Here is a 72,089-nt window from a genome sequence, read left to right as displayed (position 1 = left end):
ACACCAAATGGTCCTCCAAATCCACAAATCAAACTTCCAAATCCCTAGCCTCCAACTTCCACCTTAAATACACGCTAACTAGGTGGGAAAATACATGGCAAGGTAAGATTATTGATCAAAAATAAGCACAAGGGACTTACCTCAAGAAATGCCTCGAAAATGCTCTCAAAAATTGCCCTAAACCGAGTTTGCCAAGTCAAAAATGACAAAAATCACGAAGCCCTTCGGTTTAACCACTGCCCAGGTATTTCCGCACCTGCGGAACCTGGGCTCGCACCTACAGGTGTGCTTGTGCTAAAAAAGTGCGCATCTCCGCAATTCAGTTGCCCCCCTCTACCTTCGCACCTGCGACGAAAGGGCCGCATCTGCGCGTGCGCGCCTGCGGAAATCCCCTCCTCTTCTGTGTAACTTGCGCATTTGCGGGCATCGCAGATGCGGCCTTTTCCCACGCACTTGTGACCCCTGACCAATCCACCCAACTCTGCTTCTGCGTGAATTTTCTCGCACAGGCGGGCTCGCACCTGCGGGCAGCCTTGCACAGGTGCGATTACAGCAGAACCACCAAATGTTTCCTAAGTCCAAATTCATTCCATTAAGCATCCGAAACACACCTGAGGCCCCCGGGACCTCAACCAAACATACCAACCAATCCTAAAACACCATACGAACTTAGTCGAGCCTTCAAACCACGTCGAACAACACCAAAATCATGAATTAAGCACGAATTCAAGCCTAAGAATTTAAAAATTTTCAAACTCTACAAACGATGCCGAACCACATCAAATCTAGTCTGAATGACCTCAAATTTTACACACAGGTCACAAATGACATTACAAACCTATAACCACTTTCGGAGTTCCATTCCGAGCTCGATATCAAAATTTCCACTATCGGCCGAAATCGCCGAAAAACTAACTTTCGCCAATTCAAGCTTAAATCTACTGCAGACCTCCAAAACACATTGCGGATGCGCTCTTAACTCCAAAATCACTCAACGGAGCTAACGGAGTCAACAAAATTTCATTCTAGATCTGTCTTCACACAGTTCCGACTACGGTCCAAACTCTAAGGCTTAAACTCACAACTAGGGACTAAGTGTCCCAAAACTCCCCTGATTCCATAACCAAACACTATGGCAAATCCCAAAAGCCAAAACAAATATTGGGAAAGAAGATATTAGGGGATCGAGGCTCAAATTCTCAAAACGACCGCCCGGGTCGTTACATCCAGTGGCACCAACCATCTCACAGGCTGGGGGAAGAGCACAAACTCCCACTACTCCCGCTCCGGAGCAGATGGCTCCCCAGAATCAAGCTCCAGCAGCCCCGCCAGTTGGGGTAGTTCAGCCAGTTGTTGTGGCATAGATCAGTGATAGGCTCGCTATGTCTTTTGAGGCCTTATTGAGACTGGATAAGTTTACTAAGCTCTTTCCAGTTCACTATAGTGGTACACCTTTTGTGAACCCACTTGATTATCTTGAATTCTGCCATGAGGTGCTACGGAACATGGGTATAGTTGAGACCAATGGGGTTAATTTTGCTGTATTTCAGATGACAGTTTCCGCTAAGAGGTGGTGGAGAGATTATACATTGACCCAACCAATCGGATCGCCTGCATTTACATGGGAGCAGTTCTCTCAGCTATTTTTGGAAAAGTTCTTTCCTATCACACAGAGAGAGGAATTCCGCAAGTAATTTGAGCATCTACAACATGGCAGTATGACTGTTACTCAGTATGGGTCCCATTTTGTGGATTTATCCCGTCATGCTCTTCTTTTACTACTTACAGAGGGAGAGAGATTGAGGAGGTTTATTGAGGGACTCACTCACCCTATCATACTTCATATGGCCAAGGATATCGGAAGTGAGATTTCTTTTCAGGCGGCTGCTAATGTCTCAAGGAGGATCGAGATAGTTCTTGCACAAGAGAGAGGGAAGAGGTCTGATAAGAGGCCTTGTTAGTTCGGTGGTTTCAGTGGTGCCTCGTCTAGAGGTAGAGGTAATTTTGGTAGGGGTCATCCTCCCAGATCATTTCATTCAGCACTTCATGTATCTCCCGATGCTTCAGGGAGTCACGGTCCTATTATGCCTTACTCTAGGCAGCCAGTATTCAGTGCACATTCAGCTCCTATCAGTGCATCACCACTCCAGAGTTACTATAGCGGTTATCCGGCCCATTTGGGGCAGCTTCAGCTTCAGCAGCCACGGCATCAGGATGGGTGTTATGAGTGTGGAAACATTGATCACATCATGAGGTATTGCCCTAGATTTTCGAGTAACAGATCTCGACAAGATTCTCGTGCCATCTTACCAGCACCGGTTGCTTCACCGCCTGCTCAGCCAGCTAGAGGTAGGGGTCAGACAGCTAGAGGTGGAGGTCATGCCATTAAAGGTGGAGGTCAGACCGTTAGAAATAGAGGCCCGTTAGTTAGAGGCCGTCCCAGGGACACAGTTCAGAGTGGTGGGGCCCAACCCCTATTTTATGCTTTTCCAGCTAGGCCCGAGGCCGAGTCATCTGATGCTGTTATCACAGGTATTATTCCAGTTTGCCATAGAGATGGTTCAGTTCTATTTGATCCAGGATCTACTTATTCCTATGTGTCCTCCTATTTTGCTACATATTTGGTTGTGCCTTTGATTCTCTGAGTGCTTCTGTGTGTGTTTCTACACTAGTGGGAGATTCTGTTGTAGTAGATCATGTCTATCATTCGTGTGTGGTTACTATTGGTAATCATGAGACTAGTGTGGATCTTCTACTTTTTGATATGGTATATTTTGATGTCATCTTGGGTATGGATTGGCTGTCCCCTTACCGTGCTATATTGGATTGTCATGCCAAGACAGTGACCCTAGCTATGCCCGGGTTACCTCGGTTAGAGTGGAAAGGAACTCCTGGTCATTCTACCAGCATGGTTATTTCTTATATGAAAGCTCACCGTATGGTAGAGAAAGGGGGTCTAGCCTATTTGGCTTATATTCGCGATCCCAGTGCGGTTGTTCCTTCTATGGACTCAGTACCAGTTGTTTGTGAATTTCCAGAAATATTTCCTGTAGATTTGTCGGGGATGCCACCCGACAGAGATATTGACTTCTGTATTGATTTGGCTCCGGGCACTTAGCCCATTTCTATTCCACCATACCGTATGGCCCCGCCGGAGTTGAAAGAATTGAAAGGGTAGGTACAAGACTTGCTTGATCAAGGATTCATTAGACCCAGTGTCTCGCCCTAGGGTGCACCAATATTATTTGTAAAGAAGAAAGATGGCTCTTTGCGGATGTTTATAGATTATCGGTAGTTGAACAAGGCCACTATCAAAAACAAATATCCGCTGCCAAGAATTGATGACTTATTCGATCAGCTTCAGGGTGCCAAGGTATTTTTGAAGATCGATTTGAGGTTTAGATACCATCAGTTGAAGATTAGGGCATCTGATGTCCCTAAAACAACTTTTCGAACTTGGTATGGGCATTACGAATTCCTAGTAATGTCATTTGTGTTGACAAATGCCCCAACAACATTTATGGATTTGAGGAATCGGGTGTTTAGGCCTTATTTGGATTCTTTTATGGTTGTATTCATTGATGATATCTTGATTTACTCCAGTTGTCGAGAGGAACATGAGCAGCATCTTCGAAGTGTGCTTCACACCTTGAAGAATAATCAGTTATATACCAAATTTTCAAAATGTGAGTTTTGGTTAGACTCAGTTGCCTTTTTGGGGCATGTTGTATCGGCAGAAGGCATAAAAGGTGGATCTTAAGAAGATTGAGGATGTTCAGAATTGGCCTAGACCTACTTCAGTTACAGAGATCCGAAGTTTCCTGGGTTTAGCAGGTTATTATCGTTGGTTCGTGGAAGGGTTTTCATCTATAGCAAGCCCATTGACCAGATTGACCCAGAAAGGTGTCCCATTCAGATGGTCAGACGAGTATGAGTTGAGCTTTCAGAAGCTCAAGACCGCTTTGACTACGACGCCAGTGTTGGTATTACCCACAGGTTCAGGATCGTATACGGTATATTATGATGCATCTCTCATTGGGCTTGGTGGAGTATTAATGCAAGATGGCAAGGTAATTGCATATGCGTCGCGGCAGTTGAAAGTTCAAGAGACGAATTATCCTGTTCATGACTTAGACTTGGCAGCCATTGTTCATGCGCTGAAGATTTGGAGGCTTTACCTCTACGGTGTCTCGTGTGAGGTATTTACTGATCATCGCAGCCTTCAGTATCTGTTCAAACAAAAAGATCTTAATTTGAGGTAGATAAGATGGTTGGAGTTGTTGAAAGACTATGATATCACCATTTTGTATCACCCTGGAAAGGCCAATGTGGTGGCTGATGCTTTGAGTAGAAAGGCTGTGAGTATGGGCAGTCTTGCGTATATTCCGGTTGGTGCAAGGCCATTAGCTGCAGATGTTCAGACTTTGGCTAATCAGTTCGTGAGGTTAGATGTTTCAAAACCCAGTCGAGTTCTAGCTTGCACAGTCGTTCGGTCTTCTTTATATGAGTGCATCAGAGAGAGGCAGTATGATGATCCTCACTTACTTGTCCTTAAGGACACGATGAGGCATGGTAATGCCAAACAGGTTGCTGGGGGGGAAGATGGGGTTCTGCGAATGCAGGGTCGTATTTGTGTGCCTAATGTGGATGGGCTTCGTGAAATAATTCTTGAAGAAGCACACAGTTCCAGGTATTCTATTCATCCATGTACCGCCAAAATGTATCAAGATTTGCGGCAACATTATTGGTGGAGGAGAATGAAAAAGGATATAGTTGAATATGTAGCTCGGTGTCTTAATTGTCAGCAAGTTAAAGTACGAGCATCAGAGACCTGGTGGTTTGCTTCAGAAGTTAGAAATTCCTTAGTGGAAGTGGGAGCGTATCACTATGGATTTTGTTGTTGGGCTCCCACAGACTCAGAGAAAATTTGACGCAGTTTGGGTCAATGTGGACAGGTTGAACAAGTCTACACATTTCATTCCAATGGCAGTTACCTATTCTTCAGAGAGGTTAGCTGAAATTTACATTCGTCAGATTGTCTGCCTTCACGGTGTGACCGTGTCTATTATTTCAGATCGAGGTACGTAGTTTACCTCACATTTCTGGAGGGCTATACAGCGTGAGTTAGGCACGCGGGTGGAGTTGAGTACAACATTTCATCCACCGGAGCGCACTATTCAAATATTGGAAGATATGGTACGCGCTTGTGTTATAGACTTTGGAGGTTCTTGGGATCATTTCTTTCCACTTGCAGAGTTTTCTTATAATAATAGCTACCGGTCGAGCATACAGATGGCTCCATATGAGGCATTATACGGAAGATGATGCCGATCGCCAGTTGGTTGATTTGAACCGGGAGAGGCTCGGTTGTTGGGTACCGACTTGGTACAGGATTCCTTGGATATGGTTAAGATTATTCAGGATCTACTTCGCACAGCTCAGTCTAGGAAAAAGAGTTATGCCGACCGTAAAGTTTGTGATATTGCATTCATGGTTGGAGAAAGAATATTGCTCCGGGTTTCACCTATGAAAGGTGTAATGAGGTTCGGAAAGAAGGGCAAGTTGAGCCATAGGTATATCGGACCCTTTGAAATTCTTGAAAGGGTGGCTGAAGTAGCCTACAAGCTTGCATTACCACCTAATTTATCAGCGGTTCATCCAGTGTTCCATGTGTCTATTCTCCGGAAATATCATGGTGATCCGTCCCATGTGTTAGATTTCAGCTCAGTCCAATTGGACAAAGTTTTGACTTCCGAGGAGGAGCCGATGGCTATTCTAGCCCTGCAGGTCTGATAGTTGAGGTATAAAAGTTATCCTTCAGTTCGGGTGAAATGGAGAGGTCAGCCGGTAGAGGCATCTACCTGGGAGTCTGAGTCGGACATGCGGAGTAAATATCCACACCTTTTCTCCAGCTCACGTATTTTGTTTCTAACTCCGTTTGAGGACGAACGTTTGTTTTAGAGGTGGAGAATGTGATGACCCAAAATGTCATCTTTAAATTTAATAAGTAATTTTGTGACCTCGAAAAGCACCATTTATCATTCCTCGACTTGCGTTCTTAGTCCGTATCATTTTTCAAAAAGTGTTTATGTGAAAAATGGATTAAAATGGGAAATAGAGCTTCAAAACTCAACTAAGTTGGCTTTGTTCAACATTTTGAGCAAATGGACCCAGATTAGTGTTTTGACAATTTTGGTAGGTCCGTATCGTGATTTGGGACCTGGGCGTATGCCCGGAATCAAATTCCGAGCTCCCTAGCCCGTGATATGGAATTTTGATAAAAAATTAAAAGCTTGAAAGCTTAATGATTTCTAAGAAATTATTGATATTGGATTTATTGACCGTGGGTCCGTATTTTGGTTTCGGAGCTCGGTATAGGTCCACTATAATATTTATGACTTGTCTGCCGAATTTGGTGAGAAACAGAGTTTATTTGACGTGATTCGGACGTCCGGTTGTAAAAATATAAGTTTTAAAGTTTTCTTTAAAAACTTCCTTTGATTTAGTGTCCGATTCGTAGTTCTAGGTGTTATTTTGGTGATTTGATTACGCGAGCAAGTTCTTATGAGGTTTTTGGACTTGTGTCCATGTTTGGTTTGGATCCCCGAGGGCTCGGGTTAGTTTCGGGTGGTTAACGGATCATTTTCGGACATAGGAAATCTGGTTTTCTGCAGACTTCAAGCTTTTGGTGTGTTCTTCTTCGCGTTCGCGAAGGTACTCTCGCAAACGCAAAGAGCAAATTGAGGCTGGCACGTTTTGTGCTTCGCGTTCGCAACAGAGTGACCACGTTCACGAAGGCTTGAGGTTCAAAGCTTCGCGTTCGCGACCGAAGCCTCACGTTCGCGATGGGAAAGAGGATGGCCAGGATTATTGCCTTCGCGCTCGCGAAGGGCATCTCGCATTGTCGAAGGCCAAGCTAGGCAAGCTTCGCGTTCGCGAAGTTGCCCTCGCATTCGCGAAGTGTAAAATAGGACAACACAAATTTGTGCTTCACGAACGCGAGGTACTGACCGCGTTCGCAAAGGGTAAAAGTCCCAGAAACAGAACGTAAGTTCTGGAAAATGGGATTCGTCCCATTTTCAACCCTTTTCCATTTTTGAGCTCGGGTAAGGCGAATTTTGGGCGATTTTCACGGGAAAACATTCGGGTAAGTGTTCCTTATCCTATATTGATTATGTTTCATGATTTCATACTCATTCATATCATGAATCCGTGAATTTATGGAAGAAAAATCAGATTTTTATAAAATCTTCCAAAAACAAAAATTTAAGATTTGAAGGTCCATTTGACATCGGAATTGGATAATTTTTGTATGGTTGGACTCGTCTCGGAATTGGTGTTCGGATTTCGTAAGTTTTTTCGGGATTTGAGACGTGGGTCTCACTGCCGAATATTTTAATGAATTTCGGGTTTTTATCCGGAAAATTTGAAAATTCATATGGAATTAATTCCTATGATTCGTATTGAGTATATCAAATTGTTTGTGAATAGATTTGAAGCTTTTGGAGACAAATTTAAAAGAAAAAGGTGTGGTCGAGTAATTGATTGGAATTTGCAAAACGAGTTAAGTGTCGTGGTTAACCTTGACTTAAGGGAATATAACCCTTAAATTATTTGTTATGTGAATTGCATGTGAACGGCGTATAGGCGAGGTGACGAGTGTCTATACGTCGTCAAATTAATTATTTGTCGGCTTACTTGAAAAATCATAATTTGTTTTAAATCATGAATTAATTATTATATTAACTGTTTCTCTCCTATTCTTTGTCAAATATTAATTCTTGAATTTCTGAATTAATTGTTATGTGCTATTTGAATTATGTGTTTTAATTGTTATTTGACATTTAGCATATTAAATATTAAACTACCTCTTTTCTCCCTGATTTCCATAATAATTTGCTATTTGTCATTGTTTGTTTCGTAATTAAATCATAATTATTGTATGCTTGTTGTCTTATAATTTTATATTAATTGTTGCATTTATTAGGGAAATTTCTTTTATAAGAATTGGTAAATGGATATATTGGAGGATCAGATTGCACGCCGCAACAGACTTATTAAAAGACAATATTGGGGGATCGGATTGCATGCCGCAATAGATTTATCTAAATGTTAATATTGGGGGATCGGATTGCACGCCGCAACAGACTTATTAAAAAGTTCATAGTGGAGGATCGGGTTACACGCCGCAACAGACTTATTAAAGGTCAATATTGGGGGATACGATTGCACGCCGCAATAGACTTATTTAAAAGACAATATATATACTTTATTAAAAATAATTATATGAGAGGATTGAAAATGAATATATTGTGAGAGCGGGTTGCACGCTGCAACAGAATTGAATGTGAATATATTATGAGAGCGGGTTGCACGTTGCAACAGATTTGATGGAAATGATAATTGGTTACGACTATTGAATTGGCTTCAATTATTATAAATGAGTTACTTAATTTATTTCTATTAATTGTTGCTGTTACTAATATTGCGTACAGGTTAATGTAAGTAACCCGCCTTAGCCTCATCACTACTTCGTCGAGGTTAGGCTTAACACTTACTAGTACATGGGGTCGGTTATAGTGATACTACACTATGCACTTCTTGTGCAGATTTTGGAGTGGGCCCCAGCGGCGTACCATAGACTTGCTCGGATTTCAGCTACTCGGAGGAGACTTGAGATATAACTGCATAGCGTCCGCAGTTCTGAAGTCCCCGTCTATTTTACTTTAGCTGTGTGTTTATTTACAGACAGCTTTATTTTATTCAGACCTTTATTTGTATTATTCTAGAAGCTCGTGCACTTGTGACACTAATTCTGGGATGGAATTTAGACACCGTTGTTTTATGGATTAATCACTATATTTCAGAACTTACTTCCGCATTTGTTTCTTTGTTATTAATATATTTAAAAATTATTTTAAAAAGGATAATATTAGATTTTTGTATATCTAAGCTTGCATCGGTCCTAACCTCATGTTCTACCACTTAGGTGCTATATGGATACAATGAAAAAAAGATCTGACAAAAGACCAAAAGATGTCAAACCCCACAAGCCGGTTGTTGAGACAATGGTGGAACAATATGGGCATTTGTGAGCAGGAAAAGATAAAGGACCATCTGGGTCACTTTGTGAACATTATGGAGATGAACCCAGGGAGGGACTTAATTCAGGCGTTAGTGCATTTCTGGGACCCTAATAACAATATATTCCATTTTAATGGTTTCGAAATGACTCCCACTTTAGAGGAGTTAGCTGGATACACAAGGTTAGACAATGAGCTTCGAAAGAAGAGACCATTGGCCCCAAGGGACATCACTGGGAGTAAGTTCCTTTGGGTTTCTTGTGAAACGAGGGCACGTTCAATTGGGTTTCTTGTACGACGGGTATAGGTGTCCAGGTGGATTTTCAAAGCACGGGAAAAAGCTTGATAATAAAATTGGATACAAAGCTTGGCAAAGCCATGGGCGAAGAGCATTCCTAGTGGCATTTCTAGAGACGATGGTTTTCCCGAGGCATGACAAAAATATTGATATTCGATTATCTAGCATAGTCACTGCTTTATTGCGTGGAAAGGATGTCACTATCATTCCTATGGTATTGTCAGATATTTACCGTGCCCTGACCAAATGTCAGAAAGGAAAAGATTTCTTCGAGGGCTGTAACATCATACTCCAAATATGGTTTTTAGAGCACCTTCTCTATCATCCCGTATGCATAAATTTTGGTGTCCATTTCCATAACAATGAGTTTACAGATAGGTTTAAAGATGTGATCGTAGATAGTAGCTTCCTCGAGGGTGTCAAATCATGGAGAAGGCATCTTCATAAGTTCACCAGTTCTGAAATCACATGGAAATGCCATTGGTTCTCACCAAAAGAGATCATATATAGGTCTTACCACCATTCATTTTTGATTTTGATGGGTCTTCGGGGTTTTCAGTTGTACGTGCCTATGAGAGTCCTACACCAATTAGGTAAAAATAGGTAGTGCCTACAATGGAGCACATGCAATGCTTCATGTGGGAGGTAACATCGGAGGATCCTGTTCGTAAGGCTTATGCTCAACAGGTTTGGGATGAAAATAAGGTGCTCGAATTTCACACTATGGTAGACGATCGGGAACAAGGAGAGTTAGACCATGTATATTTTGAGTGGTTCTATGACCAATATGCTTTTGGATCCAAGAAAGAGATAGTTCTGAAGAGCACCACAAAATGGGAGACTGAAATCAGAACAAGAGTGGGGCAGGCCAAGGAGGAAATAGCAAGATACTATGAATCCATCATCCGGGAACTACGTAGGGATATATGCATCGTCAACGTGAATACGGATTTGCAGCACACTAAGTTTAAAGAGGAGAAAACTAGATTAACACATGAGGTTCAAGCGCTTCAAGAACAGCTTTGACAAGTGAGAATAGGGGCCACTACTCAGCAACATGCAGCCATTCCAAAGCACAAAGAAATGCACCACAAACTTCTCATCCATGATCTAAGGGCTCGGTCCAGGGCTGCAAAATCAAGTAAGAACAAGCTAGAGAATGAGCTAGCAAAGGCCTAGAACCAGCTGAATCTGGCATTACAATGCGAGGCGGATATATCATACATAGTCAATAACCATGAGCGACAGATCCAGTTGTTAAGTCAGAGCCAGGAACATGTTAAAAGGAGGGTATATGAAGTGGCTACTTATACTGCCCGAGGGTGTGTGACTTGTCAGGGTTTGACTCAAGAATAATTTGCTACGGTAGCGCCCAACTTCGCACGCCACATTGACACATACTTGAAGCGCATATACCATGACATGGAAGATCAGCCGCATGAATAAGCACCTAGACTACAATGATGACGGTGGATTCTTCTGTATGTATGGATGTCTTCTTTTAGTTGGTAGTCCACTTTGATTATTCATTTGTCCAGTCATCGAGACTGTTTGAGTCAAGTCCGTTCTAGTTTAAATGTTTGTCATTTGAGGTTGTACCTTTATGTAATTTCCCTTTTTGAAGTCTTGTATAAAAAAATCTGAAAAATCAATGAAAAAGATTTTATTTTAGAAAAAATCGAAAATGAACGAAAAATATATTGTTTTTTTTGTTCATTTAAAAAAAATCTTTGTATTTGTAAATAAAAAAACAAAACAAAATAAAACAAATGGTCATGTTCCTCAACTACGTAATGATATGATTCATGCAGCGACATGATACGTAGGCAACCCCCAAAAGGTTCGATCGAAATATTTCTCAATAATTCCAAAATAAGGGATGAAGATAAAAAGGTGTAAAGAAGAAGAAGAAGAAGAAGAAGAAGAAGAAGAAGAAGAAGAAAGAGAGAAAACAAGAGCGTCAATAAGCAACAACTTTATAAGACGGAATGAAACATGAAGCATTTTAGAAGTGGTGATATTGTTAGGAGCATGGAATATTACGTGTAATTCAGGTGTGTAAAATGCTTAACCCTAACACATTTGTTGTCTCTTATTTAGTAATCTTAAGGTGGTTGGTTTGTGGTGAAACTAGCAGCACATCATTACTTTACCTGATCTAAGAGGAAGGTAGCAATGGCTAATAATGATAAAATCGAGGTGGTCAGTGACGACCCTCAGGGTCAATCAGTTGAGCAAGAGCCAGAGAAAGTAAGAAGATTGAAACAACAGTTGTCTGATGTATATCAAGCTTGGGTCTCCGGTCAGCCTCTGCCTCAGGGTCCCTCAGAGGGAACTTCCACCGTACCCCTGGATACTCAATCACCTCTCCCCATAACGAGTGATCACATTCTACCTCTGGGGTATGTGCCAAACTACAGTTTCCCTACCGTCCCTGGTACCTCCAATGTGCGACCTCCTGTCGCACCGGTTAGGGACACCCCTCTCGTTATGTCTGGTACGCCAGTGTATGCAATCCCGCCACCAAATCCTGTGACGAGGCCATACATCGAGTCATTATATCATGCTTATGGTGGCCAATACTACTCTCCAGATATGGCTTTTAAGGTTTCGACTCCACAAAATTAGACCCCACAGTATGAGTCACCTACAGAAAATGAAAAGGCTATCAAGACAGGAGAGCCAGATGAGATGGTTAGGAAAATGAAAAATCTTGAGCAGAACATAAAGAACATACAAGGACTAGGTGGTCAAAAAAGTGTCTCATTTAATAATTTGTGCTTATTTCCTCACATCCATTTGCCACCAGGGTTCAAGACCCCAAAATTGGAGAAATATGATGGACACGGTGACCCTATCACCCATTGAAAAAGTATTTGTCACGACCCAAACTAACCCTGTTGTGATGGCGCCTATCGTAGAACTAGGCAAGCCGACTAATTTCCAAACAAACCGATATTTTCATTTCAAAGAAAAATTTCAAGGCTATTTAACATAAAAACCTCTGTAAAAGAGTTCAAATCAAAATAAAAGTGCGAAAAAGAAAAGCCTGACATCGGGGTGTCACTAGTCATGATCATCTACAACAACTTGTCTGACAATATTGAGACTAACATAGTTTGGAAAATAGCTAAATACAACGAAAGGAAGATAAGAGGGAGAAGAGCAGGGCTGCGATCGCCAGGCAGCTACCTTGCTATCCCGAGAAAATCTACAATCGGAATAGTCAACAGCCGCTACCGTGTCTAGCTATACCTGGATCTGCAAACAAGGTGCAGGGACTAATGTGAGTACGCCAACTCAGTAAGCAACAACAGTAAATAAAGATTGAGAAGTAGTGACGAGCAGTAATGCAAGTAAAGTTCATATCATAAAAATTCAGTAAATTACAGCATGCTTTTGAAACCAGGGTTTGGATCAAATCAGCTCTTTTAAATCTAGTTCCAGTAAAATGATTTAAAGATATTTTCCAGCAGTTTCAAACAGAGGCTTAATACAAAGGTGAACAAAAATCATGAAATCATAAACAGCCCCTCGGGCAGACCTCACTATCACTCGTATACAGCCCATCGAGCATACATCACAATCACTCGTAAACAGCCCTCGTGCATACCTTACCATCACTCATGCCTCCCAGTCACTCAGTACTTGGCATGCAACAGTAGGTACCTGCGCTCACTGAGGGTGTGTACAGACTCCGGAGGGGCTCCTTCAGCCCAAGCGCTATATCAGGACAAATCATGGCATAAATCAATCAGGCCCTCGTCCTATATCAAACATGTTGCGGTGTGCAGCCTAATCCCGTAAATATCCTCACAAATCAGGCCCTTGGCCTCACTCTATCATAAACCTCTCAAGCCACCCGGGCTCTTAGTAAAAACAGGGTACTCAGCCCAAAACAACATTTATATGCATCAAAACAGAGTAATAAAACTGAGTTATGTAGTAAACAGGTATAACCATGACTGAGTATAGATTTTCATTCGAAAACAGTGAGAGGACAGTAAGAAAAAGGCCCCTAAGGGTCCAAACAGTACTGGCACAAGGACCAAACATGGCATTCCGCAAAATTTACAGAAACTCATTTCTAAAACTCATAAGTATCATATAGTTTCAACAAAATATGCAACTTTATAGTTGCTACGGGACGGACCAAGTCATAATCCCCAACGGTGCACGCCCACACGCATGTCACCTCAAAATAGTAAAATGATAAGAAATCTGGGGTTTCATACCCTCAGGACTAGATTTACAATCGTTACTTACCTCAAACCAATCAAATCCCTACTCCGCGATGCTCTTGCCCCTCGATTCGGCCTCCAAACGCTCCAAATCTATTCACAATTAGTACAACACCATCAATTCATGCTAAAGGAATGAATTCCACAAGAAAACTACCAATTTAGACCAAAAACCCGAAATTGACTCAAACTCGGCCCCGGGGCCAACATTTCGAAAATTGACAAAAGTTACAAAACATGAAAGCTCATTCACTCACGATTCCATACATACAAAATTTATCAAAATCCGACATCATTTGGTCCCTCAAATCCTTAAATTAAATTCTCTAAAATCCCAAGCCCTAACCCCTCATTTTCACCCCTAATTTCCACTAATTACATGATTAAACAATGGAAAATCACCATATATAGGAGTATTAGGACTCAAGCAACTTACCTCACTGATATCCCCTCGAATCCCTCTTCCAAATCACTCCCAAAAGCTTTGAAACCGACTGAAATGGTGAAGAATAGACCAAAATTCGCGAAGTGTGCAATTTATACTTTCTGCCCAGGCTTTTCGCACTTGCGGCCTATTTTCCGTGCCAGCGGGGCCGCACCTACGGTCAAATCGCCGCACCTGCGAAACTCACTTAATTCCTCAAACGTAGTCGAACCTTCGAATTACTCAAAACAGCATCAAAACACTAAATTACCCTCGGATTCAAGCCTAAGAACTTCTAATCTTCCAAATTTCAAAAACAACGCCGAAACCTACCAAACCATGTCCGAATGACCTCAAATTTTACACACACGTCACAAATGACACCACGAACCTAATACAACTTCCGGAAATCCATTCCAACCCCGATATCAAATTTTTCATTGCCGACCGAAATCGCCAAATTTCCAACTTTCGGCAATTCAAGCTTAATTCCACTACAGACCTCCAAATCACATTGCAGATGCACTCCTAAGTCCAAAATCACCTAACGAAGCTAACAAAACCATAATAATTCAAATCCGAGATAGTTTATACATAGGTCAACATCCGGTTGACTTTTCTAACTTAAACGTCTAAATAGGAGACTAAGTGTCTCATTCCACTCCGAAACCACTCTGGACCCGAACCAACTAACCCGGTATATTATAATACAGTTTAATAACACATAAAGAAGTAAAAATAGGAGAAACGAGGCTATAACTCCCGAAACGACCGGCCGGGTCATTACAGTATTGCAACCAGCTGAGGGGCGCAGGAGGACAAGAAGAGTTGTTGATGACTTATTTCGGGTAGAGTCTTATGGTGGTAGATTATGAATGGTTCATAGACCAACATGTATCTCACTAGAAAATTTGGGATGACATGGCCCAAGCCTTAGTCAAACAATTCCAGTACAATATTGATATTGCACCAGACTGCAATTCCCTCTCGAATATGAAGAAGAAACTGACTTAAAGCTTTTGAGAATATGCCATTAAGTGGAGAGAGAAAGCATCTAGAGTTAATCCATCCATGGATGACCAAGGGTTGATCACTGTCTTCCTTCAGGCTCAGGAGCCTGATTATTTTCAAAATATGATGTCCGCAATGGGCAGACCTTTTGCTGAAGCAATCAAGATTGGAGAAATGGTTGAGAATGGCCTCAAGAATGGCCTAATTATAAGTCAAGCGACTCTCAAAGAAGCCACCCAAGCAATCCAGAATAGGTCAGACAACCTTTCTAACCAAAAGAAGAAAGATGAAGAGACCATGTTGGCATTAGGGTCGAAAAAAGGTCAAAAGGGAGCATATCAACAATATAGGCACTCTCATCATGTTTCCTTTGGTTCCCCACAGTACTACTATCCACCACAGATCCTCAATGCTTAGTTGCAGCAAGCAGTATTCAATGCTCAGTCTTATGCCAAATCATCCAATCGCCAACAAATGCGGACCCAGCTCCAAGAAACCTTCATCCGCGGCAACAGAACTCTCAATCACCCTACAACCCTCGTCCAAGAAAGGAGTATGAAAGGGAACATAACCAGAGGGACAATTTCACGTTAATCATAGAATCCTACACAAGTTTATTTGAAAAGTTGAAACGTTATAGCATGATTAAGCCGCTTCGAGGGTATGTTTCTGATCCATATGCAAAAAATTTTGACCATGCTGTATGATGCGTGTATCAATCTAATATCGAGGGGTATAGAATTGAGGATTGTCGGTATTTGAAAAAAGAAATAGAAATAATGATTCAATAAGGAACGATCATGGTCCAAGATCATGGCACCCAAAACATCATGACAAAGCACGCAATGTTTGGATGATTCACAATAATATGGGGACAGTTTGCTGAAAAAGTCAAGAACATGTCCATTGAATGCAAGGTGATCAAAATTATTGAAGGTCCTGCTTGACACTGATGTGCAAATTCATAGCTAAGATGTCAAGCTTGGTAATTGGAAAGTCACTCCCCTCCTTGCCGGGAAGGAGTCTTGGTAACTTATTTTGTCATAATTTCTATCGTCTGGATTACTTCGAGGTTGTGATCCAGATATTATTTTTTTGTCCTGTCATCAAACTTCTCTATCCTTTAATCAATAAAATGCAACTTTTCGTTTTGTGTTATTTTAATCCATTATGTTTAGTTTTTCTTGCATATATAGTTCTTTTCACGCCAATTTCAGTGACATGACATGCATGCGGAGTTTTCGGCTAGATTTTAGAAAGCTTGTCCAATCTTGAATTAAATTGAGGAAAACCACTTTGAAGATAAGGAAAAGGCTGAAACACTTTGATGATAAGCCTGTGTCAAGTTCACGAGGAGCCAAAATAGTTATATACGTAGAGGTTAAAGATCTTTATCTCAATCTATCATGAAAATCTGGCTTAAAGATATTTAAATGGGTTGAAGTTTTGTTGGACTAATCAATGAAAAAGGTTTTTTTGCCATGACCTACCATAATCTAATCATATCAGGGAAGATGACCCAAATCTCCAGAGAATGTGCATTCCAGTGAATTTTAAATAGATTAGCTGGTACTGAAGTACATCATTTCACGTAAAGACAAAGACCAAGAAAAGGTAGCTCCAGATTGTCAAAGGTCATATGTTGCAAACAAGATATTGACGATGGAGCTATACAACTGACAAAACCAATAAGAAAGTCATGTCCATCAGTGCCGAACTTGAGAAGAGATAGAATGTTTGGTATTCTTAAGGCTGGGAGGCCCTTTTTCTCCTACCCAAATACTTTATATCATTCGTCACCCCTTTTTGAATCTGTTTTATTTTTTTTTGACCCCCTTCTTTTGGAATCAAGTATAGAGTAAAAAACAAAATCGAATATCCATGCCACTAGAAAATAGGAGCTAGGACAATTTGATTATATAAAAAATAAAAAGAAAAAAAGAAAAGGAAAAGAGAAAAGAAAAACAACAAAGAAATATTTCCTGTTAGTTTGAACTACATTTGACTTGATTCCTTTAAAGGATACGTAGGAAGCTCTACACTAGGGTTCAGTCTTACCAAATAAAAAATAAAAATTTCCCAGTATCTGAAACTGGGGCAGAAGGTTTTTATGTTTTTATGAAGAATCGATTCCAAGATTTGTAAGTATACAACCCTATCATCTTGAGTCCATTTTGAGCCTTATTGCGACCCTTTCTTTCTAACCCTATCCAAAAGCCTCCAAATAAAGACCTCCCAATTAGTATTTAAGAATTCCAAGGGAAACACACAATAAGCAACAATTGTCATACGACATATAACAATGTCAAGTAGCTCGCACAAAAAAAAAAGAGAAAAGAAGAAGAGTAAAACACGATAATGAATGAAAATGAGAGTCTTATTGGTAAAAACCCTCATGGGCATTGTAAGGCGATAGTAAATAGAGATAAATAAATGAGATAGGCGGTTGGTGAAAACCTTTCGGAGCACTGTTGGTCGAAGGTGAGCTGTGATTTGATGCAAATAATTGGCACAAAGAGGCCAACTTCAAAGACGAAGGGGAACAAGTAGAAAAGGGTAGATTGGCTGGATAGATTTGGCCACTCCGTTCAAAATGCATCTCATGATCACTAAAGTTTTGCTACCATATTCAAAGGAGCCCATTCTTTCTTTCTCTCCCCATAAAGTGGCATTTTCAGTTAAATACTATTCCTTCTCTCTTTTACATCGCGTCATTTTGTCCATTTGAATTATTATTTTGAGTTAGTCTTTGTTAAAACAAAAGAGAAATGATTTCAAAATCTGTTACCAACTTTCTAACTATACAAAGTGAGTTCTATCCTAGCACATCAAAGAGGACATACCCAGGAAGCAACATGCTTAATAAGTTATTAAGGCTAAACAAGATCTGAGACTTCATGCAGACGGAAGTTCCAAAGAGAAAACTTTGCTGGTCTATTTCCTTTGAAGCCAACAAACAAAGGGCCACAAAATTGGCCATTGTTTCCCGAAAGTTCAAAACAAAGGATGTGGGGCATACGCGACATTGACAAAGGCAAAAATCCAATTGTGATTTCCTCCAATAAGCCGAATAAAGTATTTCGAAGAAATCGAAAAGGTCACTAAGCAAGACTTGCTTCATGCGCAAAGCTGATAGCACCACATACACAAACTGATATCGGATGCAAGATAATCAAGTTTGATTTTTAAAGGAAAAAAAACCGCTAAAGTGAAGACTTGCTTTATAGACAAGGTTCAGCAACACCTTAGACATCCAGGTATGAAACAATCGGGGGCAACGATGGAAAGCCATGATTTCCAGAAAGCAATATAGAGTATCCGAGCAACTCAGTATCGCACTGAAAGAATCAGTTCTTCTTCAGCAAGGTTGCCACAAATTCAAACTACCCAGGGCATCAAGGGCACAAACCGACCACCACTGTTAAACTCACAAATCTTTCTTTGTTTGAAGCAGAAAACAAAGTAGCATAGAAATGAAGTTCTCAAAGTACGAATGTCACCAAAGGTAAGTTCTTCAAAGTCTCTGCTTTTTTTTTTCTAGGCATGCCCATAATTACTTCATTAGCTACTTCATTTTCCAGCATAAGGAACACCAGTCCTTAGTTGAGATATCATTTTTGATATAGGGCACACCACTCCCTAGTCGCATGTTCAGTATAGGGTACACCAATGCCTAGCTATATTTTTTAACATAAGGTACACTAAGTTTTAGCAAGGTTCCATTTTAATACAAGGTATCCTATCCATTAGTTACCTTCTCTCTAAGTAACATAGGGCGCCAACCCTTGGTTAAATTCTCTCAACGATACAGGGTGCCAACCCCTGGTCATATTTTATCTCAGTCATACAGGGTGCCAATCCCTAGTTACATTCCTTCTCACAGATACAGGGCGCCACCCCCTAATTATATTCCCTCTTAGTGATACATGGCGCCAACACCCGGTTACATTCTTTCTCTATGATACAAGGCGCCAACCCCTGATTACATTCCCTCCAAGTCCTTCAACCTCACTCGTAAGAGACACAATTCCTACTTTTAGTTATTCTAATAGGAGACACACTTCCTAATCGGAACTATCAATCCTAGGAGACGAACTTCCTAGTCTAAGTCTTTCAACCTCACTCGTAGGAGACACACTTCCTAGTTTGAGTCATTCCAAAAGGAGACGCACTTCCTAATTTGAACCACCAATCCTAGGAGATGCATTTCCTAGTCCAAGTCTTTCAAACTCAGTCGTAGGAGATGCACTTCCTAGTTTGAGTCATTATAATAGGAGATGCACTTCCTAATCTGAACCATCAATCCTAGGAGACGCACTTCCTAGTCCGAGTCTTTCAACCTCATTCGTAGGAGACACACTTCCTAGTTTGAGTCATTCCAATAGGAGACGCACTTCCTAATCCAAAACACCAATCCTAGGAGACACACTTCCTAGTCTAAGTCTTTCAACCTCATTCCTAGGAGACGCACTTCCTAGTTTGAGTCATTCCAATAGGAGACGCACTTCCTAATCTGAACCACCAATCCTAGGAAATGCACTTCCTAGTCCAAGTCTTTCAAACTCACTCGTAGGAGACACACTTCCTAGTTTGAGTCATTCAAAAAGGAGACGCACTTCCTAATCTGAACCACCAATCCTAGGAGACACACTTCCTAGTCCAAGTCTTTCAAACTCACTCATAGGAGACACACTTCCTAGTTTAAGTCATTATAATAGGAGACGCACTTCCTAATCTGAACCATCAATCCTAGGAGACGCACTTCCTAGTCCGAGTCTTTCAACCTCATTCGTAGGAGACACACTTCATAGTTTGAGTCATTCCAATATGAGACGCACTTCCTAATTCAAACCACTAATCCTAGGAGACACACTTCCTAGTCTGAATCTTTCAACCTCATTCGTAGGAGACACACTTCCTAGTTTGAGTCATTCCAATAGGAGACGCACTTCCTAATCCAAACCACCAATCCTAGGAGACACACTTCCTAGTCTGAGTCTTTAAACCTCATTCGTAGGAGATACACTTCCTAGTTTGAGTCATTCCAATAGGAGACGCACTTCCTAATCTGAACCACCAATCTTATGAGACGCACTTCCTAGTCCAAGTCTTTCAACCTCACTCATAGGAGACACATTTCCTAGTTTGAGTCATTCCAATAGGAGACGCACTTCCTAATCTAAACCACCAATCCTAGGAGACGCACTTCCTAGTCAAAATTTTTCAACCTCACTCATAGGAGACGCACCTCCTAGTTTGAGTCATTCCAATAGGAGACACACCTTCTAGTTTAAGTCATTCCAATAGGAGATGCACTTCCTAATCTGAACCACCAATCCTAGGAGATGCACTTCCTAGTCCGCGTGTTTCAACCTCATTCGTAGAAGATGCACTTCCTAGTTTGAGTCATTCCAATAGGATACGCACTTTCTAATCCAAACCAACAATCCTAGGAGACGCACTTCCTAGTCCAAGTCTTTCAACCTCACTCGTAGGAGATAAACTTCCTAGTTTGAGTAATTCTAATAAGAGACTCACTTCCTAATCTGAACTTTTATTCCTAGGATACACACTTCCTAGTCCGAGTCCTTCAACCTCACTTGTAGGAGACACACTTCCTAACTTGAGTCAACCATGTTCATTCTAATAGGAGAAGCACTTCCTAATATGAGTCATGAATCCAAGGAGATGTAATTCCTAGTTCGAGTCCTTCAATCTCACAGTCATTCCAATGTTACCCATGAGAGATGCTCCTCAAAAGTCTAAGTTTTATCAATTTTACACCTAAGATAAGAACATTCTTTTCGGAGCCTTTAGATTCATTTTTGCATCTTTCAAATAAAACAAGATGATTTGCAGCTTTGCCCAATAACTCACAAAATTTTCTCAGTGCCGAACTGGGGTAGAAAATTTTGTTCGTTTTGTTCGTCTTTGATGGGTTTTCAGGCCCCGCTGTAGAGCATAGGTGACAATTAAGCTTGCAGTTTCTCAACACAAGAAAGAAGTCTTTCGATCACAAGATAGTTGGAGTTAGCTTTGATAATGTGTCAGCCGCCCAGCTTCTCAAGTTTAAGTCATTCCAATAGGAGACACACCTCCTAGTTTAAGTCATTCCAATAGGAGACGCACTTCCTAATCTGAACCACCAATCCTAGGAGACGCACTTCCAAGTCCGTGTCTTTCAACCTCATTCGTAAAAGATGCACTTCCTAGTTTTAGTCATTCCAATAGGAGACGCACTTCCTAATCCAAACCACCAATCCTAGGAGACGCACTTCCTAGTCCAAGTCTTTCAACCTCACTCGTAGGAGATACACTTCCTAGTTTGAGTAATTCCAATAAGAGACTCACTTCCTAATCTGAACCTTTATTCCTAGGATACACGCTTCCTAGTCCGAGTCCTTCAACCTCACTTATAGGAGACACACTTCTTAACTTGAGTCAACCATGTTCATTCTAATAGGAGAAGCACTTCCTAATATGAGTCATGAATCCAAGGAGATGCAATTCCTAGTTCGAGTCCTTCAATCTCACAGTCATTCCAATGCTACCCATGAGAGATGCACCTCAAAAGTCTAAGTTTTATCAATTTTACACCTAAGATAAGAACATTCTTTTCAGAGCCTTTAGTTTAATTTTTGTATCTTTCAAATAAAACAAGATGATTTGCAGCTTTGCCCAATAACTCACAAAATTTTCTCAATGCCGAACTAGGGTAGAAAATTTTGTTCGATTTGTTTGTCTTTGATGGTTTTTCAGGCCCCGCCGTAGAGCATAGGTGACGATTAAGCTTGCAGTTTCCTAACACGAGAAAGAAGTCTTTCGATCACAAGATAGTTGGAGTTAGCTTTGATAATGTGTCAGCCGCCCAGCTTCTCAAGTTTAAGTCATTCCAATAGGAGACACACCTCCTAGTTTAAGTCATTCCAATAGGAGACGCACTTCCTAATCTGAACCACCAATCCTAGGAGACGCACTTCCAAGTCCGCGTCTTTCAACCTCATTCGTAGAAGATGCACTTCCTACTTTTAGTCATTCCAATAGGAGACACACTTCCTAATCCAAACCACCAATCCTAGGAGACGCACTTCCTAGTCCAAGTCTTTCAACCTCACTCGTAGGAGATACACTTCCTAGTTTGAGTAATTCCAATAAGAGACTCACTTCCTAATCTGAACCTTTATTCCTAGGATACACGTTTCCTAGTCCGAGTCCTTCAACCTCACTTATAGGAGACACACTTCTTAACTTGAGTCAACCATGTTCATTCTAATAGGAGAATCACTTCCTAATATGAGTCATGAATCCAAGGAGATGCAATTCCTAGTTCGAGTCCTTCAATCTCACAGTCATTCCAATGCTACCCATGAGAGATGCACCTCAAAAGTTTAAGTTTTATCAATTTTACACCTAAGATAAGAACATTCTTTTTCAGAGCCTTTAGTTTCATTTTTGCATCTTTCAAATAAAATAAGATGATTTGCATCTTTGCCCAATAACTCACAAAATTTTCTCAGTGCTGAACTGGGGTAGAAACTTTTGTTCGTTTTGTTCGTCTTTGATGGGTTTTCAGGCCCCGCCGTAGAGCATAGGTGACGATTAAGCTTACAGTTTCTCAACACGAGAAAGAAGTCTTTCGATCACAAGATAGTTGGAGTTAACTTTGATAATGTGTCAGCCGCCCAGCTTCTCAAGTTTCATTTTCTCAAATTTTGATCCCGAAAGCAAGCAACTGAGATTGAATCATAATCTTCTTTCAAAAGGCGTAAAGATCCAATCTAAGGTCAACACAAGCGAGTATATCAAGAATCAAGATTTGACTCCAGACACATAGATAGGAATTTTGTATCTCGTAGCTTTGCAGACATATGTAGTTAATCTTCTCTTTTTCTTTTGATGAAAGTGGCAAGCGACAGTAACACCAACAACAACAACATCAATCTTAACTCCAGTGTCCGGTAGTCCAAGCTACCAAATTTTTCCAGAAATACACAGACCTAATTTCTTTATAGCCAAGGATATGTAGGCAACCTCGGAGGCAAGGTTCGGTCACCTTCTTCAAATGCTCTCATTAGAGTCATTGGCAAACAAGAGTTAATCATGGCATTCACTATCTTTGCACGAAAACTTTTCATGTTCTCGAGCAAAGAGGGGCAGATGTGAATACCTAATTTTTGCACGTTTTTTATAAAAAAGAAAAAAGAAAAACAAATAATAATAATAATAAATAATAATAATAATAATAATAATAATAATAATAATAATAATAATAATACTAACTTTTGGATGATTTTAGCTATTTTTAGTTACTTTTCTTTGAATTTATTTGCGTATTTTTTATGTGAGTATAATTAAAAAGTACTAAAATACTTTTACTTTTTTATTTGTATATTTTAGTTTGCATCTCTAAAGGATTTTTTTTTACTTGTATATATATCTGTTTTAGACTAAATAAGACTATAATTTCATTAGAAAGACAAGGGATTTGGCTAGTGTATTTTAATTAATATAGAGCCAAAATTGGCCAAATTATTGAGCCCAAATCGCCCATACCCAGTCCACAATGGCTGGCCAAGACTTGGTCCAAAACGTCGTAGTTTTATGATGAAACTACGTCGTTTCATTAAGTGAATCAAGATAAAATCTCATCCATTCATATCTCTTTCATCCAATGGTCCACAATCAATCTCTCAGCTAGGTATTTAAGACTTAGAAATGCTGAAATTTTGCCCTCATTTCCCCCATAATTCTTTTCTTCTTCCTCTCTCCTCTCTCTCTTCACTCTCTCTAGCTGTCGCCCCTCCGCCACGGCCAGAAATCGCCCACCGGCGGCGGACCACCTCCAAACACCCCCCAAATTTACACCATGTAATCTCTACATCCTCCTCTTTCCATATCTCCAAGCGAAATCCTTCAAAAAACCCTCAAACTCCTTGAATCTTAGATCTAGGAAACTTTAGCCGCCATTTTTTTGGCTAAATTCTTGAAGCTCCGGTCACTACCACCCCACAATACCTACATCAATGGATAAAACTCCTCAAGACCTACTTATTGATGTCAATTCCACTCCGAAAATACGGCGACCAAAAATCCGGCCAAATTCCGGCGACCTCCCCGAATGCCCTCGTTTGGCATACCACCATTGTTTCGGCCACTTGAATTGTGAAATGGTAAAATACTATTCTTCTCTTTCATGGCTAATTTTTTATTTTATTTTTATTTTTTAAGATTTTATTTTGTCTCTTATTAATTATTTTAGAATAAGATTTTGAAGTTTGAAATGATAAATTTTCTGTTTTTGTACTAGTTGAAATAGTAGAATAGTTTTGTATTGATAAAAGTGAGGTAGTGAAGGAATACTTGACAGTATAGGGTACCTGTTTGGTTGCTTATTGACTGCTTCAAGACTTTTTGAGTACAAAACTCAAAAGTCATTTGTATGGTAAGAAAATATAGACTTTCAGATATGGTAAGAAAATATAGACTTTCAGACAGTTTTGAACAAAAGACTTTCTTTGAATAGTGAAGAGCAGATTTTGATTGAAATACTCTCTTTTGGATAAGATTGAACAAAAACGTCTTGCCTTTTGAATTTAAGTGCAAATGTTGTGGAAATATATGTCAAAAAAGACTGACTTTTAATCATGAAATAACTGGTTGTTTCTCATATATAAACATACATCTTTATAGTAGTAGGATAGATCTGGACACACAGGAAAAAAAAGGGAGAAAAAATTAGCAGCTAAAGCATCATTTAAAAACTAAAATTTGGAGTTTTTGTAAGTTAATTCTTAAGTGCAATTTTCTTTTTAAAGAAAATATAGTAGTCTTAGAAGCTTCTTCTGGAGTTCCATAATTGTTGTTTCCAACTATTTTGTTGGGTATTTCTGGTTCATTTTTCTTGGAGCACTAGTCTCATCTTTTAAATTAGTAATCGTAATAACCGCAAAGCCATTTCATTTAGCCATACACTATTAATTTTTACCAAAAAAGTAATAACGTCGTAATAATTCTTGTCAAGACTACGGATACGCTTGCGTAGTGCTGTTATGACAAAATTAATAAAATTCGTCTCGGTCGCGCATTCACTTGCGTGGTGCAGTTAGGACGATTTAATATTATTCAAATATTTTCTTCAATTTTTTTAATAAATAATAGCGGACATAGGAAAAACATGAAAATCAAATAAAGCACAAGTTATCCAAAAATTAATTCAAGCCAATTTTAGTCATTAAAAGTGACCGTGCTAGAATCACGGGACTCGGGGAATGCCTTACACCTTCTCCCCGGTCAAGAGAATTCCTTACCCGGACTTTATTTTTGCAGACCAATAATAATAGAATCAAACCTTCCTTTGACTAGTGATTCAAATAAAAGGTGACTTGGAATACCCAAAAATTAATTTCAAGTGGCGACTCTATAAATAAAATAATCCATACTCAAGTTTGTCACGTTAATTGGAAAAACGCTTTAACCCATAACGATCCATAACACATATCTATCTGGGGGGGGGAGGGTGTAAAAAAAGGGTGTGACAAGTCCGAAGAAGAAGAAGAGTCTGAGTTGGTGGCCCGTGTGAGAAGCGGCTCTGAAATGCCTCAAGCTATGGAGGTCGTAGAAGAATCAGTGGTTGAAGTCTCCGGGAGGGTCGAGACCGATTTGCCACGAGCCAGCGAGGTCGAAAAAGAAAATGTGGCCGGTACATCTCGATCAGAAGATAATGTCCCCAATGAGGAGCTTGGGGTGAATTACCTTTCTGGATCACCTTCGTTTACAAATTCTATGATAAACGAGGCTCAGGAGTTTAAAGGTAACCTCGGCGAAGCGGCCCAAGGAGTAGCCGATTCTTTCCATAATATCTTCGACGGCTTGGATTCTACTGTTTTTGAGGATGTTACCGGTTTGGGTAACTTATCGGTACCAAGGAAGATACTGTCCTCGAGAGTTGGCGGGTCTTCTTCGAGCCCAAAATTAGTGAACAAGTTTCCCGCTCCGAGTGTTGATCCTACTCAGAGATGTACAATCTTTATGTCCATTCCGGAGGATGCCCGGGTTCTCTCTACCCTAGTGGGGATTGCTAGTTACCTTCAGTGCTTGGTGACCGAAGAGGACCAAGCTAAAATGAAGGAGGTGGAAGCGCCTTGCCTATTCAACGAAGCTCAATAGGTGCTGAATCGGGTAATTTCGAATGTCCTTTTATTATATACTTAGATTCAATAATGAATAATCCTAACATCTTCCTTTGTGTTCGCAGGCCTCGGTGCTTCATCACGAGGCCTTTCTCCGATACCGGGAAGAGTTCAAGTGTCACTAGGCCGAGACTCAGGAGCTTGCTGAGAAGAAGGATACTTACAAACTTCTTCGTGAAAAGCTTCAGGCCGAGTTAGAAGCGGCTCGGACGGAGTATGCCGGTTTGGTCGAGGAGGTAATACGAATATTTAAACTTAGTGATAACGATTCAGGCACATTGGCTAACGACCCAAAACTATAGGCTCAAAAGAGACTTGACCAGATCGGGCAGCTCCAAGTAGAGGTGGACGCGATGAAGATCGAGGCCGAAGAATGAAAGAAAAATATGGACCGTCTGGCCTCGATAAAAGACATTTCCCGGGCACAGTTAGCTTTGGCTGAGGTTTAGCTTCGGGCTATAAATGAGAGATGCTCGGGGCAGGCCACAATGATCGAATCACTCTAATCTCAGCTGAACTCAGTCATTTCTGGTCAAGAGAATCTGGCCAAGGAGCTTGAGGTGACCAAGTCAGAGGTTGTCGTGGCCAAGACCGAAGCCGATGATAAAGTGGTCCAATTCAAGGTCGATGTCTTTGCTATCCAGGAGCAAACGAGAAACATTGTGAAGCATGCGAGGTGGGAATTTCGAAAGGAGGCCCTCGAGGGGGTCCAAGCTCAAAATTTTAACATATTGGCTGAAATTGAGAATGCCAAAATATGCGAAGCCAGAGCCTGGAGGTTGGCTTACCCCGAGGAGGTTTCTGAAGAGTCGGGTGAGTTCGATAGTGGCGAAGACCCCGAAGGCGATGAAGTAGCCCCTAGTGAAGATTAGTCCATTTTAGAACCTTTTTGTTTTTTGTACTGTCTTTTTGTTGAGGCCATTCGGCCTTTGAGTATAACATGTAACGGGGCTATTCATACTTTAAAAAGAAATTTTGATATATATAATTAGGTTATTTATCTATTTTCCCTTTCATAGCTTTCAAATTTTTCCTTTGTTTTATTTGCGTTCGCAAAGGTCAAGATACCTTAGCATGAAATAATTAAGTTATGTCCAAAGGTTCGAACAAACCTTGCCTTTAACGTTATTTTATGTTGAAGGCACTGTAGGGAGTCAGTGTTACTGAAAACTTGTTCCCCAAAATAGTTTAGGTTTATAGCTTTGCCGAGGGTAGCCTTTATAACCGGTTATAAGAGTTTTTTGAAGGCCTTGTTTTTGTTACGAGTCTCGGATGTCTCCGAGCCATGTTAATGCGGCCGTAGCCTTTTCAGTTCGGGCATTTCCCAGTAGGCTTGTCATCCCAAGTTATCCGGGCATGCCTAGTATAACTATTCCCAAGAAGGGGTGGTCGTGGCCTTTTGATATTCGTGCGTTGCCTAATAGGTCTTGCGCCCCCGTGATTTAATATATTGGAATATTCGAAATTGTTTAAGGTAAGTTGTCTCGTAGTCAATGTTCGAACTCAGATTAAGGTTTCCCTAAGGCTCGATGCCTAGTCCCCGAGTGAATATTCGAACTCGGATTAAGATTGCCCTTGGCTCGATAAGGAATTCGTTGAAAAATGCAAGAAATATTTTTGAGAGCGATATGTTTATATGCAAAGAAGGTTCTTATTTTTTATTCTTACTCATAATAGTTGTACATGTATACATGTTTAGTGCCAGGGATCGAGTGATTTGAGCGTGCACAGTTCATTTGACTGTTTGTCCCTTACAATAAATCATGTTGATCGAGGCCCTTCAATCACGAAGTTGAAATGCCTTGTTAAATTCGATATCCGGAGATCTTGTCCCCCAGTGTTCGAGGTTGACCGAAGAGAGACCTTGAATGCTGTAGTGATCGATTTTAAGTTAGCAGGATTTACTTGTTGCCTCGTTAAAAACCTTGCCGGAAAACCCTATTTGGGACAAAATCGGCTCAAGGAAAAAAGAGTGCAACGCGTGCTTTCGGGCCTAGGATCTCGTATCATACTTTGTAGGTTTCTTGCAAGTGTCAGTTGGAAATAAAAGAAAACTAAAAGAAAGAATTGGGATCGTACCTTAGCAATAATATCGCTTTAAGTGAGTTATATTCCAGTTATTCGGTAATTGCTCGTTGTTCATTGTTCCGAGCTTATAGGATCCCTTTATGGTGATCTTGATAATTTTGTACGGTCCTTCCCAATTTGGGCTCAATTTCCCTTCGTTCGGGGTTCAGATGCTCAGTGTGACTTTTCTTAGTACCAAGTCCCCGACATTGAAGTATCGAAGGTTGGCCCTTTGATTGTAATACCTCTCGATCCGCTTCTTCTGGGTAGTCAATCGTACAAGGGCGGCTTCACGCCTTTCATCCAATAGCTCCAGGCTCGTATTCATGGCCTCGTCACTTGATTCCTTTGTTGCATATCACAATATAATACTTGTCTCCCCGACTTAGACCGGTATTAAAGCTTCGGTGCCATAAACTAAAGAGAATGGGGTGGACCCGGTACTAGATTTCGAGGTCGTGCGGTATGCCCATAGGCCCTTAGGTAGCATTTCCTTCCATTTTCCTTTTGCGTCGGCTAACCTCTTTTTAAGGCTTTGGAGTATGGTTTTGTTGGTAGATTCAACTTGTCCATTCTTACTAGGGTGATAGGGAGTGGATAGTTTCCTTTTGATCTTATGGTCTTCGAGAAACTTACTTACTTTGCTGCCAATAAATTATTTCCCGTTATCGTACACAATCTCGGTCGGTATCCCGAATCGATATACGATGTGGTTCCAGATAAAATCAATGAATTCTTTTTCCCTGATCTTCTCATATACATGTACTTCCACCCATTTAGAGAAATAGTCAGTCATAAATAAAATAAATTGAGCCTTACCGGGTGCCCGAGGGTGGGGGCCGACGATGTTCATCCCCCATTTCATGAAAGGCCATGGTGACAAAACCGAATGCAGTGGCTCCCCAGGTCGATGGATCATCAGAGCATGCCTTTGGCATTCATCACATTTTTGAACAAACTCCTTTGCATGTTTTTCCATGTCGATCCAGTAGTAATCGGCTCTGATTATTTTTTAAACCAGTGATTCGGCGCACGAATGATTTCCACAAGTACCCTTGTGGATTTTCCTCAGAACGTACTCAGTATCCCCCTACCCTAGACATATTTCAAGTGGACCATCAAATGTTCTTCTGAACAGGGTTTCGTTTTCGGTCAGGCTAAATTGGACTGCTTTTGTACACAGGGCCGTCGATTATTTGGGTCCGAGGGCAAATTTGCGGTCCTGAGATACTCCACGTACTTGTTCCTCCAGTCCTAAGTTAGGGTCGTCGAGTTGATCTCAGTGAGGCCTTATTCCACCACCGATCTCATAAGTTGCACGACTTCTCCTGAATTGAACTCATTATCTTTGACTGATGATCCCAAGTTAGCGAGGGCATCGGTTTCGCTTTTTTGATCCCGAGATACATGTTGCAAAGTCCATTCTTTGAACTGATGTAATATCACTTGTAACTTGTCTAAGTATCTCTGCATTTGTTCTTCTCTAACCTCAAATGTTCCGTTAACTTGGTTTACCACAAGGAGGGAGTCACACTTGGCTTCGATCACCTCTGCTCCCAAGCTTTTGGCTAATTCAAGGCCTGCAACCATGGCTTCATATTCGGCCTCGCTGCTAGTCAAATTTACAGTCTTAATAGATTGTCTAATTATATTGCATGTTGGTGGCTTTAGTACGATACCAAGTCCGAACCTTTTGGCGTTCGAGGTCCCGTCTGTAAAGAGGGCCCAGATTTCCGAAGATGTCCCTGAGTTAACCAATAACTATCTTTCGACCTCAGGTATCAGGGACAGTATGAAGTCGGCCACGAAGTCTGGCAATATTTGGGACTTAATGGTGGTCCGAGGTCGGTATTCAATATCGTACCCACTTACTTCCAAGGCACATTTGGCCAATCGGCCGGAGAGTTCAGGTTTATGCATAACGTTCCTTAACAGGTAAGTAGTTACAACACATATAGGGTGACATAGGAAATATGGTTTTAGCTTCCTAGAGGCACTTAGCAAAGCGAGCGCTAGTTTTACTAGGTGAGGGTACCTGGTTTCGACCTCACCTAAGGTCCTGCTAACATAATAAATTGGAAACTGCATACCTTTCTCTTCTCGAACCAAGACCCCACTTACCACTACCTCCGAAATCGATAAGTACAAATACAGTTGTTCGTCCGCCTTTGGTGTGTGAAGAAGTGGTGGGCTCGATAAGCATATTTTGAGCTCCTCTAAAGCTCATTGGCATTCCGGAGTCCATGAGAAGTTATTCTTCTTTTTTAATAGTGAGAAGAATCAGTGGCTCTTATCGGGCAACCTCGAAATAAATCGACCCAGGGCGACTATGCGCCCTGTTAGCCTTTGCACGGCCTTTACGTTGTCCACGACCGTGATGTCTTCAATGGATTTGTTCTTGTTGGGGTTGATCTCGATCCCTTGATTGGATACCATGAATCCGAGTAATTTACCCGATCCAACTCCGAACGCATATTTTTCAGGGTTCAGCTTCATATTGTACTTCTTCAATATGCTGAAGGTTTCCTGCAAATATTTTAAATGGTCCTCTACTCGTAGGGACTTAACGAACATATCATCAATGTAAACTTCTATCATTTTTCCAATTTTCTCTTTGAACTTCCGATTTACTAGGCGTTGGTATATGGCACCAAAAAGTTTTTAATCCAAATTGCATTACGTTATAATAGTACGTGTCATTTTTAGTGATGAAGGAGGTTTTTTCCTGATCACCCGGGTCCATTCGTATTTGGTTGTACCCGGAATAGGCATCGAAAAAACTGAGGGTCTCGTGGCCGGCCGTGGCATCGATCATTCGGTCTATGCTAGGCAAGGAAAAAGAGTCTTTGGGGCATGATTTATTCAAATCTTTGTAATCTACACACATTCTTAGTTTATTCCCTTTTTTAGGGGCTACCACCACGTTTTCTAACCAATTTGGGTATTTAACCTCTCGAATGGACCCTATTTTTAGGAGTTTAGATATCTCGTCCTTGATGAAAGCATTTTTGACCTCGGACTAGGGCCTCCTTTTCTGCTTGACCGGATTAATTTTTGGGTCGATGCTTAGTTTGTGAGTGGTTATTTATGGTGCGATCCCTGTCATATCAACATGGGACCAAGAAAAATAATCTATGTTAACTATAATAAATCGAATAAATTTTCTCCTGAGCTCGGGAGCTAATCCCGTTCCTAGGTATACCTTTCGATCGGGTAGATGCTCGATCAATATGACATGTTCCAGCTCTTTGACCGTTGATTTGGTTGCGTCGGAGTCATCAGGGATTATATAAGATCGATGAACCCCATAATCATCGTCTTCACAAGTATTTTTCTTATCTGATTGGATCACGATCGATATCGGTGATTGTTATTTGGCCTCTAGGTCGGTGTCTTTTAGTGTTGTGTGCGTCGATATCGGAACCACTTCTTTGATGGCAAACATTTCTTTTGTGGCATGTTGTTCCCCGTAGATTGTCTTGATCCCCTCCGAAGTTGGGAATTTTAATACTTGGTAAAGAGTCAAGGGTATTGCCTTCATGTGATGGATCCACGGCCTTCCGAGAAGGGCATTGTACCTCATGTCTCCTTCGATTACATAAAACTTGGCCTCTCGTATGATTCTGGCGGTATTGACCGGTAATGTTATCTCTCCTTTGATGGTTTCACATGCCATGTTGAACCCGTTTAGGACTCGAACTACTGACATGATCCTGTCTTGTTGACCAAGCTGTTCTACGACCTTCAATCGAATAATATTGGCCGAGATACCTGGATCAATTAACACACATTTAATTCTAGTTTTATTTACGAGTATAGATATTACCAACGCATCATTGTGAGGTTGTATGATCCCTTTCACATCCTCGTCACTGAAGGATAAGACTTTTTCCGGTATGTAGTCTCGAGTTCGTTTCTCCCTGGTGATGGAGATTCTGGTTCGTTTCAACATTGGATTCTGTGGGATATCGACTCCACCGATGATCATATTAATTACATGTTTAGGTTTGGTATATTCTTGTTCCGTCTGTCTGTTAGAATCCATGTTCCTGAACTCTCCAAGGTGCCCATTGTTGAATAGTCAGGCTACTTCTTCTCTCGGTTGTCGGCAGTCTTCCATTCTATGACCGTGAGTTCCATGATATTTGCATACTTGGTTGTTATCCCTTTGAGATGGACTGGATTGTAGAGGTCGAGGCCATTTGGTATCCTTGATTCGCTCGATAGCTGATACGATGACAGCTGCGTCGATATTAAAGTTGTACTCCGATAGCCTCGGTGCTTCTTTGGGCCCGGTGGACCTGTCAAAACTGTTTTTGGTCATTAACCCCTGGTTGCTTCGACCTTGGTCATTCCTTATTTTGTTTCTTATGGGACGAATGGATTTGCCCCGATTTGATCATCTTCGACTCTGATTTTCGATTGATACCGGTTGTATACACCGGCCCAGGTAACGACAGGATATTCTATCAGATTTTACTTTAATTGTTGCGAAGCCACCAAGCTTCGAATATTGAGTCCCTGAGTGAAAGCCTGAACAACCCAAGCATCAGCGACAGGCGGCAGATCCATTCGTTCCATTTGAAAATGGGATACGAACTCTCTGGGCATCTCGTTATCCTTCTATTTTACTTTGAAAAGGTCTAATTTCCTGGTTTCAACCTTGATGGCACCAGCATGCGCTTTTACGAAAGAGTCTGCAAGCATAGAAAATGAATCAATAGAATTAGGAGCTAAATTGTGATACCATATCATGGCTCCCTTTGATAGGGTCTCCCCAAATTTTTGCAGTAAAACAGATTCGATCTCGTCGTCTTCCAAGTTGTTTCCTTTGATAGCATATGTATAAAAGTTTACATGCTCGTTTGGATCAGTCGTTCCGTTGTACTTAGGTATTTAAGGCATACGAAATTTCTTAGGGAACAGTTTTGGGGCCGCGTTTTGAGGAAAAAGTTTTTGCAAAGACTTTCTTGAATCCAGTCCCTTCAATATTGGGGGCGCTCCTGGGATTTAATCTACCCTAACATTATAGGTTTCGACCTTTTTATCGTTCGTTTTGATATTCTTTTTCCCTGATTCTACCCGCTATGTCAGTTCATCGAGCATTTTTATAATTTCGGGGTTAGTCCCCGACTCTTGTTCATTCAATCTTACCGTGGTCGGTTCCGTTCTGCGAGTGACTTTTTTGGGCGGATCAGGTTCAACCCTGCACGGTGCCTGGGTTTGGCTATGCAACTGAATTATCGCCACCTTTTGATCTTGCAGAATTTCGAAGATCATGCTTAAGCTGATCCCATCATCTTCAATGTTTTGTGTATTTCGAACTGTCGATCGGGCTCCAACACGGACGCTATTTTCAAGGTCGGTAAGCAAGTTCGCGGCGATGGCCACATGTGAATTTACATCAATCGGATCCGCGGTCCGAATTCCAACGACATCAGCGAGTGGCCTTGCGTTATCGGGTGCCATGTTGTTATTCTCACCTTGATGACCGGACTCGTTGTCGATATGTAGAGGTGCTAATTGAGAGTTTGTCATTTTTAGCCTGAAATGTAAAGCAGTGCGTTTCAAAGACACTTCAAAGAGCAAGTGTAAAGCAGTGCGTTTTACGGAAATTTATATCAAATTACCACTATTATCCTTAGCCCCACGGTGGGCGCCAAACTGTTTACCCTCAATATCGGATAACAATTAAATTTTTTACGCGGTTTTAAGGATACATGATCTAGTTTGATACAAAGCAAGAAATCAGATTTAATATGGAAGTAATCAATAGAAAGATAATTGCAAACCACGCAAGTTAAACCACCTAGGCCTTGTGAGTTTAATCTCTTTCGACCTTAGATGTAATATTATTAAAGCCGGAATGGTATGGATAATAGTCTGTTGTTTTTTGAAGTATGTTACAATGTCCTCCCATGAATTACTAAGTTCCCTTTATATATTCAGGGAGATGAAGCTTTTATGACATTATTTTATAAGAAATTATACAGACCGTTGGCTCCTTTTTTGACTTAATCCCGTGATTTCTGCCATAATAATTATTTAATGGAGAAAATCACGGATCCTTGTAGGTTGAGTTGGCGAAACCTTTCTCCGAGACCATTAGAAGCAGGATCGGTCGTGCCTTCGGTACACTCGAGGGCAAATCTGATGGTCTTGTCGAACTTCGAACCTCGATATCGAGCTCGGTTTCATCTGTAATTTCGATTTCTAATAGATGATTCGAGCATGGTCTATTGTTCCAGATGCTCGATCAAGCATCGAGCTCGGTTTTACCCGTACACAGTGTTCAAACTCGAAAGAAGTGAAATTTTTCCGATAAAGAGTATTCAATATATTATTATATACCTCTATAACCTTATATTTTATCTATATATACGATGTAATTTTTCGACGAAAGATGGTTGATGTAATTTTATATCCCACCAATCTTTATTGATTATTTTAGTGCTAATTATTTGATTTGTTTAATGAAGGAATATGAAGCAAGTATTGATCAATCTGATTCAATATATGTGGACATGGGGAGGCTCTGGTGAATCTGAATGGAATTACATCCTAAAATGTCTTATTAAGGAAATTCATATTGCTCATGGAGTGGTTATTGACTCCATTATGTTACGAACTGCCGACTCTGAACAAGTTAGCATTGATTCACCAAAGTTTAGTGGCAATGGGGGAACACAAAACTCAAGGTAGATCACCATGTGAAGTAAATCTAATTCCCTCTGACTCAATTTATGTCATAAAAATTTGGATGGTGTGAGTATAATTTTCTCATGAAGATTGATTAATTGTTGTCCTTTTCTAGGTTATTATTGAGGGATCTCCTTCGGAATATTTGACAGGGATTAGAGGGATATTGGGACATTATGATGGCCATTTGGTTGTAAAATCTATAAGCTTTGTAACTAATGCAAAGATTTATTGATCATTTGGGATTGGGACCGGTGGAACCCCATTCTCACTTTTGTTGAAAGAAGGTGGAGTTATTGTGGAATTCCATGGTCGTGATGGCTTGTACCTTGATGTTATTGGTGTTTATTTGCTAAAAGTTAAAAAGAATCTCGAGTCTGAAAAGACAGACAAAACATCAATATTGACACGATGTCGTGGTGATATTATAGCAAGGCTAGAGATGGTATGAATGAACATGCTTTTTACGTAATATTTTTCTAATTACTGAGTTTATTAACTTCGCCTAGAGGCAATTTCAGAATTTGAACCTGTCTCTAAACTCATTATATTTTTAAAATTATAGTCCAAAATTTAACATGTTGCTTATATTTTAATTATTCATTCTTGTTAAGGACAAGAGTAGGTTGCTCTAGTGGTAAGCATCCTCCACTTCCAACCAAGAGGTTATGAGTTTGAGTCACCCCAAGAACAAGGAGGGGAGTTCTTGGAGGGAGGGAGCCGAGGGTCTATCGGAAACAACCTCTCTACCCCAGGATATGGGTAAGGTCTGCGTACACACTACCATCCCCAGATCCCACTAGTGAAATTATACTGGATTGTTGTTGTTGTTGTTGTTGTTGTTAAGGATGAGAAAGCTTTGTGTTCAGTTTTCGTGAGTTTCAATTGCAGATAATAAATATTGATGGTGGAAAAGAAGTCTTCGTTACAATTGAAGGATCTTATTGGGGGCGTATCCAAGGGGTTCCATGGGGCACGTGAACCTATGCTCCCTCCCTAAATCATGTATAATAATGTTATATTCTTTTAATTTTTTAAAAATATATGTGTGTGCACCCATGTTCAAAATATTATATAATGTGATGGTTATTGGGTGTATCTCTCTAGGTGTGGTTGTGAGTTCAAATATTATGTCAATCTTGTTGTTTTTTCCTCTCTTTTTTTCTAGAACTAGACACCCGCGAGAGATGGCGTGTCTGATGTTATTTTTTTCGTATTTCTTAAGTACTTTTTCTTTTCATTTCTTTTTTGTTTGGTTTATTCTTCAAAATTTCACACATTGAAATTCCTATTCTTCTTTTGTCGTTGTGAAATCTTATATGATTAAATAAAATATGTATATTAAAACTAGGTTTAACTGATTCCAATATTTTCAACTTGAAAAATAGATATAGATGTAAGAAAATTACTATTTAAAAAAAATTGAACTTATAATTCCAAAAGTGTAATCGGTGCGCAATCGTAAGAACTAAAGGTTGAACTCATAAAATTTATATTTTGGTTCCATCTCTCCTTAATAGTACATCATACTCTCAAAATACTGGGTGCGCCTCTTATCTTATAGTCCACTGGGTTTCAATGGGATTATATGTGGGAAAGGAAGGCCCTTTGGCAGTGAATGTCGGAACTTAATTTTAGATTTGCAACAGCAATGGGAAAGCTTGTATGTTTTCATGTGAGGAGCTGTGGTTACAATGTTACATTTATGCTATTTGTGTGCAAATGGAACATTTCTAATTTATGGTTGAAATGTTGGAGTTGGTCTATCAGATTGCTTTTATTTTTGTCTAAAACTTAAAGAGTAATTTTGATTAGTGACTTTTGATTCTAATTCGTTTCTCTTCTGATTAACCGTTTCGCCATAACCATTATTGCATCTCATTAATTAAAGATGTTAAAATTGGCCCAGAAAAATATGACCCGGTCAATTTACCTACCATCTCATTTGATTTAATTTAAGTGTTGAATAAAAGTTTGTTTCTATTTCAATTTGAATAAAAAGGAGTGTAACTAAATGAAGATAGTTGGTCGTACGTTAAACATTCTGAGTAGTAACTTTAAGAAATACTCAACCATTAATATAATTCATTGCATAATGCAATCGTGGAATGAAGTCCAAGGCTGAGTTGCCATATATATATTTGAATAAGAGAATTGGAAGGACGAAAGCTACTCTTTTTGGAAAACTAAAAGGATGTTTTTCACTTATGGAGATAGTTTATGGATGAAGTGTAGATTTTGGTATACTCTAAGGATGTATTTGGCCAAAACATTCTCTTCCTTTCACTTCTTTCACATCAGCCCAAATCTTTTTACTACTATCTCTTCTACATGCAATCTTTTGCGTCTGACCGCCTTTGAAGTAAAGGCGGATGCAATGTATCGGGGTTCAACTCAACAGGGGCGGGTGTAGTGCTGTGGTTCCGGGTTTAATTAAATTTATAATTTTCGATACGGCATAAAAGTATATGTGTAAAATTTGTAATTAAAATTATAAAATAAAATAGATATGAACCCATACAAGGTTAATTTTTAAAAGTTGAACCCATAAAATTTAAATTTTGGATTCGCCTCGGTATTACGGAATATAAATTTATATGTAAACATTCACTAATATTGTAATATATAACAATATGAATCCAAAACTTTTAAAAAATAACGGGTTTAATACTAAAAAAATTAAAAATTGAACCCGTAAAATTTAAATTCATATCTAGCTTTGAAGCATTCTCTGCCACGCACCTTCTACATGTAATCTTCCGACTGGACCTAACCTCTTCGCTCTTTTCCTTTTTGCCTATATAAAATGGTGTCTTCCAAATTTGAAGAAAGGCAGTTTTTTGGAACAGCAGAAATCAGCTAATGGTACAATAACTTTTCTTTCTTTTCCACTGCAAAATAGTGACAAATATCTCAATTTAATACATATGCCTTGTATTTTTTTTGTTTTTGTTTTTGCAGGAATATCAAGTGAGTTATGATCAGGTTGATTCTCTGTATGTGGAGCCATGGGGAGGCTATGGTGGAACTGAGCGGAGTTACAAACTGAAAGGTCCTATTAAGGAAATATATATTGCATATTTTGGTGGTGTTATTGACTATATCATGTTCCGAACCATAAACAGTATCCTAAAAGGTGTAATTCTTCGGTCACCAAAATTTGGTGGCTTTGGTAGGAGAGTAACAAAGGTATGGTCGGAACTTATTAGCGGAGATTGGATTCGAGATTTGAATTTTATGGGTTCATAATTGCATATTTTATCTAATTTAATGAGTTCAAGATTTATTATTTAGATATATTTAATAATTTTTTAAGTAAAAATACAGGCTTGAACTCATAGCTCATAGCTTTTATACTGGATACATGAGTTCAAATCTATAATTCTATCACATTTTATCTAACTTAATAGGTTCAAATTTTATTATTTATATATATTTAAAAAGCAATTGAGTAAAAATACATGGTATGAGAAACCTATAGCTTCTACCTGGATACACCTCTACATTGGATCCACCTCTGCTTGTTAGCAAACATAATAATTTTAAATTGCATGTCATGTCAAAAGTATTTGGTTCACTCATTTTCATCATGCTTATGACCAACATCTAACTTAGTTTGAAATTAAGGCAAAATTATAGCGATCTTTATACAAATAGCTTTTCATATTCATTGTTTACTTTTTTTAATTATATACATAGTTTATACATTGATTACACACAATTCTACATATATAAAACATAAATTATGCATATATTATATTTTTACCGGCTATTTTTAGTTTAAGCAGTTAGGTGAATGATTATTTAGGTTAATTCTTATTGTTTTGCTAGGTGACTTTTGAGAAAGCACCGTTGGAATATTTGACAGGAATAACAGGGACTTTGGGTCGTTTTAACGGCCATTTAGTTGTAAAATCTCTATGTTTTATAAACAATGTGAAGAGTTATGGACCCTTTGATTCTGAGCGTGTGCCTGAGTCCGGGAAAAGAAGCTCTTTTCATCTTCTGATGAAAAGATTGGGCTATCGTTGGACTCCACGGGTGTGACTCGTACCTTGATGCTATTGGTGTTTATTTGCAGAAAATTACTCGTCGCACTTTACCAGAGGAACTTGAATGTGATGACCAGAAATCTGAAGAAGGCGGTGGAGGATAAGAAGTATAGAGTCACAATTTAAGCAAATTACTCTCTCCGTTTCAATTTAGATGAGGTAATTTAGATGAGGTAGTTTGACTTCTTGGCACGGAGTTTAAGAAAAAAGAAGAAGAAAAAAGAAAGTCTTTTGAAACTTGTGGTCTTAAAAACTTAAGGAGCATAGTTTTGTGGGGCTATAAGATTTGTATGATTATAAAAGCTTCTCATTAAAGGTAAAATTGGTAAAATAAAAAGTTTAAAGTTGAATTATTTTTAAATTTAGAAGTGTGTCATTTATTTTGAAACAGACTAAAACGGAAAGTATTTGATCTAATTTGATACAAAGGGAATAACATTTTAGTCAGGGGTGGAGCCAACTAACGGTACAATAGTTTTATTGTATTAAAAAGTTTACCTATAAATAATCTATTCCGAACACAGCGAGCTGAAAGAGTTGTGGTTTAGTATACTTTTGTAATGTTATTTTCCTATGTTTTGTTAATTCTGGTAGAAATGTCTTTCCGGAGCTTCTGTTGCAAATAGCTTCATTAAATATATATGTTGTTGTAATGGTGAATTGTGAATCGAAGTTTTTATTTGTGTGTCTATTTCTTCTACTCTTCTCCCTCTATCAGGACTTTACTGATTTTGCTCTGAGTTGAATTATAAAAATATTCTTTAAAATTAACTTATTATCTTGTCCTTCATCCTCAGACCCCACTTCTAGAATAAAATTGGATTTGTTGTTGTTATTCGATCTTGTTGTTGTTATTTTGCCCTCATCAAAATAAAAATTATCTCCTACTCAATGTTTAAGTTAAATAATATACATTAAAGCAAAATAAATCAATATATTAACCATTATGACTCTTCATTGCTATTAAATTTTTTAAAGAATTTGAGAAGTTGCTTTGAGTTATTCAATATTAACAAAATTCATTTGACTACTTTAATACAAAGACCTAATACGTCTATCAAATCCAAGTTATAACATACTGTCCATCCAAGTTTATATTTTCGTTGATCATTCAAAAACCATACTATATATATATATATATATATATATATATAGTTGCAGGAACCCCTAAATTGAAATGATAAATTACATAAATTCCAATCTTAAAAACTTAGCAAGATAAGGCATCAAATTTATTTGAAAAGGTGTAAGCCTTCGCGTTTTAACTCAAAGGTAACGGATCTGAATTCTGAAGCCAGGGTAAGCATGCGTCCTCGATTAATGTAATTAATTTAAATGATAGCGTCCTCGATTAATGTAATTAATTTAAATGATAGCTCGTGAAAAGGATAGATTTATTTCATAATAATAAACTTAGGAGTAATCAGTTTTGCGTTCAAATTTTGGGTTGTGTTCTCCTTTGACTGCATGACCTTCTCTTCACTTGATTATGCTCAGTTTCCACACCAACCAAATATGTATGTCCTCTGTCCCTTTTTTTCTCTTCTTTTTGACATAGTTAAAACTGGAATAGAAGAATTCAACTGCGATTAAGAGGCTAATAATAGGTTTAATGCGATATATTTACTATATTGTTATTTTCAGAGGAATGCCTTAACTTTGAGTCTTATTCCGTCAGTCCCATTGTATACTCTTTTTATTGCGCCACGTCCAAAAATATTGACCTTATTTGATTAAAGAATCTAATTACTCAACTAAACTTTAAGTTAAGTCAATTAGTTCAGTGGCTAGGGTCATTATGGACTCTCTTATTCTATAATTTATTTATTTTTCAAACTTTTGTTATACATATAGGGTAGGGAAAGTTGTTGCTAAAGTTGGGAAGGAAACTTTGGCATAACTGGTAAAGTTGTTGTCATGTGATCAGGGGGTCACAGGCTCGAGCCTTGGAAACAACCTCATGCAGAAATACAGGGTAAGGTTGCGTACAATAGACCCTAGTGATCCGGTCCTTCCCTGAACCAATGCATAATGGGAGCTTAGTACACCGGCCTGCCATTGCCCTTTATGTAGGGTAGAGAAAAAAAAATGGGAAAGGAAATGATAAGGTGGGTTATACATATAGGGTAGGGAAAGGAAATATGGTTCAAATAATAGAGTTGATCACCTTTATCATCAGCATGCCCGTAGTTTTTTTTAATAAAGAGCAGTTATACATTCAAAATAATTAGTGAAATCATTCAAGTATGCAATCATAACATTTATATCCTATCACTTAAAGTAAAACTTTGTAATCCCTACTTCCTTAGATGTTAATTCTAATAAGATTAACCAACTGAAGCTTCCAAGGCTGAATTTATTTGCATCAACTTTTCATCTCCCGGGCTCTGCTTTTAATGTAAACCTTTTGGCTTTACAGTTACCTTGTTATAATGTTTCCGGAATGGAACTCTTCATCTACTCTATTCACTAATTGAAGTATATATTTCTATTATATAGAAAAGGCAAATATGATCGACTAAGGGTAGACTTGTTATTATACCTGTCACCATCTTTGTCTTTTTTATATGGTAAAAATAATAATAATTATAATAATAATAATAATAAATAGGTATCTTTTCTATAAATTCCACAACCCTGCAATATTCTAGAAGTGTATGCCACTTTCTATTTACTTTTTTATCCAACCAAACCCAACATCCTACAATTCTCCGTTAGTTCCTTTTATATATTTGTTTACTCCCAGTTAACAGTATGTTTTGAAGCACTTGTGAGTTTGATTCATCTTCTATTAGGTCAGTAACTTTCTCTAATCTTCTTCAACTTCTGCATGGCATTTTCAACATGGCATTTTCAAGAACAGCTTTTTGAGTTTTATTTCAATTTTGCCCAAATTTCTTCCGGTTCTCTTCAGATCTCTGAATTTCACATCTGAAATTCATGGCTTGATGTCCTTATTATTCTGTCCCCATTATTCTGTCCCCAATTTCATAGATGATGTAAAGGTTTTTCAGCTATTAAAGGTTTTTAATAGCTGCATATTTGTCCTTCAAAAATAATACAGATTATGTGCCTTCCCTCGGTTAGCTTCACCCTTGTAGTTTGCCATTATTTTTTCCTCTTTGTTCATTTAATTTTTTCGGTTATAATTCTTCTACTTTATCAATTCTTTCCATCAACTATGAGTGTTTTAATTCCAGATCTGATTTTTTCACTTTTTTTCCCCTGAAATATATGGGTGATTGTATTTGAAAGAGATTATTTATGTCAAACTATCTTCCCAATGTTCTTTGGCTTAACCCTCTTTCTTCTGTTATTTTTGTATGATCTTTATTTATGTTTTGAATTTGAGTAATGACTGGGGGAATTACTTACTATGGTGGACCTTGTAGAAATCCTAATTGTCCATGACCAAGATTCTAAGTATTTTTAATTAATTTTTTTTTTACTCTTTTGATGTAGTAAAATTGGTAATGTCGACATTGAGTGCTTTGTATGGTCATTGTTTTACTTAGGAGCCATATGTTTATTAATGGAGGAGATTCATATGTTGTGGTTTTCCCTTTTAATATTAGTGATTTCTAAAAAACATGAAGACTGGTAAACGTCTAAAAAATTAAGTTAGTTCTCACAAGAAAAACAAAGGTATAAGGGAAATGGCGGGCTTAAGAAAGTTATTTTTGGTTAGTTGTTGGTAATTCTTTAACTTATTCATTGGCTAATTGTTACTTTGACTTCTTTGGACAAAATCTGTTGGCTACATCAGATGAGTCCATACCTATACACTAATTTATTTTCTTATTAGCCCGTAAATAATTTTTTTTTCTTTTGGCACTCACCATATAGAAACCACTTATTCAAGATCATTATTGACACTTTCCTATTTTGGGTTTTTTTAATTACAGGTTTCACTCTCTGTTGTGTTGTAATAGCTGTCTGTTCGTGCGTTTTAGTAGCAAATTACTGTGTGGTAAGTACTGCTCTTTGTTGGATTTAATATTTTCCATGTAGCTTCTTCATATTAAGGAGGTGTTGGCCAAAGCATCAATAGTTATTCATTTTTTAAATACCATTTGCTCTGGTTATCAAATGTCACGACCCAAAATTTTTCACCGACAGGGCCGTGATGGCGCCTAACATTTCACTTGCCAGGCAAGCCAACGTTAGAAAATCATTAAACCAATTCAAATGAAATTCTCAAGAACACTTTAAAATCCATAACTTCTCAACTGGACGTCCGAATCACGTCAAATCAACTCCGTTTCTCACCAAATTTTACAGACATGTCTTAAATATCGTAATGAACTTGTACGGGCTCTGGGACTAAAATACGGACCCGACACTAATAATGCCAAATATCAATCAATTCTTAAAAATAAATAATTTCTAAACTTTTAATTTTCATCTAAAATTCATAACTCAAGTTAGGGACCTCCAAATTCGATTCTGAGCATACGCCCAGGTCCCATAATTCGATACGGACCTACCGGGACCGTCAAAGCACAGATCCGGGCCCGTTTACCAAAAATATTGACCGAAGTCAACTAAAATTAACTTTTAAGGCAAACATTCTTATTTTCATTAGTTTTTAACATAAAAGCTTTTCGGAAACCTGCCCGGACTGTGCACGCAAATCGAAGAGGATAAAAATGAGATTTTTAAGGCTTAAGAGTGCTGATTCGGGTTTTAAAACATAAGATGACCTTTTGGGTTATCACATTCTCCACCTCTAAAACAACCGTTCGTCCTTGAACGGACATAGAAAAATACCTGGGCTGGTGAAAAAGTGGAGATATCTACTCCGCATATCGGACTCGGACTCCCAAGTAGCTGCCTCAATAGGCTGACCTCTCCACTGACTCGAACTGAAGGGTAACTCTTTAACCTCAACTGACGAACCTGCCGGTCTAGAATAGCCACCGGTTCCTCCTCGTAAGTCAAATACCTGTCCAACTGGACAGAGCTGAAATCTAACACGTGAGACGGGTCACCATGATATTTTCGGAGCATAGACACATGGAATACCGGATGAACTGAGGATAACCCTGGAGGCAACGCAAGTCAATAAGCTACCTCCCCCACTCTCTCGAGGATCTCAAATGGCCCGATATACCTAGGGCTCAACTTGCCCTTCTTCCCAAATCTCATAACACCCTTCATGGGGATACCCAAAGCAATATTCTTTCTCCAACCATGAATGCAATATCACGAACTTTACAGTCAGCATAACTCTTTTTCCTGGACTGAGCTGTACGAAGTCGATCCTGCATAATCTTGACCTTGTCCAAGGCCTCCTGAACTAAATCTGTACCCAATAACCGAGCTTCCCCCGGCTCGAATTACCCAACTGGCGACCTACACCATCTACCATATAATGCCTCACAGGGAGCTATCTGAATGCTCGACAGGTAGCTGTTATTGTAGGCAAACTCCGCTAACGGCAAAAACTGATCCCAAGAACCTCCAAAATCAATAACACAGGCGCGGAGCATATCCTCCAAGATCTGAATAGTACGCTCGGACTGCTCATTTGTCTGAGGATGAAATGTTGTGCTCAACTCAACCCGCATACCCAAAATATGCTAAACTGCCCTTCAAAAGTGCGAGGTAAACTGCGTACCTCGATCAAAAATGATAGACACGGGCACACCGTGAAGACGGGCGATCTCACGAATATAAATCTCTGCTAACCGCTCCGAGGAATAGGTAACTGCCACAGGAATGAAATGAGTTAACTTAGTCAGCCTGTCCACAATGACCCAAACTGCATCAAACCTTCTCTGAGTCCGTGGGAGTCCAACAACAAAGTCCATAGTGATACGCTCCCACTTCCACTCGGGAATATCTAACCTCTAAAGTAAACCACCAGGTCTTTGATGCTCACACTTTATCTGCTGGCAATTTAGGCACCGAGCTACATAGGCAACTATGTCCTTCTTCATTCGCCTCCACCAATAATGCTGCCTTAAGTCTTGATACATCTTGGCGGCGCCCAGATGAATAGAATACTAGGAACTGTGGGACTTCTCAAGGATTAACTCACGAAGTACATCCACATTAGGCACACAAATACGACCCTGCATCTTCAAAACTCTGTCATCTCCAATAGTAACCTGCTTGGCTTTACCGTGCCGCACTTGTCTCTAAGGACAAGTAAATGAGGATCGTCATCTTGCCGATCTCTAATGCGCTCAAATAAAGAAGACCGAGCAACTGTACAAGCTAAAACACAGTTGGGCTTAGAAACATCTAACCCCACGAACTGGTTGGCCAAGGCCTGAACATCCAATGCAAGCGGTCTCTCACCAACTGGAATATATGCAAGGCTACCCATACTGACTAACTTTCTACTTAAAGCATCGGCCACCACATTGGCCTTCCCGGGATGATACAATATAGTGATATCATAGTCTTTCAATAGCTCCAGCCACCTCCTCTGCCTCAAATTGAGTTCCTTCTGCTTGAACAAATACTGCAAGCTCCGATGATCAGTGAATACCTCACATGGCACACCGTAAAGATAGTGCCTCCAAATCTTCAGTGCGTGAACAATGGCTGCCAGCTCTAGATCATGAACAGGGTAATTCTTCTCGTGAACCTTCAGCTGCCATGACGCATATGCAATAACCTTGCCACCCTGCATCAATAACGCACCCAGACCAATACGAGATGCATCACAATATACTGTATAAGATCCTGAACTTGTGGGTAACACCAATACCAGTGCCGTAGTTAAAGTTGTATTTAGCTTCTGAAAGCTTGCTTCACACTCGTCTGACCACCTGAACGGGGAACCGTTCTGGGTCAATCTAGTCAATGGGGCAGCTATAGATGAAAACCCCTCCAAAAATCGACGGTAATAGCCTGCCAAACCCAGGAAACTACAGATCTCTGTAGCTGATGTGGGTCTAGGCCAGTTCCGGACTGCCTCAGTCTTCTTAAGATCCACCGAATACACTCTGCTGACACAACATGACCTAAGAAAGCAACTGATCTCAACCAAAACTCGCATTTTGAGAACTTAGCATATAACTGGCTGTCTTTCAGAGTCTGAAGAACGATCCGAAGATGCTACTCATGCTCCTCTCGATTGTGGGAGTAGATCAAGATATTATCAATAAACATAACCACAAAGGAATCCAAGTAGGGTTTGAACACCCGGTTCATCAAATCCATAAAGGTTGCTGGGGCATTTGTCAGCCCAAATGACATCACTAAAAACTTATAATGCCCATACCGAGTTTGAAAAGCTATCTTAGGAACATCGGATGCCCTAATCCTCAACTAATGGTAGCCAGATCTCAAATAAATCTTTGAAAACACCTTGGCACCCTGAAGCTGATCAAATAAATCATTAATCCTCAGCAATGGATATTTATTCTTGATGGTGACTTTGTTCAACTGCCGATAATCTATACACATCCTCATCGATCCATCTTTCTTCTTCACAAACAACACAGGTGCACCCCAAGGCGAGACACTAGGTCTAATGAAGCCCTTATCAAGCAAATCTTGCAACTGCTCCTTCAATTTTTTCAACTCTGGCGGGGCCATGTGATATGGCAAAATGGAAATAGGCTGAGTGCCCGGAGCCAAATCAATACAGAAATCAATATCCCTGTCGGGTGGCATCCCCGGCAGGTCTGCAGGAAATAACTCTGGAAACTCACGAACAACCAGAACTGAATCTATGGAAGGCACCTCCCCACTAGAATCGCGGACATAAGCCAAATAAGCTAGACACCCCTTCTCGACCATATACCGAGCCTTTACGTAAGAGATATCCCTGCTGGTAGAATGGCCGAGATTCCCTCTCCACTCTAATCGAGGCAACCCCTGCAAGGCTAAGATCACCGTCTTGGCGTGACAATCTAATATAGCATGATAAGGTGACAGCCAATCCATACCCAGTATGATATCAAAATCAACCATGTCGAGAAGTAGAAGATCTATACGAGTCTCAAGACTCCCAATGGTAACCACACACGAACGATAAACACGATCTACAACAATATCATCTCCCACTGGCGTGGACACATATACAGGAGCACTCAAGGAATCACGGGGCACAACCAAATAGGAAGCAAAATAGGATGACATATAGGAGTAAGTAGATCCCGGATCAAATAGAACTGAAACATCTCTACTGCAAACTGAAACAGTACCTGTGATAACAGCGTTAGATGACTCAGCCTCAGGCCTGGCTGGGAAAGCATAACACCGGGGCTGGGCCCCACCACCCTGAACTACGTCTTTGGGACGGCCTCTAGCTGGCTGGTCTTTACCTCTAACGGCCTAACCTCTACCTCTAACTGCCTGGCCTCTACCTCTATCTTTACGGTGTGCCATGTGAGGTATTCATTGATCATCGGAGCTTGCAGTATTTATTCAAGCAGAAGGAACTCAATTTGAGGCAGATGAGGTGCTTGGAGCCATTGAAAGACTATGATATCACCATATTGTATCATCCCGGAAAGGCCAATGTGGTGGCCGACACTTTGAGTAGAAAGTCAGTCAGTATGGGTAGCCTTACATATATTCTTGTTGGTGAGAGACCTCTTGCATTGGATGTTCAGGCCTTGGCCAAACAGTTCGTGAGGTTAGATGTTTCTGAGCCCAGCCATGTTCTAGCTTGTACAGTTGCTCAGTCTTCTTTGTTTGAACACATCAAAGATCGACATGATGATAATCCTCATTTACTTGTCCTTAGAGACATAGTGTGGCACGGTGGTACCAAGCAGGTTACTGTTGGAGATGACGGAGTTTTGAGGATGAAGGTTCGTATTTGTGTTCCTAATGTGGATGGACTTTGTGAGTTGATTCTTGAAGAGTCCCACAGTTCTCGGTATTCTATTCATCCGGGCACCGCCAAGATGTATCAGGACTTGAGTCAGCATTATTGGTGGAGGCGAATGAAGAAGGACATAGTTGCATATGTAGCTCGGTGCCTAAATTGCTAGCAGGTAAAGTGTGAGCATCAGAGACCTGGTGGTTTACTTCAGAGGTTAGAAATTTCTGAGTGGAAGTGGGAGCGTATCACTATGGATTTTGTTGTTAGACTCCCACGGACTCAGAGGAAGTTCGATGCAGTTTGGGTCATCGTGGACAGGCTGACTAAGTTAGCGTATTTCATTCCTGTGGCAGTTACCTATTCCTCAGAGCGGTTGGCAGAGATTTACATTCGTGAGATCTTCCGTCTTCACGGTGTGCCCGTGTCTATCATTTGTGATCGAGGTACGCAGTTTACCTCACACTTTTGGAGGGCAGTTCAGCGTAAGTTGGGTACGCGGGTTGAGTTGAGCATAGTGTTTCATCCTCAGATGGACGGGCAGTCCGAGCGTACTATTCAGATCTTGAAGGATATGCTTCGCGCTTATGTTATAGACTTTGGAGGATCATGGGATTAGTTCTTGCCCCTTATAGAGTTCGCCTACAACAACAGCTACCAGTCGAGCATTCAGATGGCTTCCTATGAGGCATTATATGGTAGGCGGTGTCGGTCGCCAGTTGGCTGGTTCGAGCCCGGAGAGGCTCGGTTATTAGGCACAGACTTAGTACAGGATGCCTTGGATAAGGTCAAGATTATTTAGGATATACTTTGCACAACTCAGTCCAGACAGAAGAGTTATGCCGGCCGTAGAGTTCGTGATGTTGCGTTCATGGTCGGAGAGAGAGTGTTACTTTGGGTATCACCCATGAAGGGTGTAATGAGGTTCGGAAAGAAGGGCAAGTTGAGCCCTAGGTATATTGGACCTTTTCAGATTCTGGAGAGAGTGGGAGAAGTGGCTTACAGCCTTGCGTTGCCACCTAGTTTAGCAACTGTTCATCCGGTATTCCATGTGTCCATGCTTCGAAAGTATCACGGCGATTCATCCTATGTGTTAGATTTCAGCTCTGTCCAGTTGGACAAGTATTTGACTTACGAGGAGGAGCCGGTGGCAATTCTAGCCCGGCAAGTTCGCCAGTTGAAATCAAAGAATTACCCTTCAGTTCGATTGCAATGGAGAGGTCAGCTTATTGAGGCAGCTACTTGGGAGTCTGAGTCCGATATGCGGAGTAGATATCCCCCACCTTTTCACCAGCCCAGGTACTTTTCTCTGTCCGTTCGAGGACGAACGGTTGTTTTAGAGGTGAAGAATGTAATGACCCAAAAGTCTCTCGAATCTATGCTCTTAAGCCTTTAAAATCTCATTTTTACCCTCCTCGATTTGCGTGCATAGTCCAGGCAGGTTTTCGAAAAGCTTTTATGTTAAAAAATAATAAAAATAAGAATTTTTGCCTTAAAAGTTAATTTTAGATGACTTCGATCAACATTTTTGGTAAACGGGACCGGATCCGTGCTTTGACGGTCCCGGTAGGTCCGTATCGAATTATGGGACCTGGACGTATGCCCGAAATCGAATTCGGAGGTCCCTATCTTGAGTTATAAATTTTTGATGAAAATTAAAAGTTTGAAAATTATTTATTTTAAAGAAATGACTGATATTTGGCATTGTTAGTATCGGGTCCGTATTTTGGATCCGGAGCCTAGTACAGGTTCATTATGATATTTATGTCTTATCTGTGAAATTTGATGAGAAACAGAGTTGATTTGACGTGATTCGGACGTCCAGTTGAGAAAATAGAAATTTTAAAGTGTTCTTGAGAATTTCATTTGATTTGGTGCTAAATTCATATTTCTAGATGTTGTTTTGGCGATTTGATCGTGCGAGCAAGTCCGTATGATATTTTTAGACTTACGTGCATGCTTGGTTTGGAGCCCCGAGGGATCGGGTGCCATTCGGGCGATGCGCGAGTTGAGTTCAAACCTCAACAAGGCTACTGGTGCACCAAATCTGGTGTGCCCGCACCTGCGAGCCTTTGGTCGCAGGTGCGAGCGATAGCCCTGCAGGTGCGACCTAGGCCTGAACTTCATCTTTCCGCAGATGCAGACTTCTCTCCGCAGGAGCGGGACCGCAGAAGCGGAACCCTTGTATTAATTACATCTCAAAACTAATAATATGAGCAGATAAAGGAACAACAACTGAATGTAAATTATATATTCGTTGATCTAAACCAACATCACTTTTAAGCGCAATGTAAAAATCAGATAATTGTGAAATATTTATTAAGGATTTCAAAAACATCGAGTATGGATTAATTTTTAATATATCCATCAAACTTTTTACAATATCTTCATTCAATTTGTTTGAACATGCCATTCGATTTCTTACTTCATTTTCACTATCAAAGAAGTATAACTGAAGGATTTTTCCTTTTTGATTAATTGGTATCAAGTCATTTATAAAGTGATACATCTGCCCTTGAACACTCCCGACTCGTCTGGCGACATTGGCAACCGCCTGAAAAGAAATCTCACTCCCAGTCTCCTTAGCCATCTGCAATCTGACAGGCTGAGCAAGTCCATCAATAAACCTCCTCACCCTCTCTCTTGGTGGGAAGTAGAAAAATGGCATGACGGGCCAAATCCACAAAATGGGTCTCATACTAAGTAACCATCATACCGCCCTGCTAGAGACGCTCAAAATGACGGCGACGCTCCTCCCTCAATATGATAGGCAGAAACTTCTCTATGAAGAGCTGAGAGAACTGGTCCCAAGTAAGAGCAGGCGACCCAGCTGGTCTGGTCAATAAGTAATCTCTCCACCATTTCTTGGCGGAACCAGTCATTTGAAATGCAGCAAAATCGACCCCATTGGTCTCCACTATACCCATGTTCCGTAGAACCTCGTGACAACTATCAAGATACTTCTGGGGGTCCTCTGAAGGGGCACCACTGAAGTGAACAGGAAAGAGCCTGGTAAACCTTTCCAATCTCCATCAAGCCTCAGAAGACATAGTTGGCCCATCTCCGACCTGTGCCGCAATAACCGGCTGAACTAATCCGACTGGCTGAGCTGCTGGAGCCTGATACTGGGGAGCCATCTGCTCCGGAGCGGGAGTGGTAGGAGTCTAGGCTCCTCCTCCAGCCTGAGAGACTGTTGGTGCCATGGGAAATGCGCTAGTCTGGGCCACACTCTCCATAAGGCCTACCAAACGGACCAAAAGTGTCCTGAAGTACTAGGGTAGCAATGAACCCCTCCGGAACCTGAGCTGGTCCGACAGGAACAGTCTGGGCTAGAACCTCCTCGCCAATATCTATCTGAGGCTCCACTGCTGGGGCTGCTGCTCGAGCCCTAGGCTGAGCCCTGCTCCTGCCTCGGCCTCTGGCACGACCTCGGCCTCGACCTCTGCCCTGCGTAGGAGCTATCACTGGAGGCTCTGGTTGCTGCTCAGCTGAGGAAGCGGTATGCGTTCTCGCCATCTGCGAAAGAATAAGAGTAGAAGAGTTCAATCAGTATTGCGAAAGCAAAAATCAAACGACAAGGAAGAATAGAAGTGAAACTTGTTCCTAAACTTCATAGACTCTAGAAGATAAGCATAGACGTCTCCGAACCGATCCTCCAGACTCTACTAAGCTTGCTCGTGAATCGTGAGACCTAGGCAACCTAGTGCTCTGATACCAACTGTCACGACACAAAATTTTCCACCGACGGGACCGTGATGGCGCCTAACATTTCACTTGCCAGGCAAGCCAACGTTAGAGAATCATTAAACCAATTCAAATGAAATTCTCAAGAACACTTTAAAATCCATAACTTCTCAACTGGACGTCCGAATCATGTCAAATCAACTCCGTTTCTCACCAAATTTCACAGACATGTCTTAAATATCGTAATGAACTTGTACCGGGCTCCGGGACCAAAATACGGACCCGATACTAACAATGCCAAATATCAATCAATTCTTAAAAACAAATAATTTTCAAACTTTTAATTTTCATCAAAAATTCATAACTCAAGCTAGGGACCTCCAAATTCGATTCTGGGCATACGTCCAGGTCCCATAATTTGATACGGACCCACCGAGACAGTCAAAGCATGGATACGAGCCGTTTACCAAAAATATTGACTGAAGTCAACTAAAATTAATTTTTAAGGTAAACATTCTTATTTTCATTAGTTTTCAACATAAAAGCTTTTCGGAAACCTTTGCGCACTCAAATCGAGAAGGATAAAAATGAGATTTTTAAGGCTTAAGAGCACCGATTCGGGTTCTAAAATATATACTTTAACTCTTTTCGATTACAAGGTAATATATTCTATGTAAAATTAGTTATGTAATTATGCATATCATTCATCGATGATAGACATATAGCTAAAATTATAGTTTTTTCATTTTTTAAACCTTGGTCAATAGAAAAATATTCAGGCAATAGAAAAGTCACCTTAATGGCGGATAGAAATCATGAAAATGACCAGACCTTTGGAAAAACACGTGATGACAAAAGGGCTAGGAGACGCAAATTATATAGAGTTATGCCACCTAATAAAAAAGAGGCCCTTTTGGCTCGACGACATACAAACATAGCTGAATTGAAAAGACGACGGCTTACGGAAAGTTCAATTAGTGTTGATGCTGCTAACGCATCATCCTCTAATGCTACCAATGTTTCTACCAATCAGGGCTCTCTTAATATAAGAGACTCATTGACTTTTTCAAGAAGAAGAACAGGTTAGATTAAAATTCAAAATTTGTTTAAACTGCATTTATAAAAAACAATAGTAATTACCACTTTTATAGGTTGAAATTTTCTCATAACTAGAGTTCTCATATACAGGGTATGTTTTCACAGAACCTGGTTGTTCGAGTAGTATGCAAGCAGAAAATACGTATGTCAAATTAAAAGATTCATCGAAATGCCAATTTTGTATAGCAAAAAAGTTTGAATATGAACCGCCTGCATTTTGTTGTGGCAACGGTTCTATTCAATTAATATCCCATGAAATGCCAACAAAGTTAAGAAAACTTTATCTGGGAAATATTGAGGAATCAAAACATTTTCGAACTTACAATTAGAACATACAATAACATATTTGCGTTCACATCTCTTGGAGTAACATATGACAAAGAGCTAGCAAAGAGAAATAATGGTATTTATACATTTCGTGTTCAAGGGCAGATGTATCACTTTATAAATGACTTGATACCAACTAATCAAAAAGGAAAAATCCTTCAGTTATACTTCTTTGATAGTGAAAATGAAGTAAGAAATCGAATGGCATGTTCAAACAAATTGAATGAAGATAATGTAAAAAGTTTGATGGATATATTAAAAATTAATCCATACTCAATGTTTTTGAAATCCTTAATAAATATTTCACAATTATCTGATTTTTGCATTGCACTTAAAAGTGATGTTGGTTTAGATCAACGAATATATAATTTACATTCAGTTGTTGTTCCTTTATCTGCTCATATTATTAGTTTTGAGATGTAATTAATACAATGGTTCCGCTTCTGCGGTCCCGCTCCTGCGGAGAGAAGTCCGCATCTGCGGAAAGATGAAGTCCAGGCCTAGGTTGCACCTGCAGGGTTATCACTCGCACCTGCGACCAAAGGCTCGCAGGTGCGGGCACACCAGATTTGGTGCACTAGCAGCCTTGTTGAGGTTTGAACTCAACTCGCGCATCGCCCGAATGGCACCCGAGCTCTCGGGGCTCCAAACCAAGCATGCACGCAAGTCTAAAAACATCATACGGACTTGCTCGCGCAATCAAATCGCCAAAACAACACCTAAAACTACGAATTTAGTACCAAATCAAATAAAATTCTCAAGAACACTTTAAAATTTCTATTTTCTCAACTGGACGTCCGAATCACGTCAAATCAACTCTGTTTCTCACCAAATTTCACACTCGATACTAACAATGCCAAATATCAGTCAATTCTTAAAAACATATAATTTCCAAACTTTTAATTTTCATCAAAAATTCATAACTCAAGCTTGGGACCTCCGAATTCGATTCCGGGCATACGCCCAGGTCCCATAATTCGATACGGAACTACCGGGACCATCAAAGCACAGATCCAGACCCGTTTACCAAAAATGTTGACCAAAGTAAACTAAAATCAACTTTTAAGGCCAAAATTCTTATTTTCATTAGTTTTCAACATAAAAGCTCTCCGAAAATCTGCCCAGATTGTGCACGCAAATCGAAGAGGGTAAAAAAATGAAATTTTTAAGGCTTAAGAGCGCAGATTAGAGTTCTAAAACATAAGATGACCTTTTGGGTTATCACATTAATATTTTGCAAAGAATATGAGAGAAACAATTATTATAACAATTAATTCGTGTATTCAAACAAATTTAAGATTTTCAAATAATTATGCAAACAATTAATTTGACGACGTATAGGCACTCATCACCTCGCCTATACATCGTTCACATGCAATTCACATAACGATTAATTTTAGGGTTCTATTCGCTCAAATCAAAGTTAACCACAACACTTACCTCACTTTGCAAATTCTAACCAATTACTCAACCATAATTTTTCCTTTTAAATTTGTCTATTCACAAACAATTTGATATATTCAATACAAATCATAGGAATTAATTCCATATGAATTTACAAATTTTTCGGATAAAAATCTGAAATTTATTTAAATATTCGACAGTGGGACCCACGTCTCAAATCCCGAAAAAACTTGCGAAATCCGAACACCCGTTCCGATACGAGTTCAACCATACAAAAATTGTCCAATTTTGATATCAAATGGACCTTCAAATCTTAATATTTTATTTTTGAAAAGTTTTACAAAAATTCCAATTACTTCCATCTAAATCTGAAATAAATGATGAATATAGACATAGATTCATGAAATATAATCACTTTTGGTTATAGAATACTTACCCAATTCAAAGTCGTGAGAAAACCCTTTGGAATCGCCAAAATCCGAGACTTAAAACTCAAAAATGAGCAAAAATGGCTAAGACCCGATTTTATGTATTCTGCCCAGCATTTTCGCATCTGCGACATATATTTTCTCACCTGCGGCCTAGCATTTATGGAACAGGGCAGCATGACCAGTGGCCGCATCTGCGCCAAAAAATGTCGCACCTGCGACATCGCAGAAGCGCACAAGTGACTGCAAAAGCGGTCGTCCTCGCAGAAGCGGCTTGTCCATCGCAGATGCGGTTTCGCACCTGCGCTCGTTTCTCCGCAGAAGCGGAGCTCGGCAAGGCTGTCCAATGTCACAGGAGCGACTGCTATTCCGCAGGAGCGGCCACGCACCTGCGCAAAAAATGTCGAAGGTACGACACACCAGAACCAACATTGGGCAGCATGTTCCAATTGCTCTGTGGCTCGTTCGAAACTCATCCGAGCCACTCGGGACCTCGTCCGAATATTCCAAAAAGTCCAGAAATATAATACGGACTTACTCGGGGTTTCAATTCACGTCAAACAACATCAAAATTACAATTCACACCTCGATTCCAACTTTGAGTTTTAAACTTTTCCATTTGCATATCTCGTGCCAGAACATATTAAATGCATCCGGAATGAATTCAAATTTGGCACACAAGTCATAAATGACATAACGGAGCTCTTCAAATTTCCAAAATCAGATTCCGGCTTCGATATCAAAAAGTCAACCCCGTGGTTAAACTTGAAAATCTTTAGCCGTTAAATTACTAGTTTCCATTAACTGGTCATAACTTGAGCTAGGGACATCCAAATTAAATTCTGAGCATACGCCCAAGTCCTAAATCACGATACGGAGCTACCGAAACTGACAAAACATTGATCCGTGTCCTTTTGCTCAAAATGTTGACCAAAGTCATCTCAGTTGAGTTTTAAGGCTCTATTTCACATTTTAATCCATTTTTCACATGAAAACTTTCCGGAAAATTGTACGGACTGCGCATGCAAGTCGAGGAATGATAAATGGTGCTTTTCGAGTTCTTAGAACACAAAATTACTTATTAAATTTAAAGATGACATTTTGGGTCACCATATTCTCCACCTCAAAAACAAACGTTCGTCCTCGAACGGAGTTAGAAAAAAAAGTACCTAAGCTTGAGAAAAGGTGTGGATATTTACTCCGCATTTCCGACTCGGACTCCCAGGTAGATTCCTCTACTGGCTGATCTCTCCATTGCACCCGAACTGGAGGATAACTCTTAGACCTCAATTGTCGGATCTGCCGGGCTAGAATAGCCATCGGCTCCTCCTCGTAAGTCAAATCTTTGTCCAATTGGAGTGAGCTGAAATCTAACACATGGGACGAATCACCATAATATTTTCGGAGCATAGACACATGGAACATCGGATGAACCACTGATAAACTAGGTAGTAATGTAAGCCTATAGGCTACTCCACCCACCCTTTCAAGAATTTCAAAGGGTCCGATATACCTAGGGCTCAACTTGCCCTTCTTACCAAACCTCATTACACCTTTCATAGGTGAAACCCGGAGCAATATTCTTTCTCCAACCATGAATGCAATATCACGAACCTTACGATTGGCATAACTCTTTTGCCTAGACTGAGTTGTGAGAAGTCGATCCTGAATAATTTTGACCTTGTCTAAGGTATCCTGTACCAAATCGGTACCCAACAACCGAGCCTCTCCCGGTTCAAACCAACTAACTAGCGATCGGCATTGCCTTCCGTATAATGCCTTATATGGAGCAATCTGAATGCTCGACTGGTAGCTATTATTATAAGCAAACTCTGCAAGTGGCAAGAAATGATCCCAAGAACCTCTAAAGTCTATAACACAAGCGCGAAGCATATCTTCCAATATCTGAATAGTGCGTTCTGATTGTCCGTCTGTCTGTGGATGAAATGTTGTACTCAACTCTACCCGTGTGCCTAACTCACGCTGTACATCCCTCTAGAAATGTGAGGTAAATTGCATACCTCGATCTGAAATAATAGACACGGGCACATCGTGAAGGCGGACAATCTCACGAATATAAATTTTAGCTAACCTCTCTAAAGAATAGGTAACTGCCACTGGAATGAAATGTGCTAACTTGGTCAACCAGCCCACAATGACCCAAACTGCGCCAAATTTTTTCTGAGTCCGTGGGAGCCCAACAAAAAAATTCATAGTGATATGCTCCCACTTCCACTCAGGAATTTCTAACTTCTGAAGCAAACCACCAGGTCTCTGATGCTCGTACTTAACTTGCTGACAATTCAGACACCAAGCTACATATGCAACTATATCCTTTTTCATTCTCCTCCACCAATAATGTTGCCGCAAATCTTGATATATTTTGGCGGTACCTGGATGAATAGAATACCTGAAACTGTGTGTTTCTTCAAGAATTAACTCACGAAGCCCATCCACATTAGGCACACAAATATGACCCTGCATTCGCAGAACCCCATCTTCTCCCACAACAACTTGTTTGGCATCACCGTGCTGCACTGTGTCCTTAAGGACAAGTAAATGAGGATCATCATACTGCCTCTCTTTGATGCGCTCATATAAAGAAGACCGAGCGACTGTGCAAGCTAGAACCCGACTGGGTTCTGAAACATCTAACCTCATGAACTGATTAGCCAAAGTTTGAACATCTGCAGCTAATGGCCTCTCACCAACCGGAATATACGCAAGACTGCCCATACTCGCAGCCTTTCTACTCAAAGCATCGGCCACCACATTGGCCTTTCCGGGGTGATACAAAATGGTGATATCATAGTCTTTCAACAACTCCAACCATCTTTTCTGCCTCAAATTAAGATCTTTTTGTTTGAACAAATACTGAAGGCTACGATGATCAGTAAATAGCTCACACGAGACACCGTAGAGGTAATGCCTCCAAATCTTCAGCGCATGAACAATGGCTGCCAATTCTAAATCATGAACAGGATAATTCTTCTCGTAAACTTTCAACTGCCGCGACGCATATGCAATTACCTTGCCATCTTGCGTTAATACTGCACCAAGCCCAATGTGAGATGCGTCACAATATACCGTATATGATCCCGAACCTGTGGGTAATACCAATAATGGCATCGTAGTCAAAGCGGTCTTGAGCTTCTGAAAGCTCAACTCACACTCGTCTAACCATCTGAATGCGACACCTTTCTGGGTCAATCTGGTCAATGGGCTTGCTATAGATGAAAACCCTTCCACGAACCGATGATAATAACCTGCTAAACCCAGGAAACTCCAGACTCTGTAACTGAAGTAGGTCTAGGCCAATTCTGAACAGCCTCAATCTTCTTAGGATCCACCTTTATGCCTTCTGTCGATACAACATGCCCCAAAAAAGCAACTGAGTCCAACCAAAACTCACATTTTGAAAACTTGGCATATAATTGATTATTCTTCAAGGTGTGAAGCACACCTCGAAGATGCTGCTCATGTTCCTCTCAACTGCTGGAGTAAATCAAGATATCATCAATAAATACAACTACAAAAGAATCCAAATAAGGCTTGAACACCCGATTCATCAAATCCATAAATGCTGCTGGACATTTGTCAACCCAAATGACATCACTAGGAATTCGTAATACCCATACCGAGTTCGAAAAGCTATTTTAGGGACATCAGATGCCCAAATCTTCAACTGATGGTAACCAGATCTCAAATCGATCTTCGAAAATACCTTGGCACCCTGAAGGTGATCAAATAAGTCATCAATTCTTGGCAGCGGATATTTGTTTTTGATAGTGGCTTTGTTCAACTGTCAATAATATATACACATCCTCATAGAGCCATCTTTCTTCTTTACAAATAATACTGGTGCACCCCCAGGGCGAAACACTGGTCTAATGAATCCCTGATCAAGCAAGTTTTGTAACTTCTCTTTCAATTCTTTCAACTCCAGCAGGGCTATACGGTATGGTGGAATAGAAATGGGCTGAGCGCCCGGAGCCAAATTAATACAAAAGTCAATATCTCTGTCGGGTGGCATCCCCGACAAATCTGCAGGAAATACTTCTGAAAATTCACGAACAACTGGTACTAAGTCCATAGAAGGAGCATCCGCACTAGGATCGTGAATATAAGCCAAATAGGCTAGACACCTTTTCTCTACCATATAAGAAATAACCCTGCTGGCAGAATGACCAGGATTTCCTTTCCACTCTAACCGAGGTAACCCCGGCATAGCTAGGTTCACTGTCTTGGCATGACAATCCAATATAACATGATAAGGAGACAACCAACCCATACCCAAGATGACATCAAAATCTACCATATCAAGAAATAGAAGATCCACACTAGTCTCAAGATTACCAATAGTAACCACACACGAACGATAGACATGATCTACTATAACAGAGTCTCCCACCGATGTAGATACACACACAGAAGCACTCAGAGAATCACAAGGCACAACTAAATATGAAGCAAAATAGGAGGACACATAGGAATAAGTAGATCCTAGATCAAATAGAACTGAAGCATCTCTATGGCAAACTGGAATAATACCTGTGATCACAGCATCAGATGACTCGGCCTCAGGCCTAGCTGGAAAAGCATAAAATTAGGGCTGGGCCCCACCACTCTAAACTGTGTCCCTGGAACGGCCTCTGACTGGCTGGCCACCACCTCTAATGGTCTGACCTCCACCTCTAATGGCCTGACCTCCACCTCTAGCTGCCTGAGCAGGCGGTGAAGCAACCGGTGCCGGTATGATGGCACGAGAATCTTGCCGATATGTTACTCGCCATTCCACACTCATAACACCCATCATGATGCCATGGCTGCTGAAGCTGGAGCTGACCCAAATGGGCTGGATAACCGTTGTGGTAACTCTGGAGTGGTGGTGCACTGATCGGAGTTGAATGTGCACTTAATGCTGGCATCCCAGAGTAAGGCATAATAGGACCGTGACTCCCAAAAGCACCGGGAGATACATGAAGTGCTGAATGAAACTGTCTGGGAGGATGACCCCTACCAAAATTACCTCTTCCTCTAGACGAGGCACCACTGAAACCACCAAACTGATGAGGCCTCTTATCGGACCTCTGCCCTCTCTCCTGTGTAAGAACCATCCCGATCCTCCTTGCGACATTAGCAGCCACCTGAAAAGAAATCTCACTTCCGGTCTCCTTGGCCATCTGAAGTCTGATAGGGTAAGTGAGTCCCTCAATAAACCTCCTCACTCTCTCTCCCTACGTAGGTAGTAAAAGGAGAGCATGACGGGCCAAATCCACAAAACGGGACTCATACTGAGTAACTGTTATACTGCCCTATTGTAAATGCTCAAATTACTTGTGGAATTTCTCTCTCAGTGTGATAGGGAGGAACTTTTCCAGAAATAGCTGAGAGAATTGCTCCCATGTAAGTGCAGGCGATCTAACTGGTCTGGTCAATGTATAATCTCTCCACCATCTCTTGGCGGAACCCGTCATCTGAAATACCGCAAAATCAACCCCATTGGTCTCAACTATACCCATGTTCCACAGCACCTCATGGCAGCATTCAAGATAATCCTGTGGTTCCTCAGAAGGTGTACCACTGAAGTGAACTGGAAAGAGCTTCAGTGCCACAACACCGGTCTGGCGGGCCTATCACCGGTCTGTGCCGCAACAACTTGCTGAACTACCCCAACTGGCGGAGCTGCTGGAGCCTGATTCTGGGAAGCCATCTACTCCGGAGCGGGAGTAGTGGGAGTTTGTGCTCCTCCCCCAGCCTGTGAGATGGCGGGTGCCACTGGAAATATACCATTCTGGGCCACGCCCTCCATAAGACTTACCAAACGAACTATAGCGTCCTGAAGTACTGGGGTGGCTATGAATCCTTCTGGGACCTGAACTGGTCCAGCTGGTATATTCTGAACTGGAATCTCCTCCTAAAGGTCCACCTGAGGTTCTACAATAGGTGCAGTTGCTCAAGCTCTGGACTGAGCTCTAACTCGGCCTCGGCCTCTAGCACGACCTCGGCCTCGACCTCTACCCCTGGCCATAGTTGCCACCGGGGTTCTGGTCCCTATCCATCGGTAGAGGTATTACGTGTTCTCACCATCTGCGAGAGAATAAGAGTAGAATGGTTCAATCATCGATGATAGAATAAAATCGCACGACAGAATAAAAAAGAAGCGATATTGTTCCTAAATTTCATAGCCTCTGAGAGATAAGTACAGACGTCTCCGTACCGATCCTTCAGACTCTATTAAGCTTGCTCGTGACTCGTGAGACCTATGTAACCTAGTGCTCTAATACCAACTGTCACGACCCGAAATTCCCTCCTTCGGACCGTGATGGCACCTAACATTTCACTTGCTAGGTAAGCCAACGTTAGAATAATATTAACAATTTTTAAATTTTTTATAATCAAGGAAACAAAAGCGGAAGCAAAGTTTGAAATATAGAGAAATAATTCTTAAAACTAATGGTGTCTAAATATCATCCCAGAATTGGTGTCACAAGTGCACGAGCTTCTAGAATAATATAAATTAAGGTCTGAATAAAATAAAGCTGTCTGAAAATAAACACACAGTTAAAGTAAAATAGATGGGGACTTCAGAACTGCGGACGCCATGCAGTTATACCTCAAGTCTCCTCTGGTAGCTGAAATCCGAGCAAGTCTATGGTACGCCGCTGGGATCAACTCCAAAATCTGCACAAGAAGTGCATAGTGTAGTATCAGTACAACCGACCTCATGTACTGGTAAGTGCTAAGCCTAACCTCGACGAAGTAGTGACAAGGCTAAGGCGGTTCACTTACATCAACCTGTACGGAATATTAATAACAACAAATAATAGAAATAAATCAGGTAACTCATTTATAATAATTGAAGCCAACTCAGCAGTCATAATCCATTATTATTTCACCCAATTCTGTTGGAGCGTGCAACTCGCTCTCACAATATATTCACATTCAATTCTGTTGCAGCGTGCAACCCGATCTCCCAATATATTCCTTTTAATTAAGTCTGTCATATATTTATTTCAATCAAGTATATATATAGACTTTTAATAAGTCTGTTGCAGCGTGCAATCCGATCTCCCAATTATTGACTTTTAAATAAGTCTATTGCGGCGTGCAATCCAATCCCCCAATATTGACTTTTAAATAAGTCTATTGTATATTTATTTCAATCAAGTATATATTCACTTTTTAATAAGTCTGTTACGGCGTGCAATCCGATCCTCCAATATTGACTTTTAATAAGTCTGTTGCGGCGTGCAATCCGATCCCCCAATATTGACTTTTAATAAGTATGTTGCGGTGTGCAACCCGATCCTCCAATATTCGCATTCAATTATGTTGCGTCGTGCAACCCGATCCTCCAATATATCCATTTACCAATTCTTATAGAAGAAATTTTTCCAATAAATGCAATAATTAATATAAAATTATAAGACAACAAGCATACAATAATTATAATTTAATTATGAAACAAACAATGACAAATAGCAAATTATTATGGAAATCAGAGAGAAAATAGACAGTTTAATATTTAATATGCTAAATGTCAAGTAGCAATTAGTGCACATAATTCAAATAAGCATGTAGCAATTATTACAGGAATTTAAGAATTAATATTTGGCAAAGAATAGGAGAGAAACAATTATTATAACAATTAATTCATGTATTAAAACAAATTTAAGATTTTTAAATAATTATGCAAACAATTAATTTGACGGCGTATAGGCACTCGTCACCTCGCCTATATGTCGTTCACATGCAATTCACATAACAATTAATTTAAGGGTTCTATTCTCTCAAGTCAAGGTTAACCATGATACTTACCTCGCTTTGCAAATTCCAACAAATTACTCAACCACAACTTTTCCTTTTAAATTTGTCTCCGAAAGCTTCAAATCTATTCACAAACAATTCGATATATTCAATACTAATCATAGGAATTAATTCCATATGAATTTATAAATTTTTCGGATAAAAATTCAAAATTCATTTAAATATTCGACAGTGGGACTCACGTCTCAAATCTCGGAAAAACTTGTGAAATCTAAACACCCGTTCCGATACGAGTTCAACCATTCAAAAATTGTCCAATTCCGGTATCAAATGGACCTTCAAATCTTAATTTTTTATTTTTGGAAAGTTTTACAAAAATTCCAATCTCTTCCATCTAAATCCGAAATAAATGATAAATATAGACATGGATTCGTGAAATATAATCACTTTTGGTTATAGAATACTTACCCAATTCAAATTCATGAAAAACGCCTTTGGAATCGCCAAAATCCGAGACTTAAAACTCAAAAATAAGCAAAAATGGCTAAGACCCGATTTTATGTATTCTGCCCAGCATTTTCTCATCTGCGGCCTATATTTTTGCACCTGCAGTCTCGCATTTGCGAGACAAAGCTCGCATTTTCAGAACAGGGCAGCTTGACCAGTGGCCGCATCTGCGCCCAAAAATGTCGCACATGCGATATCGCAGAAGCGCACAAGTGACCGCAGAAGCGGTCGTCCTCGCAGAAGCAGCTTATCCATCGTGGATGCGGTTTCGCACCTGCGCTCGTTTCTCCATAGAAGTGGAGCTCGGCAAGGCTGTCCAATGTCGCAGAAGTGACTGGTATTCCGTAGGAGCGGCCACGCACCTGCGCAAACAATATTGCAGGTGCGACACACCAGAACCAGCACTGGGCAGCAGGATCCAATTCCTCTGTGGCTCGTCCGAAACTCATCAGAGCCACTCGGGACCTCATCTGAATATTCCAACAAGTCCAGAAACAAAATACGTGCTTACTCAGGGTTTCAATTCACGTCAAACAACATCAAAATTACAATTCACACCTCGATTCGAACTTTGAGTTTTAAACTTTTTCAATTGCAAATCTCATGCCAGAACATATTAAATGAATCTGGAATGACTTCAAATTTGGCACACAAGTCATAAATGATATAACGGAGCTGTTCAAATTTCCAGAATCGGATTCCGGCTCCGATATCAAAAAGTCATCCCCGTGGTCAAACTTGGAAATCTTTAGCCTTTAAATTACTAGTTTCTGTTAAATGGTCATAACTTGAGCTAGGGACCTCCAAATTAAATTTCGGGCATACGCCCAAGTCCCAAATCACGATACGGAGCTATCAGAACTGTTAAAACACTGATTCGGGTTTGTTTGCTCAAAATGTTGACCAAAGTCAACTCAGTTGAGTTTTAAGGCTCTATTTCACATTTTAATCTATTTTTCACATGAAAACTTTCCGAAAAATTATACGGACTGCGCACGCAAGTCGAGAAATGATAAATGGTGCTTTTCGAGATCTTAGAATACAGAATTACTTATTAAATTTAAAAATGATATTTTGGGTCATCACAACTTTATATTACGCTTGGGCTGAAGGAGCCCCTCCGGAGTCTGTACACACATCCCAGTGAGCGTAGATGATTATACATATTCGAGATGGACTTCCCAGGGCATGAACTTGCCTTACTTACGATGATTTTATATATATTCGGGATGGATTTTCCCAGAGCATGGGGATAATTTACCCAGGGCTAGATTGGTCTTATACGGTACTGAGTGACTGGCTATCAGTCGATGTGTATTTATATACGGGTTGTAACACCCTTGGGCTGGATTGGCCATAAACAGTACCGAGTGATCGGATAATTTGTGACCAGTATTTACATGAGGTCTTTTTACTGAGATGTCATAATTTTCATATCATGCAATATTGATCTATTTCACTTGTACTGAGTTTAACTTTTAAATTTGAAAGCACGCCTACATTTTTGTACTATTATTTATACTGGATTGTACCTGCGGAGCTCGTCATTACTTTTAGCCCAGAGGTTAGTCTTGTTGCTTATTGAGTTGGTTGTATTCATACTACACTCTGCACCTCATGTGCAGATCCATGTGCTTTCGGACATGGCGACTGTTAGATTTCAGAGTACTATCAGTTGGAGACTATCAAGGTGGTTGCTTGGCGTCCACTAACCTTGTCTCTCTTTCCTTCAGTTATTGTATTGTTCTATACTTTCAGACATTATATTTATATTAGATGCTCATGTACTCAGTGACACCGGGTTTTGGGAGTGTTATATTTAAAATTGTGAGATTTCTTCTGCTGAATTTAATTATTTTGTGTTCAAATTTAAAAGATATGGTGGATTATTATGATTTTCGGCTTACCTAGTATTGATATAGGAGCCATCACGACAGGTGAGATTTTGGGTCATGATATTTAGTATGTTTCATTACGAGGCCATCCTTCGATGCAACCTCCCGGCCTCGGTCAAATAGTAAAATCGGGAGGGCCCGATTTTAACCGTATACAAATAGTCCCCTCATTGTTTAGAGTGAAATAACAAGATATGAATTGAGCCTTCGATTTTCTACCTTGACATGTCATGGCATCATCCTTGTGACGTAAGCGACGGGATTGACCGAAACGTCCCGTCGGTACAGTTCCCCAAGTCATTAGTGAGTGTCAGTTGGTGGTCGGCCACTAGTGCCTTTGAACCGTCGCCGTGAATCCAATAAATAGACCCCTTCCTCATTGGTTCAAACTTTACTTTCACTTCCTTCTAATCTCCAAAGCTTTTACATCTCTTAAGTTCTTCCATTTTATAAATCTTCAGGTCTTACTGTTAATCCTTTCTCAAACGTCAAGTCCTATTATCTTGCTCTTCTTCAAACCTACACAAAAATGGCAAAAATATCGAAAACGGTACCACAAAAAGAAGCGTCTTCATATTCTCAACCGGCCGGTGGGAAAACGCTGGTGGAACCTTGTCTTGAGGAATGCATTCCTGGGGGGTGCACGCTAAACTCCGATTTCAAGACCGATAAAGCCTCATCGATTCCTGATCGATGCGAGCCAATATCGAGGTATATATGCTTGGTAACTAAGGGATACCTTAAACAGGTAAAGAAAGACTGCAACTGAGAGGGCAAAGAGGTGGTGATCCCGACCCCCAAAGAAGACATCACCACCCATGTGGAAGGGTTTCTAAGTGTTTACACTTACCCTTTCACATTGGGTCCCCTCGACCCCGTCATCGTTGATTTTTGCCGTCTATATCAAATAACCCTAGACCAAATCCATCAATTATTATTCTGCTCTGATTTTTCGTGAGAAAAGTCAAGGGGCTCCCTTTCACCCTCGATAACCTTATCAGATTGTATAGCCCCTGCCTCTATCGAGGCGGGTTAATAAAACTCCAACATCGAGCTACCAAAATGTTGTTCTCGAGCATAGACAAGGACAAGGATTGAGGTTGGATGGGCCGGTTTGTTCGAGTGAGGACTTCCGACCTAATCTCAGCCGAGAAGATGCCATTTCCTGAGAAATGGAACATGAATCGTAAGTACTCTCACTGTTAGCTTCAATGTATTATTTGTTCCTTTGTCTTTTCTCATTGATGTCTTTTTCCATGATGTAGCGGTCGCTTGGATGCCCCGTGTGATTCTCGACCTCAAGAGCTGTGTTCGAAACCTGGCCATGACCTCTAGCTGGCGCGATTTAGCAAAGGGCCGATGGGAGGCCAAGAATCATGGTAAGCGCACTTTTTTGTATTTGATGATTTGATTAAGATGCCCTTCTTATACTTATTCAATTTTCTCATGTACAGTCTTGGGCAAGGATGCGGTCATGAGGCCCCCGTCTGGTAAGGAGGAGACTTAGACCCCGGTTCCGAAGCTGGCGAAGGATAAGAAGAGGAAAAAGACCTCAACCTCTGAGGATCCAAAGCTTAAGAAGAATTTGGTTCGTAAGCCGAAGAAAGACAATGTTGCCCTGCCTGCAAATGTGATTCAACGCCTAAGGTAGGAAGAAGATGAAGATGATGGCTCAGAACGGGTGGCTCGAGTGAAGAAAACCATCGAGGCCCCAAAGGCCGCTGAGTCGGTAGTGGTTGAGGAGATTCCACCTCGAGCCGAGGGGGTCTTGGAAAAGGACTCGGGCAAAGTCCCCGAGTCGTCGAATATCGAAAATGCCTCCCGCCGAGATGAGCAAAATGCGGGTATGTCTGAAAGGGCTAGCTCTGAAGCCCTTCGCAGCGAGGAGAACATCCCAAGTGGCTCACTTGGGGCAATAGATATTTGAGACTCACCGATTCTCCCTGCGTTTTCCAAGGAGGAAATTCGGGAGGCCCAAGCTACGAGGACTCCCGAAGTAGACGGGGCCCATGGAGGGGAGGACCCCTTCCATGGTTACTTTATCAAGGTCGAGGATGCTACTGACCTGAGTGAAGCATCGAGTCTCCTCGATGAGGCTCAACAAGCCTTGAATTGTGTGAGTCTCAACTCCCTTTGTCGATATCATACTTAGTTTATTTCTTCTCTTCCTATCTAATTTCCTTTATTTTTTCTGTATAGGTTTTGGCGCTCCATTAGGAGGCATTTTTAAAGTGTCGAGTAGAGTTGAGCCGATGTGAAGCCGACCTCCGAGAGCTCACAGAGGAGAGAAATGCCCTTAAACTTCAAAGTGGGCAAAAAGAAGAGGAGATCAAGGACTTCCGAGCCGAGTTGGCCAGGTCTCACCAAGATCAGACCGACCTAATCGAGTAAGTAATGAAAATCTTAAAAGCTCATGGGCTCGATTCGGGAGCGGTGGCTAACATTTCAATCTCACAGTTACAGCAAAAGGTCGAGAGGATCGAGCAGTTCCGTGAGGAGGCCAACATTATGAAGGCGGAGACCTTGGGGTGGAAAGAAAGTATGGACCGCTTTGCTGCTAAAACAAAGGTTGCTCGAGCCCAATTATCATCGGTCGAAAGTCAGCTTCAAGGCATGAAGGAGAAGAGCTCAGTTGAGGCAAAGAAAATAGAGGAGTTCGAAGCTCAGTTGGCTTCCGAACTTGCAAAGGCCAAATCTGAAGCCGAAAAGGGAAAGGCCGAGGCAGAGGCAATCATGGTCGTCTACCGGGCCGATGCTGAAGACACTCAAGTCCAAGTGAGAGAGGTAGCCGAGACTGCTCAAACTCGAGCACATTGGATTGATGAATTCACCAAATGCCAATCTCGGAGGGAAACCCTCGAGGAGATCCATGCTCGAGGTTTCGATCTTACCGATGAGATAATAAAGGCTAAAGAGCATAGCCGATACTAGAGCGCTGGCCTCTTTCAATGATGATGATGATGATGATGATGGAAGCAAGAGCGGGTCCGAGAATGGGGAGGACCTCGATGGAGAAGAAGCTTCCCCTGAGGAAAATAAGGAATTTTAGGCTTTTTTCTTTTTTGATTTTTTGTGCGGGACCCTGATCGATCCTTGTTAATATTTTCGTATAGATAAAAGATCTTTTTTATCTTTGACTTGTATTTATTCTATTTTCTGCCTCGTGAAAATTCTATTTCATTCATGCCTTTATGCCTTATGGAGATTTTGCTAACAAGTTTGGGACTTTAGGCAACTAGACCAAAGTCGGACCAGTGTAGTCTTTAAAATCAAGTGAGTACTTGCTCGAACTCGAAGTAGAATGACCATTAGGTTTTTGTTGAGTAAGGACGATTTCTCAAACTCAAAAAATAAAATAGCCCTTAGGCTCTTGAATTAGGCTGATATGGCCTCAAAAGAATGGCTTTTCCCCTTTTTCGACTTGAAAGATTAATCATAAAAATTTGTCATGCCTTAGCACGAGATAAATTTGTAGCTATTAGGTTTTTCGAGGATTGGTGTTATCAAAATCCTTTGCTTTGTTATGCCTTAGCACAAAATTGTCCGGGAGTTCGAATAATTCGTTACCCCTTAGGGTGTTTCGAGGGTTGATATTATCGAGACCCTTAGTAATTCAGTTGAGGGTTGCCTTTTTAACCAGTTTATGAGAATATTTAAAGGCTTGTTTTATAACGGAATTCGGACGTTTCCGAACCATGTTAATTTGGCCGTAGCCTTTAGTTTGGGATTTGCCCCTTAGGCTTGTTTCCCTGCTATACTTCGAACTCGTTCGAAGTGTTAGTCCCCGAGTGGGGTGCAGTGGCTTATAAAATCGAGAATTGCCTTTTTAAGGTCTTATGATTTTGAGGTTTAGTAATTCGATCATGTCGATTTTTTGGACTGCAGTCCCCGAGTATAAGGTAAATTGTTTGAAATTCAGTTGTGATCGGCCCTTAAGCCAGTTTCCATAATAGATCATAAGTATGAAATTGTAAAGTATAAATTTCTCTAAGGCATGGAACATCTGGTAAGGAAAAATACTTATTTCAATAGATTATACATGCGTACATGTTTTGCCATTAGGGCTCGAGTAATCTACGTGGACACGTTTCATTTGACCGTTTGGTCCTTTACCTATCGAGACTCTGTCGACACGAAGTATTTTCCTTGTAACTATCCGAGGGTGATGCCCCCCAGTATTCGAGGTTGATTGCAAAGGAGCCTCGGATACAGTTGAATTGCTCTAAGTTAGCACGAACAATGTTTGCCTCGTTAAAAACCTCGCCAGAAAAACCTATTTGGGATAAAAACTGGTATAAGGGAAAAAGAGTGCAACACGTGCTTTCAGACCTAAGGACTTTATATTTGAAGAATCCTTTGGTGCCTTCGATTAAACACCTGCAAATGGTTAGTATAAAATATAAACGAAAATGGAGAAGGTCGTACCTTAGCAGTAATATCGTTTGAGGAGTGATATGTTCCAATTGTTTGGTAATTGTTCTCCGTTCATCGTGCCAAGTTTATAGGATCCCTTTCCGATGATATCGAGGACCTGATACGGTCCCTCCCAGTTCGGGCCAAGTTTTCCTTCGTTAGGGTCTCGAGTATTGAGGGTGACCTTCCTCAGAACGAAGTCCCCGATTTTAAAGTCTGGAAGATTGGCTCTTCGGTTGTAGTACCTTTCGATCCTCTGTTTCTGTGCAACCATTCGAACGAGGGTGGCTTCCCATTTTTCATCTTGCAATTAGAGGCTTGTATTCATAGCCTCGTGATTTGACTCTTTCGTTGCTTATCGAAACCTGACGCTAGGTTCCCCGACTTCAACCGGGAATAGAGCTTCGGCGCCATATACTAAAGAGAATGGTGCTACCCCCGTACTGGATTTTGATGTTGTTCGATACGCCCAAAGGACTTCGGGCAATATTTCTCTCCATTTTCCCTTAGCGTCATTCAATCTTTTCTTTAGATTTTGAATGATGGTCTTGTTTGTCGATTTGTCCTGTCCATTCCCACTAGGATAATATGGCATCAACACGATCCTTTTTATTTTGTGATCTTCGAGAACCTTTGTCACTTTGCTACCGACGAATTGCTTTCCATTGTCTCATACGATCTCGGCACGCATCCCGAATCGGCATATAATGTGGTCCTAGATGAAGTCTATGACTTCTTTCTCTCTAATTATCTCGAAAGCGTGTGCTTCAACCCACTTAGAGAAATAGTCAGTCATAAACAAAATAAATTTAGCTTTACGTGGGGCCGATGGTAGAGGGACGACGATATCCATTTCCCATTTCCTGAATGGCCATGGGGATAAGACTGAGTGGAGTTGCTCTTCGGGTTGGTGAATCATCGGCGCATACCTTTGACATTTGTCGCACTTTCAAACAAACTCTTTTGTATCCTTTTCTATATCGGCCCAATAGTATCCTGCTCGGATGACTTTGTGAACCAATGATTCGGCACCAGAATGATTTTCGCAGATGCCCTCATGGATTTCTCATAGGACGTAGTTGGTATCTCCTGGTCCCAAACATATTGTTTATGGTCCATCAAAAATCCTTCTATATAGTATTCCATCTTCGGCCAGTGTGAATCGTGCGACCTTCGTACGTAGAGTCCTCGATTCCATAGGATCCAATGGAAGCTTCTCGTTCTTTAGGGTCTCAATATATTTATTCCTCCAATCCCAGGTCAGACTTGTGGAGTTGATTTCGGCGTGGCCCTCTTCGATTACTGACCTTGAAAGTTGTACGACAGTCCCTGAGCTAATCTCGTTGTCTTCGACTGATGACCCCAAATTTGTAAGGGCATCGGCCTCGCTATTTTGTTCTCGAGGAACATGTTTTAGGGTCCATTCTTTAAACCGATGTAGAGTCACATGTAGTTTGTCCAAGTACCTATGCATTCGATCTTCTCGAACGTCGAAGGTTCTGTTGATTTGGTTTACCATAAGCAGGGAGTCACATTTGGCCTCGATGACCTCTGCTCCCAAATCTTTAGCTAGCTCGAGACCTGCAACCATGGCCTCATACTCGCCTCATTATTAGTTAACTTGGAAGTTTTGATAGCTTGTCTAATTGTATTACCCGTGGGCGACTTCAAAACAATGCCTAGCCCGGACCCCTTCACGTTCCAAACGTCGTCTGTGAAGAGGGTTCACACCCCCGATGATGTACCCGACTTTAATAATAGTTCCTTTTAGACCTCGGGTACTAGGGCTGGCGTAAAGTCGGCCACGAAATCCGCTAAGATTTGAGACTTATGGTCGTTCGGGGTCGATACTCGATATCGTACCACTGATCTCAACGACCCATTTAGCCAATCAGCCCGAAAGTTCGGGCTTATGCAAAATATTACGAAGGGGATAAGTAGTCACCACACAAATTGGGTGACACTAAAATATTGGTTTTAATTTCCTAGAGGCGCTTATTAGGGCAAGCGCTAATTTTTCTAAGTGTGGGTTCCGGGTCTCGGCCTCACCTAAAGTTAGACTAACATAGTAAATAGGATATTGCGTACCTTGCGCTTCTCGAACTAGGACCCCACTTACCGCGATTTTCGAGACTGCTAAGTACAAGTAGAGTTGCTCGTCCGCTTTCGGAGTATGAAGCAGTGGCGGGATCGAGAGGTACCGCTTTAATTCTTCCAATGCTTGTTGCCATTCCGAGGTCCATGCAAAATTGTTCTTCTTTTTGAGCAGTGAGAAGAACCTGTGACTTCTATCTGAAGACTTCGAGATGAATCGACCTAGGGCGGCTATGCGCCCTGTTAATCTTTGTATGGCCTTAACATTGTCCACGATTGTGATGTCTTCGATTGCCTTGATCTTATCGGGGTTGATTTGGATCCCCGGATTTGATACCATAAAGCTAAGGAACTTGCCCAAGCCGACCTCGAATGTATATTTCTCCGGGTTGAGTTTCATGTAGTATTTCCTTATTATATCGAAGGTCTCCTGCAAATGTGTCAAATGGTCCTCTGCTCACAGGGACTTAACTAGCATATCGTCAATATAAACCTCTATTGATTTACCTATTTGTTCTTTGAACATTCGATTTACTAAGCATTGATACGTGGCACCAGTATTTTTTAGTCCAAACAACATTACATTATAACAATAGGTGTCGTACTTAGTGATGAAC

The 72,089-nt window shown here is 40.5% G+C and overlaps 2 long non-coding RNA genes across 2 annotated transcripts; both read left to right on the top strand.

Annotated features, from left to right (window-relative positions):
* The first annotated feature begins 38,074 nt into the window (after positions 1–38,074).
* On the top strand, positions 38,075–39,753 carry LOC138910687 (uncharacterized). The gene is made up of 2 exons (XR_011415839.1): positions 38,075–38,201; positions 38,844–39,753. It is a non-coding gene; the product is annotated as an uncharacterized lncRNA (long non-coding RNA).
* A 2,017-nt stretch (positions 39,754–41,770) lies between these two features.
* LOC138910686 (uncharacterized) lies at positions 41,771–64,962 on the top strand. The gene is made up of 3 exons (XR_011415838.1): positions 41,771–41,859; positions 42,970–43,034; positions 64,696–64,962. It is a non-coding gene; the product is annotated as an uncharacterized lncRNA (long non-coding RNA).
* Positions 64,963–72,089: the final 7,127 nt, after the last annotated feature.

This window comes from Nicotiana tomentosiformis, chromosome 4, assembly GCF_000390325.3.
Source record: "Nicotiana tomentosiformis chromosome 4, ASM39032v3, whole genome shotgun sequence".
Taxonomy (NCBI): Eukaryota; Viridiplantae; Streptophyta; class Magnoliopsida; order Solanales; family Solanaceae; genus Nicotiana; species Nicotiana tomentosiformis.
The sequence above is the reverse complement of the archived record's forward strand: the minus strand, read 5'-3'. Positions and strand labels throughout refer to the sequence as shown.